This window comes from Procambarus clarkii, chromosome 24 (genome assembly GCF_040958095.1).
Source record: "Procambarus clarkii isolate CNS0578487 chromosome 24, FALCON_Pclarkii_2.0, whole genome shotgun sequence".
Classification (NCBI taxonomy): domain Eukaryota; kingdom Metazoa; phylum Arthropoda; class Malacostraca; order Decapoda; family Cambaridae; genus Procambarus; species Procambarus clarkii.
Genome location: NC_091173.1, coordinates 33,937,610 through 34,009,698, shown reverse-complemented (window position 1 = coordinate 34,009,698; position 72,089 = coordinate 33,937,610). Strand labels below are relative to the sequence as shown.

The following is a 72,089-nucleotide window of genomic DNA, read 5'->3' as shown; positions in this document are numbered from 1 at the left end:
AACACCCACCAGTGGGACTCGAACCCAGAAAGCACAACTACCTTCCAGTAGCAGGCATAACTAGTATGCTTTAACCCACTACACCATCAGACCTTTCAAAAGAAGTAGATAGTTCGAGATATATATATCTCAAACATCTCTACTTCCCGAAGGCACCAGATGAGTGTGGGGTCAGTCTGCATTTTCCATCAAGCCACTGTCAATGTGAGAGAACTCGTGTCCAGCTTATAAGCCTATACTTGCATAAACCACAAGTGAAGATTAAATAATCTTTGGACAACACCCACCAGTGGGACTCGAACCCAGAAAGCACAACTACCTTCCAGTAGCAGGCATAACTAGTATGCTTTAACCCACTACACCATCAGACCTTTCAAAAGAAGTAGATAGTTCGAGATATATATATCTCAAACATCTCTACTTCCCGAAGGCACCAGATGAGTGTGGGGTCAGTCTGCATTTTCCATCAAGCCACTGTCAATGTGAGAGAACTCGTGTCCAGCTTATAAGCCTATACTTGCATAAACCACAAGTGAAGATTAAATAATCTTTGGACAACACCCACCAGTGGGACTCGAACCCAGAAAGCACAACTACCTTCCAGTAGCAGGCATAACTAGTATGCTTTAACCCACTACACCATCAGACCTTTCAAAAGAAGTAGATAGTTCGAGATATATATATCTCAAACATCTCTACTTCCCGAAGGCACCAGATGAGTGTGGGGTCAGTCTGCATTTTCCATCAAGCCACTGTCAATGTGAGAGAACTCGTGTCCAGCTTATAAGCCTATACTTGCATAAACCACAAGTGAAGATTAAATAATCTTTGGACAACACCCACCAGTGGGACTCGAACCCAGAAAGCACAACTACCTTCCAGTAGCAGGCATAACTAGTATGCTTTAACCCACTACACCATCAGACCTTTCAAAAGAAGTAGATAGTTCGAGATATATATATCTCAAACATCTCTACTTCCCGAAGGCACCAGATGAGTGTGGGGTCAGTCTGCATTTTCCATCAAGCCACTGTCAATGTGAGAGAACTCGTGTCCAGCTTATAAGCCTATACTTGCATAAACCACAAGTGAAGATTAAATAATCTTTGGACAACACCCACCAGTGGGACTCGAACCCAGAAAGCACAACTACCTTCCAGTAGCAGGCATAACTAGTATGCTTTAACCCACTACACCATCAGACCTTTCAAAAGAAGTAGATAGTTCGAGATATATATATCTCAAACATCTCTACTTCCCGAAGGCACCAGATGAGTGTGGGGTCAGTCTGCATTTTCCATCAAGCCACTGTCAATGTGAGAGAACTCGTGTCCAGCTTATAAGCCTATACTTGCATAAACCACAAGTGAAGATTAAATAATCTTTGGACAACACCCACCAGTGGGACTCGAACCCAGAAAGCACAACTACCTTCCAGTAGCAGGCATAACTAGTATGCTTTAACCCACTACACCATCAGACCTTTCAAAAGAAGTAGATAGTTCGAGATATATATATCTCAAACATCTCTACTTCCCGAAGGCACCAGATGAGTGTGGGGTCAGTCTGCATTTTCCATCAAGCCACTGTCAATGTGAGAGAACTCGTGTCCAGCTTATAAGCCTATACTTGCATAAACCACAAGTGAAGATTAAATAATCTTTGGACAACACCCACCAGTGGGACTCGAACCCAGAAAGCACAACTACCTTCCAGTAGCAGGCATAACTAGTATGCTTTAACCCACTACACCATCAGACCTTTCAAAAGAAGTAGATAGTTCGAGATATATATATCTCAAACATCTCTACTTCCCGAAGGCACCAGATGAGTGTGGGGTCAGTCTGCATTTTCCATCAAGCCACTGTCAATGTGAGAGAACTCGTGTCCAGCTTATAAGCCTATACTTGCATAAACCACAAGTGAAGATTAAATAATCTTTGGACAACACCCACCAGTGGGACTCGAACCCAGAAAGCACAACTACCTTCCAGTAGCAGGCATAACTAGTATGCTTTAACCCACTACACCATCAGACCTTTCAAAAGAAGTAGATAGTTCGAGATATATATATCTCAAACATCTCTACTTCCCGAAGGCACCAGATGAGTGTGGGGTCAGTCTGCATTTTCCATCAAGCCACTGTCAATGTGAGAGAACTCGTGTCCAGCTTATAAGCCTATACTTGCATAAACCACAAGTGAAGATTAAATAATCTTTGGACAACACCCACCAGTGGGACTCGAACCCAGAAAGCACAACTACCTTCCAGTAGCAGGCATAACTAGTATGCTTTAACCCACTACACCATCAGACCTTTCAAAAGAAGTAGATAGTTCGAGATATATATATCTCAAACATCTCTACTTCCCGAAGGCACCAGATGAGTGTGGGGTCAGTCTGCATTTTCCATCAAGCCACTGTCAATGTGAGAGAACTCGTGTCCAGCTTATAAGCCTATACTTGCATAAACCACAAGTGAAGATTAAATAATCTTTGGACAACACCCACCAGTGGGACTCGAACCCAGAAAGCACAACTACCTTCCAGTAGCAGGCATAACTAGTATGCTTTAACCCACTACACCATCAGACCTTTCAAAAGAAGTAGATAGTTCGAGATATATATATCTCAAACATCTCTACTTCCCGAAGGCACCAGATGAGTGTGGGGTCAGTCTGCATTTTCCATCAAGCCACTGTCAATGTGAGAGAACTCGTGTCCAGCTTATAAGCCTATACTTGCATAAACCACAAGTGAAGATTAAATAATCTTTGGACAACACCCACCAGTGGGACTCGAACCCAGAAAGCACAACTACCTTCCAGTAGCAGGCATAACTAGTATGCTTTAACCCACTACACCATCAGACCTTTCAAAAGAAGTAGATAGTTCGAGATATATATATCTCAAACATCTCTACTTCCCGAAGGCACCAGATGAGTGTGGGGTCAGTCTGCATTTTCCATCAAGCCACTGTCAATGTGAGAGAACTCGTGTCCAGCTTATAAGCCTATACTTGCATAAACCACAAGTGAAGATTAAATAATCTTTGGACAACACCCACCAGTGGGACTCGAACCCAGAAAGCACAACTACCTTCCAGTAGCAGGCATAACTAGTATGCTTTAACCCACTACACCATCAGACCTTTCAAAAGAAGTAGATAGTTCGAGATATATATATCTCAAACATCTCTACTTCCCGAAGGCACCAGATGAGTGTGGGGTCAGTCTGCATTTTCCATCAAGCCACTGTCAATGTGAGAGAACTCGTGTCCAGCTTATAAGCCTATACTTGCATAAACCACAAGTGAAGATTAAATAATCTTTGGACAACACCCACCAGTGGGACTCGAACCCAGAAAGCACAACTACCTTCCAGTAGCAGGCATAACTAGTATGCTTTAACCCACTACACCATCAGACCTTTCAAAAGAAGTAGATAGTTCGAGATATATATATCTCAAACATCTCTACTTCCCGAAGGCACCAGATGAGTGTGGGGTCAGTCTGCATTTTCCATCAAGCCACTGTCAATGTGAGAGAACTCGTGTCCAGCTTATAAGCCTATACTTGCATAAACCACAAGTGAAGATTAAATAATCTTTGGACAACACCCACCAGTGGGACTCGAACCCAGAAAGCACAACTACCTTCCAGTAGCAGGCATAACTAGTATGCTTTAACCCACTACACCATCAGACCTTTCAAAAGAAGTAGATAGTTCGAGATATATATATCTCAAACATCTCTACTTCCCGAAGGCACCAGATGAGTGTGGGGTCAGTCTGCATTTTCCATCAAGCCACTGTCAATGTGAGAGAACTCGTGTCCAGCTTATAAGCCTATACTTGCATAAACCACAAGTGAAGATTAAATAATCTTTGGACAACACCCACCAGTGGGACTCGAACCCAGAAAGCACAACTACCTTCCAGTAGCAGGCATAACTAGTATGCTTTAACCCACTACACCATCAGACCTTTCAAAAGAAGTAGATAGTTCGAGATATATATATCTCAAACATCTCTACTTCCCGAAGGCACCAGATGAGTGTGGGGTCAGTCTGCATTTTCCATCAAGCCACTGTCAATGTGAGAGAACTCGTGTCCAGCTTATAAGCCTATACTTGCATAAACCACAAGTGAAGATTAAATAATCTTTGGACAACACCCACCAGTGGGACTCGAACCCAGAAAGCACAACTACCTTCCAGTAGCAGGCATAACTAGTATGCTTTAACCCACTACACCATCAGACCTTTCAAAAGAAGTAGATAGTTCGAGATATATATATCTCAAACATCTCTACTTCCCGAAGGCACCAGATGAGTGTGGGGTCAGTCTGCATTTTCCATCAAGCCACTGTCAATGTGAGAGAACTCGTGTCCAGCTTATAAGCCTATACTTGCATAAACCACAAGTGAAGATTAAATAATCTTTGGACAACACCCACCAGTGGGACTCGAACCCAGAAAGCACAACTACCTTCCAGTAGCAGGCATAACTAGTATGCTTTAACCCACTACACCATCAGACCTTTCAAAAGAAGTAGATAGTTCGAGATATATATATCTCAAACATCTCTACTTCCCGAAGGCACCAGATGAGTGTGGGGTCAGTCTGCATTTTCCATCAAGCCACTGTCAATGTGAGAGAACTCGTGTCCAGCTTATAAGCCTATACTTGCATAAACCACAAGTGAAGATTAAATAATCTTTGGACAACACCCACCAGTGGGACTCGAACCCAGAAAGCACAACTACCTTCCAGTAGCAGGCATAACTAGTATGCTTTAACCCACTACACCATCAGACCTTTCAAAAGAAGTAGATAGTTCGAGATATATATATCTCAAACATCTCTACTTCCCGAAGGCACCAGATGAGTGTGGGGTCAGTCTGCATTTTCCATCAAGCCACTGTCAATGTGAGAGAACTCGTGTCCAGCTTATAAGCCTATACTTGCATAAACCACAAGTGAAGATTAAATAATCTTTGGACAACACCCACCAGTGGGACTCGAACCCAGAAAGCACAACTACCTTCCAGTAGCAGGCATAACTAGTATGCTTTAACCCACTACACCATCAGACCTTTCAAAAGAAGTAGATAGTTCGAGATATATATATCTCAAACATCTCTACTTCCCGAAGGCACCAGATGAGTGTGGGGTCAGTCTGCATTTTCCATCAAGCCACTGTCAATGTGAGAGAACTCGTGTCCAGCTTATAAGCCTATACTTGCATAAACCACAAGTGAAGATTAAATAATCTTTGGACAACACCCACCAGTGGGACTCGAACCCAGAAAGCACAACTACCTTCCAGTAGCAGGCATAACTAGTATGCTTTAACCCACTACACCATCAGACCTTTCAAAAGAAGTAGATAGTTCGAGATATATATATCTCAAACATCTCTACTTCCCGAAGGCACCAGATGAGTGTGGGGTCAGTCTGCATTTTCCATCAAGCCACTGTCAATGTGAGAGAACTCGTGTCCAGCTTATAAGCCTATACTTGCATAAACCACAAGTGAAGATTAAATAATCTTTGGACAACACCCACCAGTGGGACTCGAACCCAGAAAGCACAACTACCTTCCAGTAGCAGGCATAACTAGTATGCTTTAACCCACTACACCATCAGACCTTTCAAAAGAAGTAGATAGTTCGAGATATATATATCTCAAACATCTCTACTTCCCGAAGGCACCAGATGAGTGTGGGGTCAGTCTGCATTTTCCATCAAGCCACTGTCAATGTGAGAGAACTCGTGTCCAGCTTATAAGCCTATACTTGCATAAACCACAAGTGAAGATTAAATAATCTTTGGACAACACCCACCAGTGGGACTCGAACCCAGAAAGCACAACTACCTTCCAGTAGCAGGCATAACTAGTATGCTTTAACCCACTACACCATCAGACCTTTCAAAAGAAGTAGATAGTTCGAGATATATATATCTCAAACATCTCTACTTACCGAAGGCACCAGATGAGTGTGGGGTCAGTCTGCATTTTCCATCAAGCCACTGTCAATGTGAGAGAACTCGTGTCCAGCTTATAAGCCTATACTTGCATAAACCACAAGTGAAGATTAAATAATCTTTGGACAACACCCACCAGTGGGACTCGAACCCAGAAAGCACAACTACCTTCCAGTAGCAGGCATAACTAGTATGCTTTAACCCACTACACCATCAGACCTTTCAAAAGAAGTAGATAGTTCGAGATATATATATCTCAAACATCTCTACTTCCCGAAGGCACCAGAGAAGGAAGTAGAGATGTTTGAGATATATATATCTCGAACTATCTACTTCTTTTGAAAGGTCTGATGGTGTAGTGGGTTAAAGCATACTAGTTATGCCTGCTACTGGAAGGTAGTTGTGCTTTCTGGGTTCGAGTCCCACTGGTGGGTGTTGTCCAAAGATTATTTAATCTTCACTTGTGGTTTATGCAAGTATAGGCTTATAAGCTGGACACGAGTTCTCTCACATTGACAGTGGCTTGATGGAAAATGCAGACTGACCCCACACTCATCTGGTGCCTTCGGGAAGTAGAGATGTTTGAGATATATATATCTCGAACTATCTACTTCTTTTGAAAGGTCTGATGGTGTAGTGGGTTAAAGCATACTAGTTATGCCTGCTACTGGAAGGTAGTTGTGCTTTCTGGGTTCGAGTCCCACTGGTGGGTGTTGTCCAAAGATTATTTAATCTTCACTTGTGGTTTATGCAAGTATAGGCTTATAAGCTGGACACGAGTTCTCTCACATTGACAGTGGCTTGATGGAAAATGCAGACTGACCCCACACTCATCTGGTGCCTTCGGGAAGTAGAGATGTTTGAGATATATATATCTCGAACTATCTACTTCTTTTGAAAGGTCTGATGGTGTAGTGGGTTAAAGCATACTAGTTATGCCTGCTACTGGAAGGTAGTTGTGCTTTCTGGGTTCGAGTCCCACTGGTGGGTGTTGTCCAAAGATTATTTAATCTTCACTTGTGGTTTATGCAAGTATAGGCTTATAAGCTGGACACGAGTTCTCTCACATTGACAGTGGCTTGATGGAAAATGCAGACTGACCCCACACTCATCTGGTGCCTTCGGGAAGTAGAGATGTTTGAGATATATATATCTCGAACTATCTACTTCTTTTGAAAGGTCTGATGGTGTAGTGGGTTAAAGCATACTAGTTATGCCTGCTACTGGAAGGTAGTTGTGCTTTCTGGGTTCGAGTCCCACTGGTGGGTGTTGTTCAAAGATTATTTAATCTTCACTTGTGGTTTATGCAAGTATAGGCTTATAAGCTGGACACGAGTTCTCTCACATTGACAGTGGCTTGATGGAAAATGCAGACTGACCCCACACTCATCTGGTGCCTTCGGGAAGTAGAGATGTTTGAGATATATATATCTCGAACTATCTACTTCTTTTGAAAGGTCTGATGGTGTAGTGGGTTAAAGCATACTAGTTATGCCTGCTACTGGAAGGTAGTTGTGCTTTCTGGGTTCGAGTCCCACTGGTGGGTGTTGTCCAAAGATTATTTAATCTTCACTTGTGGTTTATGCAAGTATAGGCTTATAAGCTGGACACGAGTTCTCTCACATTGACAGTGGCTTGATGGAAAATGCAGACTGACCCCACACTCATCTGGTGCCTTCGGGAAGTAGAGATGTTTGAGATATATATATCTCGAACTATCTACTTCTTTTGAAAGGTCTGATGGTGTAGTGGGTTAAAGCATACTAGTTATGCCTGCTACTGGAAGGTAGTTGTGCTTTCTGGGTTCGAGTCCCACTGGTGGGTGTTGTCCAAAGATTATTTAATCTTCACTTGTGGTTTATGCAAGTATAGGCTTATAAGCTGGACACGAGTTCTCTCACATTGACAGTGGCTTGATGGAAAATGCAGACTGACCCCACACTCATCTGGTGCCTTCGGGAAGTAGAGATGTTTGAGATATATATATCTCGAACTATCTACTTCTTTTGAAAGGTCTGATGGTGTAGTGGGTTAAAGCATACTAGTTATGCCTGCTACTGGAAGGTAGTTGTGCTTTCTGGGTTCGAGTCCCACTGGTGGGTGTTGTCCAAAGATTATATATATATATATATATATATATATATATATATATATATATATATATATATATATATATATATATATATATATATATATATATATATATAGATATATATACATACATAGATATATATACATACATATATATATATATATATATATATATATATATATATATATATATATATATATATATATATATATATATATTGCCATAGGTCCTCCATATAATGTTGTTAGTTTCTTGATAATCCTTGTTTCAGTGCTGAGGTGATGTCGGTCTGTGAGGATGTCGAGGTGTTGTTCAATGCGGGTACGAGGTACGAGGGTACGGGGAAATGTAAGAAAGATAGAGAAAATTCGTGTTAGAATTATTAATCTTACTTTTTCGGTCATATTTAATAATATATGTCTACAGGAAAGACTGCTACCAAAATATACTAATTTTAAAGCGCACGACCCAGCAGCAAGGAATCAAGCCTTCACGATAAAATATCGCCAGGATCTAATTCGTGATCAGATATACAAGGCGGAAAATGAAATCAAAGACAACAAAACGCAACTACTTCATGCTACAAACGAGTGGAGAAATAGCAACATCGACGAAAGTCTCCGTACCCGCATTGAACAACACCTCGACATCCTCACAGACCGACATCACCTCAGCACTGAAACAAGGATTATCAAGAAACTAACAACGATATATATATATATATATATATATATATATATATATATATGTATATATATATATATATATATATATATATATATATATATATATATATATATATATATATATATATATTGACCTCGACCGACTTTTCCAAATGACTGCAAATAGTCCAAATGGGATAGCCCCATAGTGGAGAACATCGCCACATCATTGCTGGAGGCAGCTTCCAGGAAGGACAAAGCGCGTCTTCTAGCTGTGCAAGCTCCCCATGCCGGGGACTTCCTGTTGGCAGTCCCTAATTCCGCCTTGGGCACCCGCCTGGACCATCGGACCCTAAGTATTGGTGTTGCCCTGCGCCTTGGCGCCCCTATCTCCACCGAGCACCGTGTATTTGCGGCCATGCACGGGCAGACCAATATGGCAGCCATGGTCTCATCTGTCGTAAGACACAGGGAAAGATTGCCAGACATGAAGCAGTCAATGACATCATGAAGAGAAGTTTGGCTTCAGCTGGGTGCCCAGCACAAAGAGAACTTCAGTTGTGCAGGCCTGACAACAGCCAAAAACGCCCAGATGGAGTCACCCTGCAGCCGTGGTGGGAAGGTAAACAGGTCGTGTGGGACTACACGTGTGCATCTACGTTGGCTGATACCTATCTACCTTACAGCACAGCTGAGGGAAGCAGGGCGGCCACCTTCAGGCAGACCCAGAAAACTAACAAGTACAGGGACCTAGAACGTTGTTACAGGTTCGTGCCAATAGGCTCTGAGACTCTGGGCGCCTGGGGTAAATGTGCACTTAAGTTCCTGAAGGAGCTGGGCTAGGAACTCATTGGGAAGACTAGAGACCCAAGAGCGGCCAGTTTCATGTTCCAGCGCCTCAGTGTCGCTGTTCAGAGGGGAAATGCGTGCAGTATCTTGGGGTACACACCCGACCCCCAAAGAGCTGTACGAGGTCTTCGAACACTGATTGGTATATTGATATATAAGTGTGTGTTTTCTGTAAACTGTAGCATTGCAATAAAATCAAATAACAAAAAAATAATAGGGGTGGTAGGAGAGGAAAAGATTAAAGTATTCAGTGAGAATCCACTAGGTCTTCTCTGAACACTATTTATTTTCTTCTTCGAGGATGTGGATCCCTTTAATTAAACCACTGGTGGTACCCCTAAATATATATATATATATATATATATATATATATATATATATATATATATATATATATATATATATATATATATATATATATATATATATATACATATGGGTTACCGGGGAGGGAGGACGTGTGGAGCAGGCTCTGTTGTTTACTGAGCCATTACCTAGGGACATCCTGACGTCACCGTGCCTAGCCTTCACAGACTGCTGTGTGAATGTCCTGGGAAAGCAGGATACAAGGTTTTACACTGAGCACAAGCTAGGGTAAAGCTCTACTATTGAATAACTTGAAGTTAGAGTCAGCTTAGGGTAGGGGACCACGTGGTTCCAATGGGACCCCCCTATAGAATAACTAGTAATATAAACTCTAAACACACCTACTACACACAAAATATACTCCTCTACACATAGACCATGAGTATGCCAGACATGGAATAATGTGCCAGACATGGAATAATGTACTTATCTTAAACAAGACACAGAAATAAGGAAACGAAGAGGAAGGGTAGGAGGTTCCTGTCCACACCACGCCAGCCCAGAAAAAGATGGATTCTCAGTCTCCTTCCTCCCAGCTGGCTGCTGCCGGCAGACTGCTCAACTAATCGTACCGCAGCCCTATACCAAGTTTACTCAGGTTTACTTTACAAATGATTAGAGTATTAGTAAGCATAGTTGGTGCCTATGTTATTATTATAATAATCAACCCCCAGCTCAGTCTTTAAATGCTCTTTGAGAAACAAGAATAGTCTTACGTCTGGCAGGGAAGATATAAACAAAGACACATCGAGTTGCGATTTACTAGATTTACTACTCTAACGTAGCTTATTTAGTTAAATTTTGACCTCTAGTTTCCACTGAAGAACCCAGGGTCGTAACTGTAGCAAAGTAAGGTAACTACCAAACCGAGCAGAACTTTAGCGGGGAAAAAACCCAGACAAGTAAAAAAGGTTGGGGGGGGGGGAACCAGTTACCGTATCTGGGTCAAGGGCAGAAGTTAATCCAGGGGGAGGGATCTAGCAAGTAATAATTCATTTCAAAATAATCCAATAGAATAATATAAAACCCAGGGACCCAGAATGTGGAATGATCTTCCCAACCATGTTAAAGACAGTACCTCTCTCAACCAGTTTAAGATAAAAACGAAGCACTACCTAATAAATTCCCTGTAACCTACCTTACCCCTCTGTTGTCAACCCATGTATGTTTTTTTTTTCAAAACAACGCTGTTTGAATGTAATTGTCTGTAATAATTTGTAATTGTATTTGTGCTGCTTTTTCAGCCATGTTCCCCCCTCTTTTACCTCTATTTTTATTTGTTCTCAACACATTTTATTCTTTTTACCCATTAGTATTAAGCTTTAGTCATTAATGTTTTTCCTGCCCGAAACGCTTTGCGTAATAGTGGCTTTAGGCATTGTATGTACTAGCTCTATCTATTAATCCAACAAACTTTGTAAAATCTCTTTATGTATGTACCTTACCTAAATAAACATTTATTTATTTATTTATTTTATTTAAAACAATAAAATAGCCCAACATAATCAATATTTATATGACCACTAAGTATATAATATCAAATCAATATATAAATAAAACCATAAATCAAATATAAGAAACAGGTCTTAAGGCGTAACTGCAACATGCTTGTGTCCAGAGTGACACGAATTATAAGGATGGTAACCGAGTCCGTTACAGTGATCTCCATTGTATGTTGGCCTCCGAAAGCATGTAAAGAGCTGAATAGTTAGCCTAAGAAACTGCCTTAAGAGGCGTAAATGAGTTTAGTCTGAGTGTCAATGAGCATTCTGCTCATTGACACTACCCCAAGAACTACAAGATCTGAGGATCTGAGGCAAAGTGAAATGGACACCAGGAAGGCTAGGGATCCGTAAATGTAAAATTATTAATGTAATTAATATAGTAAAATAACAGAAATAAGGACGAAAATAGTAAACCAACTCCCAGACTCATAATAAATTACTACGGACAAGATGTAAATAAAAAATGAATGACAGTACTATAAATTAGTATAGCAACTAATTTATTTATTTATTTTTATATATACAAGAAGATACATTGGGTTTGTGAGAATACATTGGATAGTACAGTATTTACATTCTTGTAAAGCCACTAGTACGCGCAGCGTTTCGGGCAGAATATATACATGAATATATACTAATGAATATATACATACACATACATATATATATATACATATATACACATACATATGCACACACACACACATACATTCACAAGCAATAAATAGTACCTTACAAATATAACGAAGTTTTCACTAAGAAAATGTAAAAGAGAGACATAAGCACTAGAAGGATAGGGAAAAGCACAAAATACTCCTTGGAAAGTACTAGGTCGCAGGACCATTAGCCGGCTAACAGGGCGGGCCCGCCCAGCTAAGGGCTCCACAGGGGTCCCGGCTAAGGGCGTAACAGACTGGCCCAGCTAATGGGCTTGGCTTGATGTCCATAGGGAATGGAAAGGGTGGGGGAGGTAGAGGGATGGGGGGATGAAATTCAGGAAGAGGATGCGGGTGTAGAGAGAGAGGAGGTTTGAAAGTTCGGTGGCCTGTCTACCATGGGTTGACATTTTTGTATGTGTTGTTTGTTTGTGTATGTGTTATGTTGGGTTGTCAGTACATTGGCTGGGGGGGCTAGTGTTTGTGACCTTGTTGGTGTCCTAAAGCACTAGAGCCGATGGAGTTGGCTGAAGGAGGCTAATCTTAGCAACATCAGGTTAGTTACACTTCTGATGCCACGATAAATGGTTTTTTGGTTTTATATTTTTTTGTAGGAGTTTTATTTATTTATTTATTATTATTATTTTTTTTTTTATTTATTTATATATTTTTTTTTTTCCTTCTTTATTCTTCATTTGGTGTAGATCGGGTCCGGGATGGGCCACTCATCTGGGTCGTCTGGCAGGCCGCTTAGTATTTGAGGTCTTGGGAAGGCCTGATCATGGATGTGTCTGATCACTTTTTGTTGGAGAGTGATTCTTCTGGTTCTGTGTGGTGGTTCGTGGATCTCGTAGTCGCTGGTGGTGTTTTCTGCTCCGAAGGGATCTTCGGGGTCTGGGACATACATGTTCTTCATACGGTACAGCTGTCTTCTGGCCAGGTAGCTGAGCCTAATGTTCATTGGCTTCATGTTTAGCGTCTCATGGATTTGGTCAGTTCTTACCCTGTCCCTCAGAGTCAGGCCCTCTGCAAAGCGAAGTGCTTTGTTTTGTACTCGTTGGATCTTCAGCATGTTGGATTTGTTGGTGAGGTTCAGGGGAACGTAGGGGTATTCCAAGCTAGGCCTTATGATCATTCTGTACAGGTGGAGCTTGATGTGGGATGGGGCTTGGTTGAAACGGAAGAGCCTCTCCAGTGAGCCCCGGGCCATCGCTGTCTTCTGGGATACGTACTGGGAGGAGTTGAGTAGCCTGTTGAAGTTGTAACCGAGCACTGTGTTGGAGTTTGAGATGGCTATGGGTTCACCCCTGATTCTTATTCCCCCCTCATTTTCAATTGAGAAGGCCATACAGCCGACAGTGCTTAATTGAATCTTTTCTGGGTTAGTGGTGATCCTCCATTTCCTTTCCCAGTTAGCCGCCCTTGCTAGTTCTACGTTTGCCTTACGGGTTACAGTTGCATGCTTGGCCGCTTGGCTGCTATGGTTAGATGTTATTACGTGTGTCACGTCGTCCGCAAATTGCACGATAATGGTGTCCCTATACTCTGGTTGGGGCAGGTCGTTTACAAAGATGTTGAAGAGAACCGGGCTCAAGCATGATCCTTGGGGGACTCCAGCTGTTGGGGTGAAGGCTGCGGCCTCTTTTGCCTTGAAGCTGGGGGTAACTTGCCTATTTGTTTGTTTGTTTGTTTTTGTATATACAAGAGTTGTTACATTCATGTACAGCCACTAGTACGCGTAGCGTTTCGGGCAGGTCCCTGGAATACGATCCCCTGCCGCGAAGAATCGTTTTTTCATCCAAGTACACTTTTTACTGTTGCGTTAAACAGAGGCTACATTTAAGGAATTGCGCCCAGTAAATCCTCCCCGGCCAGGATACGAACCCATGACATAGCGCTCGCGGAACGCCAGGCGAGTGTCTTACCACTACACCACGGAGACTAAAGGAAATTTCTTAAGGAAATTTCTGATCAGCCTGAGGAGGGTCCAGTTTTGCGCTGGTAAGTCTGCTAATTTGTACACAAGACCATCGTGCCACAGGCTGTCGAAGGCCTTGTGTACGTCCCTCGTCGCAATCAAAGCTACCTGTTTTTGCTTGCGAATTGAGCTTACGGCGTCGTAGATGATGTTAATTGCGTGCTGGGTTGATCTATGTGCTCGAAAGCCAAACTGCTTTTCTGTGAAGAGGTTGTTGTACTCTATGTAGTAGTTAAGACGGTTTGACATGATTTTTTCAAAGCACTTGCCTATTGTGTCTAAGAGGGAGATTGGTCGGTAGTTGCCAGGTTGGTGGGGGTCTTTCTTGGGTTTGGGAATGAATATAATTTAATTTAATTTAGCTAATGGGCCTAGTACGGGGCCGACCGAGGGCATGGCGAAAAATGCCAGAGAAAACGATAACAAGTAAAGCAGAGGGAGGGTAGAAGTAAGGCGACTAAAACCCGGACCTAATAATAAAGAACTTAAATAAGTAGTAGTATGATACAGTAGGAACTGAATAAATATTTATTTATTTATTTATTTATATATATACAAGAAGGTACATTGGGTTTGTGAGAATACATTGGATAGTACAGTATTTACATTCTTGTAAAGCCACTAGTACGCGCAGCGTTTCGGGCAGGTCCTTAATCTAGCAGATAATTTTAAGTAGGTAATTTCTATCAGAATTGATAAATGATAAAGATACATTGCAAGAGAAAAATGAGATGAGAGAGCTTAGTAAGTATATTAAAGCACATTGTTATATTAAAGCTCTGATTGATTACATTGACAGCTTGATTAGTAATTTAAACAAGATTAATAGACACCATACAGCAGATTGACAGCACATATAAGACAGCAATGATCACAATGGTAAAGATGTTCAGATTGGGTACATAAAGATTGGGAGACTGGGTAGCAAAAGATACAGAAAAACAAGATTTATATACACCATACAGCAAATTAGCAGCACATATAAGAAGACAGCAATGATCACAATGGTAAAGATGTTCAAATTGGGAACATAAAGGTTGGGAGATTGGGTAGCAATAGATACAATGCAATTTTAAGGCAAAAAGTGAAAAACTATGAAGATGAAATTAGGTACTTTTTAGTATTGATTTTGAATGATGTAAAAGTTGGACTGCTTTTCAATTCATTAGGGAGTGAGTTCCATAAACTGGGTCCCTTTATTTGCATAGAGTGTTTACACAGATTAAGTTTAACTCTGGGGATATCAAAGACTCAACACAAAGCTGCTATTAGGACAATATCCAACTCTGGCCCCAGGCATCACTCGGTACCCCTACTCAAATCTCTGAATATGTTAGACATTAAGTCACTGCACATTCTCTCATGTGTATTATACATATATAAAACGCTAAACTATAATGCCAATCCTGATCTCAAAAGCTTCATAGAAGGATGTAACAGAACCCATGAGCACCACACCAGAAATAAATACAGTTTTGATATTCCTAGAGTACGACTTAATCAAACTAGAAATGCTCTACAAATCAAGGGGCCCAGAATGTGGAATGACCTTCCCAACCATGTTAAAGACTGTACCTCTCTCAACCAGTTTAAGTTAAAAACGAAGCTATACCTAATAAATTCCCTGTAACCTACCTTACCCTTCTATTGTCAACCAATGTCTGTTTTTTTTTTAAAGAGCGCTGCTTGTCGACATAATTGTATTTGTGCTGCTTTTTCATCTATGTTTTCATTTCTTGTTTTCATTCTACTCATTATGCTCAATTAGTATTAAGCTTGTCTTTTAAGTTTATCATGCCCGAAACGCTTTGCGTAATAGTGGCTTTAGGCATTGTATGTACTAGCTCTACCTATAAGTCAACCAATCTTTGTAAAAATTTATTGTATGTATGTACCTTACCTAAATAAACATTTTATTTTATTTTATTTTATTTTTAAGATATATTTATTTCTGGTGTGGTGATAATGGGTCCTATTACATCTGTCCAGGAAGAGTTTCAGACAAGGATTTGCATTTAAGAATAGGGTTTTGTAAATGTAGTTGACACAAGAGAATTTGTGGAGTGAGATTATGTTTAGCATGTTTAGGGAGTTAAACAAGGGGGCTGTGTGTTGTCTGAAAACAGAATTTGATATTATTCTGATAGCAGATTTTTGCTGGGTGATGATGGACTTGAGGTGGTTTGCAGTGGTTGAACCCCATGCACAGATACCATAGTTGAGATAGGGATAGATTAGTGCATAATATAGAGAGATGAGAGCAGAGTTAGGTACATAATATCTGATTTTGGAGAGTATACCAACTGTTTTAGAGACTTTCTTAGTTATGTGTTGTATGTGGGTACTGAAGTTGAGTCTCTTGTCTAGGAATATGCCAAGAAACTTTCCATCATTTTTATTGCTAATGTTTACATTGTCTATCTGAAGCTGAATTGCATTTGTAGATTTGCTTCCAAATAGGATGTAGTAGGTCTTTTCTATGTTAAGTGTTAGTTTGTTGGTTGACACCCATAAGTGGACTTTTTTTAGTTCATTATTAACAACATCATTTAGTGTATGTGGGTTGGGGTTGGAGTAGATGAGGGTAGTATCATCAGCTAACAAAATAGGTTTCAGAATGTTAGAGACATTAGGCAGATCATTGATGTATGTAAGAAATAGAAGAGGTCCCAAGATGCTGCCCTGTGGCACTCCAACGGTTATTGGTAGAGTGGGAGAGATTATATTATTGATGGCTACACATTGGTGTCTATCACTAAGATAGGATTGGATATAGTCCAGTGCATGGCCTCGGATTCCATAATGATGGAGTTTACATAAGAGGTAATCGTGATTAACAGTATCAAAGGCCTTTCTTAGGTCAATGAAGAGTCCAATTGGAAACTCATTTTTGTCAAGGGCTGAGTAAATTATATCAAGGAGACTAATAATTGCATCGTTGGTACTCTTTTGAGAGCGGAAGCCAAACTGACAGGGGCTAAGAATGTCAAATTTTACGAGATAGGAGTAGAGCTGTTTGTAGATAATTTTTTCAAATATTTTTGATAGTATGGGTAGGTTCGATATTGGTCTGTAGTTGTTTATGTCTGACGGATTACCTCCTTTATGAACTGGCGTTACTCTTGTTTTTTTAAGGATATCAGGGAAGGTATGACACTCAAGGGATTTGTTGAACAGCAGAGCTATAGGTGGCGCAAGGGCATGGGAAGCGCTCTTGTATACAATGGATGGGATTTCACTGATGTTCCCAGCTTTGGTTTTTAGTGAGTGTATGATGGACACAACATTTGTCGGGCTGACTGGTGAGAGGAGAAGAGAGTTTGGATAGCTGCCTGAGAGATTTGTGTTGATATGTGTCTGAGTCTGTGGGATTTTACTTGCAAGGTTAGCACCAATCGACGAAAAGAAGCTATTACATTCATTCGCCATTTCTAAGTCAGATGACGGTGTAAGGCCATCCTTAGAGAGTGTTATCTGGTTGTGGGAGTGTTGTTTAGTTCCCAGGATATTAGAGATGGTATTCCATGTGCTTTTCATGTTGCCTTTTGCTTTTTTTAATCTAGTCTCATAATATGAAAGTTTTGCTTTTCTTATGATACTGGTAAGCACTGATGAGTACCTTTTAACTACTTCCTTTGAAACTAGGCCACTCCTAAATTTCTTTTCGTATTCATGTTTTTTGTTGATTGATTTAATTATGCCACTTGTGAGCCACGGGTTATTTTTTATTTTATCAGTAACTTGTTTGGTATGGAGGGGACAGTGAGTGTTGTAGAGGCTTAGAGTTTTGGAGAGAAAGAGGTTAGTTGATAAGTTTATATCCTGTGAATTATTAAATTCAGATTCCCAGTTAATATTGTGAAGTGCATTAGAGAGATTGCCTAAAGCTGATTCACTATGTAGCCTGAATGAAAGTTTCTTGGTTTCTGGTGGTGATGTGTCAATGTTTGCTATGAGGAAAGTAGGATAGTGGTCAGTTGTTCTGTCATAAATTACCCCAGATGTAAAGGGAGCTGTTATATTAGTCCATAGGTGATCCAGGGTAGTGACAGATGTTTGAGTGACTCGGGTGGGCTTGGTGATTGTGGGGATTAGCATACAGGAGTGCATACTGTTACGGAAATAGTCAACTTGAGGGTTGTTTTGAAGACCCAGGTCAATATTGAAATCACCTCCCAGAATGATGTGATTTTTGTTGAGATTGTTATTTATGATAAGATTCCTTACATTGTCAGAGAATAAAGCTATGTTGGTATTAGGAAATCTATAGACGGCACCGATAGTCAGGGAGGATTTAAGGGATTTACTGGAGAACTTGGCAAAGGTATATTCACAATAGTCATCTCTATCACTAATAACACTATTGCAAATGAAGGTATCTTTGTAATATATTGCTGTGCCACCACCTTTTTTATTAGGCCTGCAGTTATGAATGGCTTTAGATAAATAGATAAATAAGTAAATGTCCCACACTGGGGAGGAGGAAGTAAGCAGGGAAACCCTAACCTTAACAAACCAACAATAACGTAGCATGCACAACACTAACACTAGTGGTCAACAAGGGCAAAATAAGGGCTTAACAAACAACAGTTGCCAAATGTAAACTGTAAAATCCTGCCTCTGAACATCAGCAGCTGGAACACCTGCGGCTGGACATTGGCAACTGGTACATCAACATCTGCCAAAGATAAATAAAAAGTGGCAACTGGCCACCAGGGAAAACTTCGGTTATAAGTAGAAGTCCAACTGCAAGACAATTAGGGACCATATAGAACCTGGGAGCCAACAAGGGAATGGAGAGTATCTTCGGCCGCTGCCGAAGATACAAAATTAGCGGCAACGAGCCAAGGGGGAAACTGCAGCAGTAAGGGAAGTGCGTCTGCAAAACAGACCATGCTCAAAATAATGCTGGAATATAACTCTTTAGAGAAAACGGGATTAATGCATGAAGCTGAAATAAATTACAATCAAATACAATAAACTGAAAAGAATGCTAATAGGCACAACGTCGGCTGGAACGCTTCTGCTGGAACTTCGGGGGCTGGCGCGTCGGCAGCTGGACCCTTGGGAGCTGGAACGCAGTAGGATGGGCATTATCAGTTGTGACCGCTTCAACTGGAACATCAGGAACAACTTCAGCCGTAGCATGGGAGCTGGTCCAACAACCGCTGGAACGCCAGCAGCTGGACCATGTACCACCTGAACAGCAGCAAGCTGGGACAGCAACAGCTGTACCCACAGCAGCTAGAACACCGACTGCCGGGAATGTCAGCAGCCGGAACACCAACAGCTGCAGCAGCTGGACACCAAAATTGAGCAACAACGTAGGAAGAGTGGCGGCTCGGACACTAGGGCAGACGGCTGGACCAGCTGCAACAGACCCAACCGAGCATCGGCCGATAGAACACAGTGACACGTCGCAGGAAGAACATCGGCCGGACATCAACCCCTGAACGAAGGCAGCTAAGACGTCGGTGGCTGTGAAAACCTTCCGGGCTACACCGGAGCAGACAAAACGTCTGGATAAACCAGCGGCCTGGGGGGCCACTGTGACTTCCGGGCTACACCGGGTAGACAACACGTCTGGATAAACCAGCGGCCTGGAAGGCCGCATATTTATATGACCAATATAAATATAATACCTGAATAACATCGCCGGCTTAACTCATCACAGGAAGAACGTCGGCTGGAGAGCAGCCCCTGAACGCAGTCAGCTAAGACGGCAGTGGCTATGACAACCTTCCTGGCTACATTGGGCAGACAAAAACTTCTGGATAAACCAGCGGCCTGGGAAGCAGCAGTATCTTCCGGGCTACACCGAGCAGACAACACGTAGGATAACCAGCGGCCTGGAAGGCCACACATGTCTGTATAAACCAGCAGCCGGGAGGCTGCAGATTCTTTCGGGCTACACCGGGCAGACAAAACACCTGGAAACGTTTACTGGTACTGGTAAACGAAACTGGTACTGTCTAGCTGTCAGCACTTAATAACTTAATGACAAATTCAAGAAAACCGGTATAAAGGTAAAACGGTAAGTAAAATGACATGCACTTAAGCAATGCATAACTAGCAATAAATTGCTGATGGAACTAATCATAATACGAGTCCAAGATAAACTTAAAGGGAGAGGCATGAGGCCCGAAGACAGCGTCTAGGACATCCTAGCTGACTTTACTTAACTTAAAGGTGAAGCATAAGTTAAACAAGCATAATTGTAAACCAGTAAAGTAAAAACATGCAGCAAGAGTGATGTAAAATGCGGGAAATTTGCTGAGGAAACTAAACGTAAATGCAGGGCCAGAATAAACTTAAAGCAAGAGGCAAGGGGCCCGATCCCTGCAACTATCACATCCTAGCTGACTTTACATAATAACTTAAAGGCAAAGCAGAAGTTAGACAAACAAATGTAAAACCAGCAAAGAAACATGCAGCTTGATACTGCATAAAATTCATTAATAAATTAAGGAAACTTATGGAAAAACAAGTCCATGAAAACTTAAAGCTAGGGGCCAGAGGCCTGTGACACAGCAGCTAGCCTAACCTAGCTGACTTTACCTAATAACTTAAAAGCAATAAGCAAAATGTTAAACAAACATAATTGTAAACCAGTAATAAATAAATACACATGCAGCAAGATGCTGCATAATTTGTGGGAATAGTTAGCTGATGTAACTAAACGTAAATGCAGGGCCAGTAATCTTAAAGCAAGAGGCAAGGGGGGTGGGGGGACGTACTCTGCGCCTATCACAGCCTAGCCGAGTTACTTAATAACTTAATGGCTAACAATAGTTAAACAATCACAATTGCAAGACCAGTAAGAGTAAATAACATGCAGCTTGACCTGCATAAATTGCAGTAATAAATTGAGGTAAATTAATGGTACACAATACCAAGATAATCTTAAAGTCAAAGGCATGAGGCTTGTAACTCGGGAACTAGCACAACCTAGGTTACTTTACTTAATAAATAACTCAATACAAGAAGCAAGAGTTTTAATAAGTTAATAAAACATGCACGAGGGCAATGTATAAATTGTAATAATAAATTGCAGAGAGAAACAAATCGTAGTTGCAAGCCCAAGAAAGGTAACAGCAAGAGGCTTGGACCCGCATCACGGGTCCAAGATAAATAAATTGCGGATAAATAAATTGCGAGGCATAACACATTGGAACGGAAAGACAATATAAAAAAATTATATAGCCAGCGTTTAGAGCAGAGTAAACAACAGCACGAATAGGAGCTGGCTTGAGCATTAAATGTCCTGGAACAACAATAACAGCACTACCCAATATATAAACATAGGCATGGGGCGAAAGCAAAGGTAAAATTACAGTAAATATTGTAGCGTGAGGAAGCACGCTATGACTAACAGTCAGACTAAAGAAGCACTTATATAAAGAACATAAATAATAATTAACGGCTACACAAGAAGTCGCCCAAGCAGCAGACCTTACGTCGACTGGGTGAGGGAGCTTAAGGTACAGGGCTGAGCAGATGGGGGAGGTGGGGGGTGGGGGGGTGGACAGGCCTCCTCCCGATTGTGCTTCAAATAACAGCCACCTACCGGAGAAAAAACCAGTGCCCCATAACAACACCAAGGGTCACCTCCCCCTCTAGGTCCACTGCACCTGCATTTGGTCACCAAGGCTGAACCAACAGGCGTGCTTCAGGGGCGCGCCAGGCGCTCCACGGAGGGACCGTGGCACACCAACACAAACACTGTACCTTAAATGTTGAGAAGGGCAGGACGCCCCTGACGAATCGCTCTGAGCCGTTGTCGGTAGGAACTGGTGTAGGGTCCATGCTGGGGGAACAGTTGAGCTTCTGTGTTTACGACTCACTGGGCAGCAGTGAGCAACGTTTTGTAAGAGAGCAGCTGCTGGCTTGTCGGGAAGAGGGGCCACGCAGTCTGCGGCCGGGTTTATATAACCTCGGCTCGTTGCGCGCACAGCTTAAGCGGTTAAAGTCAGCTTCCAGACATACGTTTTCTCTTCCCTCAGAAAACCCACCGTTTTTGGGAAAAAACAGTGTTCTTATGTCCGCCGGATTGTTTCCTTTATGAACTGGCATTACTCTTGCTTTTTTAAGGATATCAGGGAAGGTGTGACACTCTATAGATTTGTTGAACAGTAGAGCTATGGGTGGGGCAAGGGCATGGGAGGCGCTCTTGTAGACAATGGACGGAATTTCACTGGTGTTCCCTGCCTTGGTTTTTAGAGAGTGAATGATGGACACAACATCTGCCGGGCTGACTGGTGAAAAGAGAAGAGAGTTTGGATAGCTGCCTGAGAGATATGTGTTTATATGTGTCTGAGTCTGTGGGATTTTACTGGCAAGATTAGCACCAACCGATGAAAAGAAGCTAATAAATTCATTTGCCATTTCTAAATCAGTTGACGGTGTATACTGTTACGGTGCCCTCTCCTATTTCTTTCGTTTGCCGGCTTAAAGAGTCATATCAGCTCTCCCTACTGATTCTCTGAGGTTCAGGGAGTCTAATGATATATGTGGCGACCAGACCGGCTGCCAGTTAAGGGAAGGAAGTTATATTATAAGTTGTAAATAAAGGAAAATTGGCGCCCTGTTATAAAATGAAACAGTATCCCCTACGGCAGATATGACCTTTTGGAAGGGACATTGCTGATCGCGGATTGGCCGACGTAGGTCGCGGGCGACCAATCAGGGCCCGCCATGACGTCACCGAGTGCCCCGGGCGGCGCCAACGTCAGAGTGGCTCTGACCTTGGAAGCGACAGGACGCGCCTCGGTCTGCTCTCAAGGATTGGAGGCTCTGCAAGCCTTGTTCAGTGGATTGAGCTGGCCATCGCAGCCCATCATAGTTATTGGAGACCCTGCGCTTCTGGGAAGCAAAAGAGGAACCAAGTTCAGTGAGCAGAGAAGTGCCAAACTTGGAAAATAGTCGGCGACGACGCTGGGCGGCGCCGCTGGCTGGACGTTGAGGTCTGGAAGGTGGGCGGGCAGGCCTAGCTGTGACTGGGGTCACATCCACTGAGAATCTTGGAAGGACGACACCGTGCCTAGGACACGGAGCAACGCCCTGTGGGAGAGGCGAGTGTGGGGAAAAATAGTGATTAGCTCAGCGCCCATCGATGAACCAGGATTGGGGCAGCTGAATCTCAGGGATTGGAACGGCGACGACGCGAAGGCTTCACGACACCTGAGGACCTGTGGAACGTCCTGGATCGTCAAGGATCGACCCAAGGAAGCGTGGGAACCTCACACCATCGAGGGACAGGCGTCGTGAGCCAGGAATGTAATGGTAGATCATTTTCCCTCCCATTACCCCTTGTATGAGTAGGCTAGTTAGGCCACAATATTTACTTGTGTATGTGGCAGCAAGACTTTATTACTTTAATAGTAGAATAGGCTGCAAAGCAGCTTGTGTCCAGGACTGTCAGAGAGGACAGTGTGTATGGATGGCAGGACAGTGAAGAAGAGGTGCCGACGTGGTGAAGAGGCCCTCCTGTGAGAGTGTGAGTCTTCCTGCCCAGTTGAAGGAGTGTTGGAGGTCGTGGAAGAAGAGGCTGACGATCTCCAGACTCATTATCCATATTCCATATTCATGTATTACTTGTGATTGTGTGTGTGTGTTCATGTAATTTGCATCAGTAAATCCACACATTTTATTACTGTGTTTGAGTGTGCCTCCATTTATGATATTTCTCTATGAGCATACATTTCTGGCTACAAACAATATATAATACACCCACTGAACTGCATTGCTGGGGTGCAGATATAATAACCCAGCTGGCGACCTTGCTAAGAGGAAGATAGAGAAGACAGGCGGGAAAGGAGTTCCTGCAACCTTTTTTTGTCTGGCAGGCAAGACTCAGGGAGGTTATGGTTATAGGTAAGCCTGAGTCTTCCTTCACTCCCCCACGGGTCTAGGCCGGAACTGTTAACAGCAGTTTCCCCGTGTTTGACTGAAGGGCTTCCAGGGTGAATCAGTGGCACCCCTTTGTGGTGGAAGCAAAGACCTGCGGAGGTGGGCATTGTTGGTCCTCTCTTGTGTGACCAAGGAGACTCCGGTGAATCCAGGGAGTCGGAGGGGCTGAGTATTTGGGCCCTTGAGCCCCTAGCAGCCGAGTGTTAGCAGAGCCCCGGACCGCCCACCCCCACGTGACAGTGAACTGGCGACCTTGCCAGGATTCGAACCCTGGTGGCCAAGAACTGGGAACTTCGCCAGGAAGCGCGGGTCAAGCTACAGTGTGGCCCAAATTTCAAGACAAGTGTTGCCAGGGTACTAATACAGTGTGGCCAGTGAATTCGGTGGTACTGTTACTCAACCAGCTAAGGGACTGAAACGGTGAAATTGGTGCCTACTAACTTGTCTGTGCTGTCGTGTATGCTTGATGATATAGAGATGGAGGAAGACAAAGTAAAGAAATTTATTGACACAAGGGACGAGAGAATTTTGGAAGAGTGCACCAAGGCCCAGCTCCAACAAGTGGCAAACCACTTTGGGATCAGGTTGAGGATGACCAAGGTAGCGGAGCGAAGGATAGAGATCATGGCACAGCTCACAGCTCGAGAGGAAGCGACGGGAGAGGAGCCATCTCAAGAGGAGCCGTCCCGAGGAGAGCCGTCGCAAGGTGAACCGTCCCGACTAGGGCCTCCCCAAGCGCCTACCAGTGTGGAGAGAATTCACAGTGAACATGGGAGCAGTGGAAGGTCCAGCTGTAGTAAGAGGAGCCTGCAACTGGAAATAATGAAGATGCAACTGGAAGCCCAGCTGCGACGAGAGGAGAGAGAAGCGCAAATGCAGCGAGAGGAACGTGCGGCTGAGCTGCAGCGAGAGGAACGTACGGCTGAGCTGCAGCGAGAGGAACGTGCGGCTGAGCTGCAGCGAGAGGAGCGAGAAGCTCGACTGCAGCGGGAAGAAGGAGAGAGACAACTGCGACTGGAGGAGATAAGGGCAAAGAAAGAAGTCGAATTGCGTCGCGTTGAACGTGGTCTGCCCTCACTACCTGCACGGCGGGATGACCTCAAGGTAAGGGAACGTGACTTACCTACGTTCGAACCACAAGAAGCTGAGGCGTTCTTCGAACACTTTGAACGGATAGCAACTCTGAAGGAGTGGCCGGAAGATGATTGGGCTGCTCTGGTCCAGGGCAGGTTGACTGGTGAGGCCCGGGAAGCCTATAACATGCTGGACCTAGAGGAGTGTACTAGTTATGACGCGATTAAGAATGCGGTTCTCCACTCATTCTGGCTGACTCCGGAGATGTACCGGAAGCGGTTCAGAGAGTGTACAAGAGCGTCGGGAAAGACTTACGCCGAGACCGCCAGGGATATGGAACGGAAATTCCTACGATGGTTGAAGGCGGAGGAAGCGGAGTCGGTGGATGATATCAAACGACTGATAGTGATGGAGAAGTTTATGTCAGTGCTCCATCCTGAGTTGCGAGTAAGGTTGAGAGAAGCAGGTATTAAGGACCTGAAGGCTGCAGCAGATCGAGCCGACATGCTGGAGGAGGCACTACATATCAGGAGGGAGGGGCCGCCCAGACACTCGCCTTACCCCAGGTCGGGAGGGAACCTTAGGAGTTCAGGAGGAGCGAGGATGGATGGGGACTCTCCCAAAAGTAGTGTACCCAATGAAGTAACCCAGTTCAAGAGCTCAAGGGACGCGGGGAGGAAGCCCCAACCTGTGAGCAGTGGACGTAGCTCGGGAGCGAGTGCTGCTGCCCGGGAACCGACGACAGAGAGTCCTAGGTGGACTCAGGGAACCTCTACCATTGGTGCTACCAGGAGGACTGGTAGAGGATCGCCTAGGAGAGGCGGTCGGTGTTACAACTGTGGGGGACGAGGACACCTTGCAAGGGAGTGCGGTCGCCCCAGGCACGGTGGAAACGTGGCTTTCGCTAGGATGGAAAGCGGAGAAGCCAACGATTATTCAGGTGATATGCCGGTGATGAGGGAGAAGAGGATCCACCCCTTTGTGTGTGAGGGGACGGTGAAGATAAGGGGAGCTGATCCTGTGCCAGCGAGGATGCTGAGGGACACTGGGTCCGACTTCACCCTTGTTAGTGAATCCCTCTTCCCCGAGGACTATAGAAGTTCCAGTACAGGGGAGGCCCTGATAAGGACGTTGGGGGGACAAGTGCGGATGCCCCTCCATAGGGTGACTCTTAATTCAGACTATGGTTGTCAGACTCTCTTGGCAGGGGTCTGTGCTTTGCTGCCGAGGATGGACGCTCAGGTGATCCTAGGAAATGATTCCTGTGGGGGATGTGTTCTCCCGAATTTGATTAAGGGTGAGGAGTGTGTAGAGTCCTATCGACCGAGCAGCAAGACGGGCGCCAGTAGTGGCGAAATGGAAATTGCGAGACTGGCATTTCCGGTATGCGCACTGACGTCAGGACGAGACGTCAATGAAGGTGATGTGAGCGGATCCAGTCACGCCGAAGAGAACATGCCGGGGTACCTGGGGCTCGATCATTTGTTCCGAGAGGAGGCCAGAGGACAAGCGACAGGTGAGGAAGCGCCGGATACGAGTGTCCAAGTTACTCTCACCAGTCCTCTAGGAATTGACCGCACCCGTCTAGGTGAGCTGCAAAAGGAAGAGTTTCCTGAGTTGGTACGGGATGCGGAAGGAGGTCTCGCTGGAGCCAAGTCACTGACTCATTTCTTCGTGGAGAAGGGAGTGCTAATGAGGCAGTGGAGGCCGGTTAGGGCCAAAGCGGGCGATGATATGCTGAGAGTGAGGCATCAGGTGGTGGTGCCAGCTCAGTACAGATGCGCGGTGCTAAAGCTTGCACACACAGTGGATCCCGCGGGTCACTTGGGAGTAACCAAGACCTTAGGCAGGCTTCGGGAACATTTTTATTGGCCGGGCATGGACGCGGATGTAAGAAGAATTTGCAAGACGTGTTTCCCGTGCCAGAGAGCGGGGAAGAACGTCCCTGCCATCCCGAAAGCACCTTTAGTTCCAGTTCCAGCATTTGGCCAGGCGTTTGAGCGCCTAATAATCGACGTCGTGGGACCACTACCTAAGACAAGAAAAGGGAACAATTACTTATTGACTATCATGTGTGCTTCGACGAGATTTCTAGAGGCGATCCCAGTGCGGAAGGTGACATCGAAATGCGTCATGGGACACCTTCAGCGGTTCTTTGCTTGGGTAGGTGTGCCCAAGGAGATCCAGTCCGACTGTGGAAGTGTTTTCCAGTCGAGGTGGTTTAGGCAGGCTATTGCGAGCTGGGGAATAGCCCAACTACGATCGTCTCCTTATAGACCTCAATCGCAGGGAGCGATTGAGAGGTTCCATTCAACTCTGAAGACCATCTTAAGAGTGTATTGTGCTGAACAGGGAGCGGAATGGGATGAGGCTGTCTGTCCAGCCCTGTTCGCGATCCGAGATGCTATAGTTGAGTCTCTGGGATTCTCTCCATTCCAGCTAGTGTTTGGGCACGAAGTAAGGAGCCCGTTGTTGATGCTGAAGGAGCGGATGACGGCGGAGAAGACATTAGTGACAGTGGAAGAGTATGTGCGAAGATTCCATGAACGATTGAAAACGGCGAAGGAGCTGGCTGCTGATCACTTGAAGACAGCACAAGAGAAGATGTCGATCTGGTACGACAAGAAGGCTGTCCCAAGGGAGTTCGAGGCAGGAGCCAGAGTGATGATGTTGCTACCTGGGAGGGGTAGAGTGACGGAATCACGCTTTGGTGGTCCATACTCGGTTGTTCGGCGTGTGGGTCCTGTAAGTTATGAGATCAGCAAGCCGAATCGCCCTAACAAGACACAGGTGTGTCATATCAATCGTTTAAAGCCATACTTCCCAGAGGAACAAGAGAGTGCAGGAGTGAAGGGAGCAACACAGTCGCGAGAAGGGAAATTGGTTCTGTGTATGGAGATGGACCAGGTGTTGCCAGCGGAGGAGAGAAAGTGGGCCCGTACCGATGGTACGCGCCTGTCGAATACAGAGAGTTTGACACACCTAGAAGACAGGCTGCGTCATCTGGATAAAGAGAAAAGGAGAGAACTAGTGACCCTGATAAGAAGGAACAAGTCGCTTTTCACGGATGTGCCCCAACGGCACAAGAGTGTGGTGCACGAGGTGGACGTGTGCGGAGGAAAGCCAATCAAGCAGAGTGCTTATCGGGTGAGTCCCGAGAAGAGGAAGATCATGCGACAGGAGGTGGAATATCTGCTAGCGAATGATCTCGCTGAGCCCAGCAACGGTGAGTGGAGCTCGCCCTGTGTGCTGGTCAAGAAGAGTGACGGATCATATCGTTCTCTGTCACGTGGGGGTGGGCGGTCCGGGGCTCTGCTAACACTCGGCTGCTAGGGGCTCAAAGGCCCAAATACTCAGCCCCTCCGACTCCCTGGATTCACCGGAGTCTCCTTGGTCACACAAGAGAGGACCAACAATGCCCACCTCCGCAGGTCTTTGCTTCCACCACAAAGGGGTGCCACTGATTCACCCTGGAAGCCCTTCAGTCAAACACGGGGAAACTGCTGTTAACAGTTCCGGCCTAGACCCGTGGGGGAGTGAAGGAAGACTCAGGCTTACCTATAACCATAACCTCCCTGAGTCTTGCCTGCCAGACAAAAAAAGGTTGCAGGAACTCCTTTCCCGCCTGTCTTCTCTATCTTCCTCTTAGCAAGGTCGCCAGCTGGGTTATTATATCTGCACCCCAGCAATGCAGTTCAGTGGGTGTATTATATATTGTTTGTAGCCAGAAATGTATGCTCATAGAGAAATATCATAAATGGAGGCACACTCAAACACAGTAATAAAATGTGTGGATTTACTGATGCAAATTACATGAACACACACACACAATCACAAGTAATACATGAATATGGAATATGGATAATGAGTCTGGAGATCGTCAGCCTCTTCTTCCACGACCTCCAACACTCCTTCAACTGGGCAGGAAGACAGGAGTCTCACACTCTCACAGGAGGGCCTCTTCACCACGTCGGCACCTCTTCTTCACTGTCCTGCCATCCATACACACTGTCCTCTCTGACAGTCCTGGACACAAGCTGCTTTGCAGCCTATTCTACTATTAAAGTAATAAAGTCTTGCTGCCACATACACAAGTAAATATTGTGGCCTAACTAGCCTACTCATACAAGGGGTAATGGGAGGGAAAATGATCTACCTTACATTCCTGGCTCACGACGCCTGTCCCTCGATGGTGTGAGGTTCCCACGCTTCCTTGGGTCGATCCTTGACGATCCAGGACGTTCCACAGGTCCTCAGGTGTCGTGAAGCCTTCGCGTCGTCGCCGTTCCAATCCCTGAGATTCAGCTGCCCCAATCCTGGTTCATCGATGGGCGCTGAGCTAATCACTATTTTTCCCCACACTCGCCTCTCCCACAGGGCGTTGCTCCGTGTCCTAGGCACGGTGTCGTCCTTCCAAGATTCTCAGTGGATGTGACCCCAGTCACAGCTAGGCCTGCCCGCCCACCTTCCAGACCTCAACGTTCAGCCAGCGGCGCCGCCCAGCGTCGTCGCCGACTATTTTCCAAGTTTGGCACTTCTCTGCTCACTGAACTTGGTTCCTCTTTTGCTTCCCAGAAGCGCAGGGTCTCCAATAACTATGATGGGCTGCGATGGCCAGCTCAATCCACTGAACAAGGCTTGCAGAGCCTCCAATCCTTGAGAGCAGACCGAGGCGCGTCCTGTCGCTTCCAAGGTCAGAGCCACTCTGACGTTGGCGCCGCCCGGGGCACTCGGTGACGTCATGGCGGGCCCTGATTGGTCACCCGCGACCTACGTCGGCCAATCCGCGATCGGCAATGTCCCTTCCAAAAGGTCATATCTCCCGTAGGGGATACTGTTTCATTTTATAACAGGGCGCCAATTTTCCTTTATTTACAACTTATAATATAACTTCCTTCCCTTAACTGGCAGCCGGTCTGGTCGCCACATATATCATTAGACTCCCTGAACCTCAGAGAATCAGTAGGGAGAGCTGATATGACTCTTTAAGCCGGCAAACGAAAGAAATAGGAGAGAGGCACCGTAACAATACCCATCCTTATAGAGTTTTATTTGGTTATGTGAGTGTTGTTTAGTTCCTAGGATACTAGAGATTGTTTTCCATGCGCTTTTCATGTTGCCTTTTGCATGTTATAAGCTTACCTTTCACCCCTCCAATATTTTCCAGTGTGTGTGTGTGTATAAATATATACACCTAAGGGAGAAACACCCACCCAGGGCTCCGCGTGAGGACGACATTGTACAAGTGGGGGCTACCGGAGCAGAACCTCTCTGGGTGGCTGAATCTGTGGTCCATAAAGCAGCCATGTCCTTCCCTACAGGATCAGCAGGTGGGTTCACAGGACTAAAACCCAACCACCTCAAGCAAATGCTCAACCCTGCACTGGGTGACATTGCAAAGAACCTCTTGGTGGAACTAACCAGATTCACCAACACATGTCTAGCTGGCAACATACCAGCGTCCATAAGACCTATCTTTTTTGGAGCATCTCTCTGTGCTCTAAAGAAAAAGGATGGAGGGATCAGGCCAATAGCTGTGGGCAATTCTCTCCGGCGTCTCGTCGCAAAGGCAGCTGCAAGAACAGTTAGTGATGCAGCGGCCAACATGCTGAAGCCAAAACAGCTCGGGTTTGGCATTCCACAAGGGTGTGAGGCGTCAGCTCATGCAGCTCGAGCCTTCATCGCCAACATCATAGACGAAAAGGCCCTTATCAAGCTAGATTTCAAAAATGCCTTCAATTTGGTGCGGAGTGATGCTGTACTCTGTGCGGTTCATAGTCATTTCCCTTCCCTCTACCCTTTTGTACATTCATGCTACAGTATGGATAAGCTACTTAAGCTACTTTTTGGCGAACATGAAATTGACTCGCGAGAAGGCGTCCAACAGGGTGACCCCCTTGCTCCTCTCCTTTTCTGCTTAGTCATCAAACAAGTCACAGAGGTCCTGTCCAGCGAGCTTAACATCTGGTTCTTGGATGATGGTACCCTAGCTGGTTCCCAAGACTCAATCCTGGAGGACATCAGAAAAATCCAGGAGCAAGGTGCAGTTTTAGGCCTCACCCTGAACCCTTCTAAATGTGAAATAATATGTTCCAACCGGGGCATCGTAGAGAGAATAGAGGGTCTTCTGCCAAATATCCATAAAACTAAACCTAAAGACAGCACACTCCTAGGAGCTCCCCTGGGGTTGAAAGCCATCGATGAGGTCCTTGATAAGAAAATCGCCGACCTTAAGAGGATGGATGGGAGGATTGAGGATATTGATGCTCATGATGCACTCTACCTCATCACCAGATGTCTGTCCCTCCCCAGGTTAACCTGCTTTCTGAGGTGTTCACCATCTTACAGTAGCCAAAAACTAAGTGAGTATGACCGGTTACTGAAATCAATGCTAGAAAAAGCCCTTAACCTCTCTCTCGATGACCTACAGTGGAAACAAGCCTCTCTTCCCGTAAGACTTGGGGGCCTCGGAGTTCGAACAGCAACGCAAATCGCTGTTCCAGCCTTCCTGTCCTCCTTATCAGCATCCGACGACCTTGTGAAGGAAATTCTACCTGCCCACTTACATCAGCGGGCAGGTGTACATGATCCCAATTTTATACGCTGTGCCACAGAGTGGGCCTCTCGTGCAGGCCAATCACCTCAACCACCATCCCCAAAAGCCCACAAGCAATCCAGCTGGGATGGCCCCATTGTAGACCAAGTTGCTGCAGAGTGCCTGGGTGCTGCAACAACACAACACGACATTGCTCGCCTCACAGCAGTAGCAGCACCACATGAAGGGGATTTCCTGTTAGCAACCCCAATGTCGGCAACTGGCACGCGTCTCACACCACACGCCTTCCTAATTGCTGTGGCCCTCCACCTTGCTGCCCCAATCCACACCAGATATAGGTGTATTTGCAGTGAGGTGGTGGCTGACAGGTACGGCCACCATGGCCTACTCTGCCAAAGCTCAGGGGGATGGCACTCGAGGCACAGTGAAGTTAACGACATCATCAAGAGGAGCCTCACCACAGCTGGATGCCCAGCTGAAAGAGACCCCGTTACCTAACGCCCCGTAACTCTGATGCTCTTATTGGTCGCCCGGATAAATAAATAAATATGTTTATTCAAGCAAGGTACATACATACAAGTGATGTTACATTAATGGATTGATATATAGATAGAGCTAGAACATACAATGCCTAAAGCTACTATTACGCAATGCGTTTCGGGCAAGAAAAACATTAATATCTAGAACTTAATACTAATTGAGCATAAAGAATAAAAAGTGTTGAGAACAAATACAAATAAAGATAAAAAAAAGGGGGAACATGACTGAAAAAGCAGCACAAATACAATAGGTTGACAAACAGTGTTGATTAAAAAAAGAAAATAACAGACATGGGTTGATAATAGAGGAGTGAGGTAGGTTACAGGGAATTTATTAGGTAGTGTTTAGTTTTTATCTTAAACTGGTTGAGAGAGGTACAGTCTTTAACATGGTTGGGAAGGTCATTCCACATTCTGGGCCCCTTGATTTGTAGAGCATTTCTAGTTTGATTAAGTCGTACTCTAGGAATATCAAAACTGTATTTATTTCTGGTGTGGTGCTCATGGGTTCTGTTACAACCTTCTATGAAGCTTTTGAGATCAGGATTGGCATTATACAATACAATACAATACAATTTTATTTAGGTAAGGTACATACATACAATAAATTTTTACAAGGATTATTTGACTTATAGGTAGAGCTAGTACATACAATGCCTAAAGCCACTATTACGCAAAGCGTTTCGGGCATGATAAACTTAAATGACAAGCTTAATACTAATTGAGCATAATGAGTAGAATGAAAACAAGAAATGAAAACATAGACGAAAAAGCAGCACAAATACAATTATGTCGACAAACAGCGCTCTTTAAAGAAAAAAACAGACATTGGTTAACAATAGAAGGGTAAGGTAGGTTACAGGGAATTTATTAGGTATAGCTTCGCTTTTAACTTAAACTGGTTGAGAGAGGTACAGTCTTTAACATGGTTGGGAAGGTCATTCCACATTCTGGGCCCCTTGATTTGTAGAGCATTTCTAGTTTGATTAAGTCGTACTCTAGGAATATCAAAACTGTATTTATTTCTGGTGTGATGCTCATGGGTTCTGATACAACCTTCTATGAAGCTTTTGAGATCAGGATTGACATTATAGTTTAGCGTTTTATTTATTTATTTATTTATTTATTTATTTATGCATATACAAGAATGTACATAAGGAATGTGAGGATACAAATATGGTAATTACAGTCTTGTAAAGCCACTAGCACGCGCAGCGTTTCGGGCAGGTCCTTAATCTAAGAAAATTTTAAGGAGGTAAATACTTGCAAAATTAATAGACAAAAAAATGATAACAGATTACATGGAATGAAAAAAAAAAGATGAGAGAAAATTATAGGTACAGTATATTAAAGCACATAGCTATGATTGATTGCAATGACAGCTTAAAATGGTAGTTGACAACAAATTGGTAGGCACAATACAGCAGAAACAATATAAGATTGATTGCAATGACAGCTTGAATAGTAGTTGACAAAAATTGGTAGTCACAATACAGCATATGGCTAGCACATAAAAGAAGACAGCAATGAACACAATGATAAGGTTGTTTGATATTACATAAAAATTAGGAGATTGGGTAACACTAGGTACAGAGCAAATTTAAAGCTCAGTGTAGGAAACTAAATAGATGAAGTTAGGTACTTTTTGGTTTTGCTTTTAAATAAGGCAAAAGTTTTACAGTTTTTCAATTCACTAGGGAGTGAGTTCCATAGACTAGGTCCCTTAATTTGCATAGAGTGTTTACACAGATTAAGTTTGACCCTGGGGATATCAAAGAGATATTTATTTCTGGTGTGGTGATAATGGGTCCTATTACATCTGTCCAGGGAGAGTTTCAGAGCATGGTTTGCATTTAAGAACAGGGTTTTGTAAATGTAGTTGACACAAGAGAATATTATATATGTATAATACACATGAGAGAATGTGCAGTGACTTAATAATACAATACAATACAATACAATACAATTTTATTTAGGTAAGGTACATACATACAATAAATATTTACAGGGATTGTTTAACTTATAGGTATAGCTAGTACAGACAATGCCTAAAGCCACTATTACGCAAAGCGTTTCGGGCATGATAAACTTAAATGACAAGCTTAATACTAATTGAGCATAATGAGTAGAATGAAAACATAGATGAAAAAGCAGCACAAATACAACTATGTCGACAAACAGCGCTCTTTAAAGAAAAAAACAGACATTGGTTAACAATAGAAGGGTAAGGTAGGTTACAGGGAATTTATTAGGTATAGCTTCGCTTTTAACTTAAACTGGTTGAGAGAGGTACAGTCTTTAACATGGTTGGGAAGGTCATTCCACATTCTGGGCCCCTTGATTTGTAGAGCATTTCTAGTTTGATTAAGTCGTACTCTAGGAATATCAAAACTGTATTTATTTCTGGTGTGATGCTCATGGGTTCTGATACAACCTTCTATGAAGCTTTTGAGATCAGGATTGGCATTATAGTTTAGCGTTTTATATATGTATAATACACATGAGAGAATGTGCAGTGACTTAATGTCTAACATATTCAGAGATTTAAGTAGGGGTACCGAGTGATGTCTGGGGCCAGAATTGGATATTGTCCTAATAGCAGCTTTGTGTTGAGTAATTAGAGGACGTAAGTGATTTTGGGTAGTAGAGCCCCAAGCACAAATACCATAGTTGAGATATGGATAGATAAGGGAGTAATAGAGAGTCACCAGGGCAGGGCGTGGTACATAATATCTGATCTTAGAAAGAATGCCCACAGTTTTTGAAACTTTTTTTGATATGTTTAGAATGTGTCCCTGGAAATTAAGCTTGTGGTCAATGAGAATGCCAAGGAATTTGCCATCTAATTTGTTACAAATTTGGGTATTGTTTATTTTGAGATTTATTTGATTAGAGGATTTATTGCCAAACAGAATATAAAAGGTTTTGTCAATGTTAAGGGTGAGTTTGTTGGCAGTTAGCCACAGATGGACTTTATTTAGCTCAGTATTTACTGTGGCATTTAGAGCAAGGGGATCAGGACTGGAGTAAATGAAGGTTGTGTCATCAGCAAATAGAATTGGTTTGAGGTGTTGGGAGGCATTTGGAAGGTCATTAATGTAGATGAGAAAGAGGAGAGGGCCAAGTATGCTGCCCTGGGGAACACCAATGTTGATGGGTAGGGTGGGAGAAATTGTATTATTCACAGAAACATATTGGAGCCTGTCAGTAAGGTAGGATTTGAGGTATTGTAGGGAGTGTCCTCTGACTCCATAATGATGTAATTTAAGAAGAAGGTTTTGGTGGTTGACAGTGTCAAAAGCTTTACGCAGGTCCACAAACAACCCAACAGAGAACTCATTTTTATCAAGAGCTATAACTATAACAAGACTATATAACTATAACTATATAGCTATACTATATAAGACTATATAGCTATATAACTATAACAAGAGCTATTATCAAGATTATAACACCCACTGTCCTATGCTTACAAAACAAGTCACAAGCAAAAGACTTAACAATCCTTGGCTTACAAAGGGAATACTTAAATCCATTAACAAAAAACACGACCTTGAGAAGAAGTATAGGCTAGGAACAGTCTCCAAAGATTTCTCAAAGAATTACTCGTTATTGCTATCTAAAATAATTAGACGAGCCAAAACTAAATACTATGAAGATAAATTTACCCAAATAAAGAGCAACATTAAAAAAACTTGGAGCACAATTTCACAAATATTGGGATCAAAGAAGATTTTAAATAACAAACCAACACTCCTTTCCAATAACGTTGGTCAGCTTTCAGCCTCTGATTCTGCTATTGAGTTCAATAGGTTCTTCTCTTCCATTGGGTCATCCCTTGCAAATGATATTCCATCTTCCTGTACTGATGTTAAGGACTATCTTACAGGTAACTATCCACAGTCTCTGTACCTAAAGCCTACTAGTTCCACTGATGTCAATGAAATAATCCTTTCCCTTAAAACCAAGTCTAGTGCCCTCGAGGAGATACCAACTTTAATTTACAAAAAAGCCTCCAGATCTCTAGCCCCTGCTATTGCATTGCTCTTCAACAAGTCACTTGAACTCCAAACCTTTCCTGACATTCTAAAAAAAGCAAGAGTAACCCCTGTCTACAAATGTGGTGATCTCACTGATGTTAACAACTATAGACCTATATCAATCCTGCCTAACTTGTCAAAAATATTCGAAAAGCTAATCTACAAGCAGCTTTACTCTTTTCTAGCCAAACACAATATACTTAGCTCTTGTCAATCAACCTGTCCTCTTAAAAAGAACGTCAACATTTGCCGTTTGACTCTACGGCTGTTTTTGGACGTTATTTTGTGTAAAACTACGTCTATTTTCGCTTCCATGGACTATCTCTTGTTATACAATGAAATACCACACTCTTATTATTCTATAACTCACTGACTATGCTCTGATATTTGTTCTTCAAGTAAAAATATATATATTTTTGCCTTAATTAGGCCATAATCCAGAAAATTCCAGCCTATCGATCTTTATATTTAGGAAAACATCTAATAAATTTGGAAATGAATTTTTCGTTCGCCGCCAGTTGCCTGTTACTATTTAACCCTCTATGCTTTAATGTCGCTGGTCATTGTGACTTTCCCAGGATTTATATATGTTTTGTAGTAGCATTTAGTCAGACTACAGTAATTTAACTAATGGGAAACCTCTATAGTTGTCGTAAATTAATAATAATCATTTATCAAATAATAAATTAGCAGACATATGCAACATTTTATGTTACGACTTTTCGGGTAGGCCGTTCTGTTTGTTTACAACCCCAATGGTTCAAAATACACAATACTTTTAATATATAAGTGACTAAGTATGCTCTAATATATGGTCCTCAATGAAAATTATCGTTTTTTTTTTGTTAATTTGTCCATAATGAATAAGATTCCTTACTGTTGATCTTTATATTAAGAAAAACATCTAAACAAATTGGTATTGTGTTTTCGTTCAGATAAAGTTTCCAGATACTATTTCCTAGTTATCAATTAATGTAGGTGGTTATTTTAATTCGCGGCTACCAGGGGCTTTCTCCCATTATACAATATAAATGTACTCACTAACTATTCTCTGGTATCTGTTCTTCAAGTAAAATTACCTATTTTTTTGTTTAATTAGTCCATAATTCATAAAATTCCTTCAGGTCGATCTTTATATTTAGAAAAACATCTAATCAATTTGGAATTTAATTTTTCGTTCACCTACAGTTACCAGCTACTATTTCATTGTTATATTTTATGTCGCTGGTCATTACAATTTTCCAAGAATTTAAACAGCTAAACAGCAAGTAGCATCTTGTTAGAGTACAGGAATTTACCTATGGAGAACCTCGATAGCTGCCGAAAATTATTAATGATTATATATGTAATTTAAAATAATGAATTATATACCATTTCTTATGTTACGTCTTTGGCGGGTAGGCGGTTCTGCGGGTTTACAACCGAATTGTTTAAAAATCACACTATTTTAAATGTATGAGTCACTAGTATGCTCTGATATATGTTCTGCAATGAAAATAAAGATTGTTTTGTTGTTAATTACTCCATAAATGTGTAATGTGTTAATTCAGTCTAAAATCTTTTTGCAACGTTTATATGCGATATACGTAGCTGGAAACTACCTAATATTTAAAAATAATAGTTACAACATTCTATTAATATATAATGTTGAAATAAATATCACACAAAGTCTGTATATCTGTTTTTAGATGTCTTATAAATTGTTTTTTTAAATAGTATTAATGATGTTTGTGAATCTTGAATAAAAATTATGTTAATTATTATTAATCTAATTGTTATTATTTTAAGTAAAAGAATTGCAAGTATTCGCATAACCACGGGATCTCTGTTTGTGTATGAATGCACGGATTTGTTTTTGTTATGAGAGGGACGCCTTAGAAAGCATGGTGTAGGCCACCTGTGGCTCGCATCCGATCCCACGATCGTCGTCGCCCCTAAATCAACACAACAGGTATTTAGTATTTACGATTATAATAAGTAATATTTCTTTTATAATAATATTGCAGCAGGTGGTGTGGTAGGACACTCGCCTGGCGTTCCGCGAGCGCTATGTCATGGGTTCGTATCCTGGCCGGGGAGGATTTACTGGGCGCAAATCCTAAACTGTAGCCTCTGTTTAACGCAACAGTAAAATGTGTACTTGGATGAAAAAACGATTCTTCGCGGCGGGGATCGTATTCCAGGGACCTGCCCGAAACGCTACTCGTACTAGTGGCTGTACAAGAATGTAACAACTCTTGTATATATCTCAGGTTAGGGGCTAGGCATTTACACTCTTAGGTCAGCAAACTAGCTAGAAGGTTAGACTATTAGACTCCACTGGTCAATCGGGGCCCTGCATGACTCAGCTTATCCTAACCTAGCCCAGCTTAAACCATCTTAGCATAGTTCATTCTAGCTGTGCATAGTGCTTGCACAGCCTTGCTTATCCTAGTTTACCTCTTCCTAGCCTACCGTAGCCAAGCCTATCCCAGTATACCCTTACCTAGTCTTGCCTAGCCTAACCCTGCCTTGCTATTAAACATGACCAGTCCTTCCTACCCTAGCCAAGCCCTGACCAGCTAAGCCAAGCCAATCCCTGCCAAGATTTAGCATAGCCTAAGGAGGCCTGGTCGACGACCGGGCCGCGGGGACACTAAGCCCCGGAAGCACCTCAAGGTAGCCTCAAGGAAGGTAGCCTTGCCTTTTTATTAATATATAGAGGGTACCACCTCTGGTTGAGTATGTAGGAACCCTCCACTTATAGGGTTGAGGGTTCCATATATATATATATATATATATATATATATATATATATATATATATATATATATATATATATATATATATATATATATATATATATATATATATATATATATATATATATATATATATATATATATATATATATATATATATATGTCGTACCTAATAGCCAGAACGCACTTCTCAGCCAACTATGCATGGCCCAATTTGCCTAATAAGCCAAGTTTTCATTAATTAATGTTTTTTCGACTACCTAACCTACCTAACCTAACCTAACCAAACTTTTTCTGCTACCTAACCTAACCTAACCGATAGAGATAGGTTAGGTTAGGTTAGGTAGGGTTGGTTAGGTTCGGTCATATATCTACGTAAATTTTAACTCCAATAAAAAAAAATTGACCTCATACATAATGAAATGGGTACCTTTATCATTTCATAAGAAAATAATTAGGAAAAATATATTAATTCAGGAAAACTTGGCTTATTAGGCAAATTGGGCCTTGCATAGTAGGCTGAGAAGTGCGTTCTGGCTATTAGGTACGACATACACTGATCATTTTATGCGGAAAATCCAGAGAAATATGAAATGAGGTGAACGTTTCGGCTTTGTTAACGCCTTTGTCAACACCAGACTGACCTAACGCAACTGATCTAACTGATCCCGTGGTCAGTCTGGTGTTGACAAAGGCTTTAACAAAGCCGAAACGTTCACCTCATTGCATATTTCTCTGTGGATTTTCCGCATATATATATATATATATATATATATATATATATATATATATATATATATATATATATATATATATATATATATATATATATATATATATATATATGCGGAAAATCCACAGAGAAATATGCAATGAGGTGAACGTTTCGGCTTTGTTAAAGCCTTTGTCAACACCAGACTGACCACGGGATCAGTTAGATCAGTTGCGTTAGGTCAGTCTGGTGTTGACAAAGGCTTTAACAAAGCCGAAACGTTCACCTCATTTCATATTTCTCTGGATTTTCCGCATAAAATGATCAGTGTTTTGTGATCGTCAATTGCATATATATATATATATATATATATATATATATATATATATATATATATATATATATATATATATATATATATATATATATATATATAATATAAATAATGTGTGTGTAAACATGCCACGTATGTGTAAATCACAAAAATTAACACTTGATGAAAAATGTGACAGTGTCAGACCACGGAGGAAGAATTGAAACAGGAATTTCCTTAAGTACTTTCATATATTAATACATCTTCAGAAGGAATAATTTTTTATATAAATTAAATAAAAAAAAATCATTCCTCCATCGTCTGACACTCATATATATATATATATATATATATATATATATATATATAATATATATATATATATATATATATATATATATATATATATATATATATATATATATATATATATATATATATATATATGCAAACAAGCCTGAATGGTCCCCAGGACAATATGCAACTGAAAACTCACACCCCAGAAGTGACTCGAACCCATACTGCCAGGAGCAACACAACTGGTATGTACAGGGACGCCTTAATCCGCTTGACCATCACGACCAGACATAAGGAAGTGATAGCCGAGGCTATTTGACCCACTTCCCCGCTGGCACTCAGATGGTAATCTTGGGCATAGCATTTTATCAAATCACCTCATTTTTGGGGCAACACGTGAGGAACACAAATGCGAACAAGCCTGAATGGTCCCCAGGACAATATGCAACTGAAAACTCACACCCCAGAAGTGACTCGAACCTAATACTGCCAGGAGCAACGCAACTGGTATGTACAGGGACGCCTTAATCCGCTTGACCATCACGACCAGACATAAGGAAGTGATAGCCGAGGCTATTTGACCCACTTCCCCGCTGGCACTCGGATGGTAATCTTGGGCATAGCATATGGGTTCGAGTCACTTCTGGGGTGTGAGTTTTCAGTTATATATATATATATATATATATATATATATATATATATATATATATATATATATATATATATATATATATATATATATATATACATATATATATATATATATATATATATATATATATATACATATATATATATATATATATATATATATATATATATATATATATATATATATATTAATATTATATATCCTGCCTGAAATGCTGCGTGTACTAGTAGCTTTACAAGATTTTGTGGTTATTCTCTATATCTGGTTCACCTAACAGTAAATAAGTACCTGGGAGTTAGACAGCTGCTATGGGCTGCTTCCTAGGGATGTGTGTGTGTGTTTGTATTCATGTTGAATTTTACAAAGTAGGAAGAGATGTTTGTAAAAAAAAAAATCAAATATTTTTGAAAGTATAAGTAGATTTGATATTTTTCTCTAATTGTTTATGTCTGCTGTCTCGCCTCCTTTATAAAATGGCATCATTCTTGCTTTTTTAAGGATATCAGGAAAAGTAAGGCACTCCAGAGATTTGTTGACTCCTTCCTAGTGTTGCCTAGCCCAGCCCAGCCTAGACAAGGCAGGCTGGGCATCCTAGCCTCACGCAGCTTAGCCCCCACCTACATGTAGCATCCCAGTCCATCCTAAGTGATCATTACCTTACTGGCTGTGTTTTCTCTTCAGCCCTGAATGTAATGTGGTGGAACATAAGCAGATACATATCAGGTCTTAGAGAATCTGTACTTCATACATTTCTTAATAATGTCTCACAAATATTTAAATAATTAAAAAAAATTGTATAATAACTTCATATTATTCTTGCAATTTATTTTTGCATTTTTTTTATACAAAATTTACATTTTAAAAGATTACCTCTATTTTTAGATTGATGACTTGAAGACTACAGTGCCATCCACAGCAAATCATGGTCTTAAAATATCTCCTAGCAATGACGAGACCAATTTTCACAGAGATCAAATTTTTGCTAAGCAGTAGTCACAGGTAAATATATATTATATATATAATATTATATATATAATATTATATATATAAAATTAACTACTTCATTGCTCAAAGCACCTTTAGACATTCTGAGAGTTGTGCTATTTTATTAATTAATTAATTAGGCTATATTTTAATGTTTTGTAATGTTTTCATTACTTTTTTTGTTTTGAAATATAAATTGTTGAGTTTTGAAACATTTTGACATTAACTATACCTGAATATTTATAAACAAAAAGATACCAGAACTATGTCCTTGACAATTGCACTAAGAAGTCTTTGCCAAAATCAGGTGCTCTGTGCAGTAGTTAAAAACTTAAAAGTTGTACCACCTCTGGTGCAAGATTAGGGACCCATAGCCTCAGAGAAGAAAATAGAGAGTACTCAGAGAAGGCCTTGAATAATAGGCAGGCTGTTTGTCTGTGTTTCGACGGTAAGCTTGCTGACACCAAATGTAGTTACCTAAGTGTAGTTACAGGATTAGAGCTACGCTCGTGGTGTCCCGTCTACCCAGCATTCTTTGTCACATAATGCTTTGAAACTACTGATGGTCATGGCCGCCACCACCTTCTCACTTAACTTGTTCCAACCGTGTACCACTCTGTATGCGAAAGGAAATTTTTTTATATTCCTTTGGCATCTTTGTTTAGTTAGTTTAAATCTATGACCTTTTGTTCTTGAAGTTCCAGGTCTCGGGAAATCTTCCCTATTGATTTTATCAATTCCTGTTACTATTTTGTACATAGTGATTTTATCACCTCTTTTTGTTGTCTTCTAGTTTTGGCATATTTAATGCCTCTGACCTCTCCACATAGCTCTTGCCCTTTAGTTCTGGGAGCCACTTAGTAGCATGTCTTTGCACCTTTTCCAGTTTGTTGATGTGCTTCTTAAGATATGGGCACCACACAACCGCTGCATATTCTAGCCTTGGCCGAACAAAACTCGTGAACAATTTCTTTAGTATTTCGCCATCCATGTATTTAAACAAAATTCTGAAGTTAGAAAGCGTGGCATAGGCTCCTCACACAACGTTCTTTATGTGGGCCTCAAGTGATAGTTTTCTATCTAGAATCAACCCTAGACCTCTTTCTTTTATCAGAATTATATAAAGATTTCTCACATAATTTGTAGGTTGTGTAGGATCTATGTTCTATTCCACATTCCATAACATGGCATTTATTCACATTAAATTTCATTTGCCAAGTGGTGCTCCATATACTTATTTTGTCCAGGTCTTCTTGAAGGGCATGACAATCATCTAAATTTCTTATCCATCCCATTATCTTAGCATCATCAGCAAACATGTTTATATAATTCTGTATTCCAACTGGTAGATCATTTATGTAGACAATGAACATTTCTGGTGCATGTACTGTGGTACTCCACTTGTGACACTTCTCCAGTCCGATTGCCTCTGATTACTGCCCTCATTTTTCTATCAGTCAGAAAATTTTTCATCCATGTTAGAAGCTTACCTGTCACCCATCCAAAATTTTCTAGTTTCCAGAACAACCTCTTATGTGGAACTCTGTCGAAAGCCTTTTTTATGTCTAGATAGATGCAGTCGACCCAACTACCTTTTTCCTTTAAAATCTCTGTGGCTCAATCATAGAAACTGAGTAAATTCGATACACAGGATCTTCCAGATCGAAAACAATACTGTCTGTGTGATATTATATAATTTCTCTCAAGGTGTTCTACCCATTTAGTTTTTATTATTTTTTTTTTTTGTTTTCAATCCTTTCACTGTTACACTTGTCAATGATTCAGGTCTATAACTGAGAGAGGTGGGGTCTTCCCTGTTGCCACTTTTGTAGATTGGAACTATGTTAGCCTTTTTCCACATGTTTGCTATGACTCCTGTACACAGGGATGCCTGAAAGATCAGGTGAAGTGGAAGGCTGAGCTCAGATGCACATTCTCTCAGAACCCATGGTGAAACTCCATCTGGACCAACTGCTTTGTTCTTACTTAGCTACTTTAGCATATTTTCCACTTCATCTCTAGACACCTCTATACGCTCTATGATGTTCTCAGAAATTCTTATTGTGTCTGGTTCTCTTAAGATTTCATTTTGTATAAACACACTTTGGAACTTTTCGTTTAATGTTTCAGACATTGCATTATCATTTTCTGTGAATCTGTTTCCTATTTTCAACCTCTGGATATTATCCTTTACCTGCAATTTGTTGTTTATGAATTTGTAGAATAGGCCCAGTTCTGTTTTACATTTATCCATTATCCCTTTTTAAAAATTTCTTTCTGCCTCTTCCCTTACTGCTGTATAGTTGTTTCTCGCATCTTTGTATCGCTGGTATGATTGGGGGTTTGGCTTCTTTCTATTTTGATACCTGCTTGATGGGGTTCTGCTCTTCTACCCCCCAAGCCCGGCCCGAGGCCAGGCTCGACTTGTGAGAGTTTGGTCCACCAGGCTGTTGCTTGGAGCGGCCCGCAGGGCCACATACCCACAACATCCCGGCTGATCCGGAACTTCTCTTAGAAAACAGTCCAGTTTTCTCCTGAAGATGTCCACGGTTGTTCCGGCAGGAACAACCGTGCAACCGTGCTCTGAAGGGGAAAGTGAATACTGAGCAGTACTCGAGACAGGACAACATAAGTGACTTGAAGAGTACAACCATTGTGATGGGATCCCTGGATTTGAAAGTTCTCATAATCCATCCGATCATTTTTCTGGCCGACGCAATATTTGCTTGGTTATGCTCCCTAAACGTTAGATCGTCGGACATCATTATTCCCAAATCCTTGACATGCTGTTTTTCTACTATGGGAAGATTCGATTGTGTTTTGCACCCTGTATTATGTTTCAGATCCTCATTTTTGCCGTACCTGAGTACCTGAAATTTATCACTGTTAAACATCATGTTATTTTCTGCTGCCCAATCGAAAACTTTGTTGACATCTGCTTGTAGTTTTTCAATGTCTTTCATTCCATTTTTGTGTCTTTTGGTCTGTGGCCCTCTCTCAATTTCTGTTGAACCAATCCTGTTTTCTGGCCCTGCATCTCTGTTTTGGTATGAATGTTTGTGTGCCTTCATTGTATATTTTGCAAAATTTGGCATACATTTAATTTACTTCCCTGTCTAGCAACAAGTCTGCCTAATTACTTATTAAAAAAAATTTGAAGTTCCCCATAGTGACCTCTCTCTCTTGAAATCAAGTTTATCAACTGTTTCAATGTCCCCATTTTCTGTGTGTGTGTGTTTGGAGGCTAAGCTTGCTGATACCATGTGTGTGTGTGTGTTTGGAGGCTAAGCTTGCTGATACCATGTGTGTGTGTGTGTGTGTTTGGAGGCTAAGCTTGCTGATACCATGTGTGTGTGTGTGTTTGGAGGCTAAGCTTGCTGATACCATGTGTGTGTGTGTGTTTAGAGGCTAAGCTTGATGATACCATGTGTGTATTTGGAGGCTAAGTTTGCTGATACCATATGTGTGTGTGTGTTTGGAGGCTAAGCTTGCTGATACCATGTGTGTGTGTGTGTTTAGAGGCTAAGCTTGATGATACCATGTGTGTATTTGGAGGCTAAGCTTGCTGATACCATGTGTGTGTGTGTTTGGAGGCTAAGCTTGCTGATACCATGTATGTGTGTGTGTTTAGAGGCTAAGCTTGCTGATACCATGTGTGTGTGTGTGTTTAGAGGCTATGCTTGCTGATACCATGTGTGTGTGTGTGTTTAGAGGCTAAGCTTGATGATACCATGTGTGTATTTGGAGGCTAAGCTTGCTGATACCATGTGTGTGTGTGTTTGGAGGCTAAGCTTGCTGATACCATGTATGTGTGTGTGTGTGTTTGGAGGCTAAGCTTGCTGATACCATGTATGTGTGTGTGTGTGTGTGTGTGTGTGTTTGGAGGCTAAGCTTGCTGATACCGTTTATGTGTGTGTGTGTGTGTGTTTAGAGGCTAAGCTTGATGATACCATGTGTGTATTTGGAGGCTAAGCTTGCTGATACCATGTGTGTGTGTGTGTTTGGAGGCTAAGTTTGCTGATACCATGTGTGTGTGTGTGTTTAGAGGCTAAGCTTGATGATACCATGTGTGTATTTGGAGGCTAAGTTTGCTGATACCATGTGTGTGTGTGTGTGTGTTTGGAGGCTAAGTTTGCTAACACCGTGTGTGTACTCACCTGTTTAAATAATAATAGGGGTGTGTACCACCTCTGGTGCAATTGTAGGGACCCACAGCCTTGAAGAAAATAGAGTATTCAGAGAAGACCTTGTGGATTCTCACTGAACACTAATCTTTTCTTCTCCTATCACCCTTCTTATTTTGTTTTATGCTGTATTCTATTATATATCATATAAATACATAGCCAAATGGCAATATTTATTATGTCTATACAAAAAGAAGACATCCACTTTATTTTTTTTCTCTCCTTTGTTTCTATGTGGATTTTGTTGTGACTAATGATTCTCCTCCTTCCCATCAACAGGTCTTCCTCACTGGGCTTGCTCGGCTTTTGTGTTACTGTGAGGGTGCCATCATCGTTTACCCTTCAAGACTGACTCATGCTGGCATTGCATTTGTGGACTTCCCTTCACAGTAAACAGTCCTCCATATGGTGATTGTCCAGGGCAAGCAGGGTGTGACTGCCATCTTGGAGAAGCAGGGTCTTTTAATATGAAGAATCTTCCGTCTTCTCTACTTACGCCAGCTTGTGCCGGCCTTGCATTCTTGTTACTTCATGGCCCTTGGGCCTTTTTTATTTATTTTACATAATAAATTTTTTTATTAATACCCGTGTTTCACAAGAGATCCTTAACATTTTAAGCACCAATTGTATTGACTAATGTACGTCTTGTAACCTTTAAGACATAAATAGACAAGACATAGATAAATGAGTGAATAATACTGAGTGACTAGGTTAGGGCGAGGAACATAGTACAGTGTCTGGCTTTGGAAGAATGCCTACTGTTTTAGAAACCTTATTGCCATGATCATAATCGTATGGGTTAAAAAGCATTTGTTGTCACTCCTACACAGTGGCTTGTTGAGCTTGAAACCTTTGCTCCTTGTTCGTGTTACATCTGACCTTTTGAAGAAATTGTATGAATCAATATCCTCCAAATTGTTCAGTATTTTAAAGGTTTCGCTCTATTACTCTCTCATTTGCATATATCTAAGCATATAGATTAGATATAGATTTAGATTAGATTTTTTAGTCAGGTAAAGGTACATACATTGCAGATGAGTTACAAAGGGAAAGACAATGACTAGAGTTCACTAGCTCTATTGGAAGAGAAACGTCTGCAAGACAAGTGTGGGCAAAAATTAAGGTAGCTAAAGGGAGCAGAGCCCGGCCTGCGGCTCACAACGACCCCCAGGGTAAGGCTGAAGAACTAATTCACAAGTGGAGTGATGCAGCATCATCCTCCTCCCTCCCTGCAGAAGTAAGCAGGGAACAGCTCCTCCGACATAATGACAGAAGGATTAGGATAAAAAGAGCACAATCTAGTGATGACGAGTATGGGGAACCAATTACAGCCAAGGAAGTAAAGGGGGCTATGAAAAGGGTAAAAGTACAGCACCTGGTGAAGATGGCGTCACCGACATACTCAATGCACTGTGTGAAGTGTCTGGCAATCCACTACTCCACCTGTTTAACAAGTCATTCCTATGTGGAGTGTTGCTCACACAATGGAAACATGCAATAATGGTCCCAATACCGAAACCCAATGACCCTGGCAATTATAGACCTATCAGTCTCATGTAATGCACTTGGAAGATGCTTGAAAGGATCATCCTAAACCGACTATTGCACAAAATAGGCAGGTTAGGGGAGGGGTCAATGGATTTGTTAAAGGACGGAGGACAGCAAACTATAGTTAATTACCTTGCTAATGATACAGCTAAGTACTCCCAATAAACTCGCACCTCGGGGCAAAATTTTAAAATTTAAAATACAATACCTAAAGCCACTAATACGCATAGCGTTTCGGGCAAGTATATACGAAGTAAAACCCAAACAAAGAACTGACTCCGTAGGACCCATAAAAGATGAGACTAACAATTTTAAGTTGTATCATAAAAGGGCGGCAAACACTCTCAATGAATACCTAACATCAGTGTTCACACTAGAAAGCTTGAATGACATCCCATCACCAACACAAATGTTTGTCGGAGGTAAGGAGAATGAATTAAGAGAAATACCAATTACACGCGACACAATCAGGAAGAGCATTGACAAACTAAAAGACTCAGAAGCCCAAAGTGTAAATGGATTTAAGTCCCAAGTCGTAAAGGAACTGGCAAATTAATTGGGTGGTTGTAGGTAGGAGCTGCCTCGTATGGGCCGGTGGGCCTTCTGCAGTTGCCTTTCTTCTTGTGTTCTTGTGTTCTTATGTTGAGTAGCAACTTTTGCAAATTTGCAGATGATACAAAAATAGGTAGGGAAATTAACACGGAAGAAGACTCACTATCACTTCAAGTTGATCTAAATAGGGTTTTGAAATGGTCAAAAGATTGACAGATGCAGTTTAATGCTGATAAATGTAAAGTTTTGAGACTAGGTAATGATGATAGTTACAAGATACGAGCTAGATGGTGTTGAGATTGCGAAGTCGGATTGTGAAAGGGATCTGGGAGTTATGATTAGTAAGAATTTAAAACAAAAGGATCAATGCATGAATGCTCGTAATAAGGCAAATAGGACACTGGGATTTATTAATCGAAGTGTTAGTAACAAGACACCTGGTGTGGTTCTTCAGCTATATCTTGCTCTAGTTAGGCCCCATTTACATTATGCAGTTCAGTTTTGGTCGCCATATTATAGAATGAATATAAATTCACTTGAACGTGTCTAGAGTAGGGTGACTAAGTTAATTCCCCAAAATAGAAATCTTTTATATGAAGAAAGATTAACAAAGCTTAAATTGCATTCACTGGAAAAGCGAAGAGTTAGGGGTGATATGATAGAGGTTTACAAGTGGATGAATGGACATAACAAAGGGGATATTAGTAGGGTATTAAAAGTATCAACACATGACAGAACACAAAACAATGGGTATAAATTGGATAAGTTTAGATTTAGGAAAGACTTGGGTAAATACTGGTTTGGCAACAGGGTTGTTGATTTGTGGAACCAATTACCGCGTAACGTGGTGGAGGTGGGGTCCCTCGATTGTTTCAAGCGTGGGTTGGACATGTATATGAGTGGGTTTGGGTGGTTATAGATAGGAGCTGCCTCGTATGGGCCAATAGGCCTTCTGCAGTTACCTTTATTCTTATGCTCTTAATTCACTATGCTTGCCAGTGAAACTCCTTTTCAGAAAATCGCTGGACCATGGAATAGTTCCCCTAGTAATAGTTGAAGGTGATGTAGTGATCGAGTAATCCATATACTCCATTATCTCATCATCATAATGGCATAACTAATTACACAAGCATTAATCCTATCCCTATTTACAGGTAACGGTTTTCCACCCTTCTATATCTTACTGTGAGGTGTCGTCACCGTACATAAGCAAGCGACTTGAGAATAGCACATTACAGGCTATTCATGCCCGTGCCACCTCTTGGGTGGCTTAATCTTTATAAATAAATCAGAATAGCACACACCACACGGGAGACATCTCCCGTCACGCAGGGTGCAGTCGCACTTCCACAGATCTCCAGTATCAGCTCTTGATACTGGTAATGGCTCAAAAGGGCCACCACTTACGGGGTATTCATGCCCGTGTCACCTCTTGAGTGGCTTAATCTTCATCAATCAATCGAATAGCACACAGTACAATCTCCAGTCAAGAATGTAGCACTCGGCGTGTACAGTTCTAATCGACCCAAGACGCTACAGCCTCGACACAGAGCAGACAGCAGACTACGACCGTTGTTCAGGTCCATGTAAACTACATCTACCCGAAGTCCTTCGTCTGAATAGCCAGTTACCAGTTACAGGAGATACTTTTTCACCCACAGAGTTATTAACTCATGGAACCGCCTACCCACCGAAGCGGTACGTGGCAAAACGATGCTGATTTTCAAAATATACCTGGAAAAGATCATTCCTCCCTACACCTGGGGGGTACCTTCGTTAAAGTAAAAAGGTATACAGAAATAACAAAGAAAATAGATATGAATACTATTACCTTCGATGTTAGTAGTAGTTGTGCAAGTGAGGAGAAAGAAAAAATATTACGGAGTTCATGGATGAAAGTAGATTGATAATATTATCTTGGAACGTTAATGGATTAAAAACTAGAGCGGTGGATGTACACTATTATACTCTTAGAGAGAATATTAACATAGCAGCACTCCAGGAAACTGGAGATAGGGATGGTAACAATCTGAACATGAAGATGAACATGTTGAACATGAAGATGTTCAACTGCTGGGCGAGCCCTCTCCTCATCTGAGGGAAGGGAGATTAGATTATGCTTGTTTGATAAATGCTGAGGGCATAGAGGAGAATTGTCTTACTGTGGATGAAATGCTAAGAGATTTTGCATTACAAATACAGCTTAAACTAGATAAAAAGCATGCCTGCCTTCAGAGGAAAAGCTTAAAGTTTAATAAGGGAGAATTAAGGGGTCTTGTTGGTCATATTAAGTCTTGGTATGATACTTATAAGCCAGATTCGGCAGAAGCATTTTATTAAGATTTAATTAAGGAGGTAGATGTATTTAATGCAACATTGAACCGGAAAACATCTGGTATAGAAAAGCATCCCCCCATAAAAGTGTGCGGAGAAGAGAAAGGAAATTTGGAGCAAGTATTGGCAGGAGTTTGCAGAGAAAGTTAGGAGTAACAAACTTGAAGGAAATCTGGCAAGACATAAATGAAATAAGGGGTAAAAAGCATAATTTTGTTGCACATCCTGACCAGTAAGGAATTGCAAAAGGTCTCGTAAATAAATGGGCGGAAGCTGCCAAACTTAGTTCATTTAATTACCCGCTGTAACGAGAGAGTCTTTTGATTCTTGGAAAGATCTAAGAAAGGATTTTATACTTACAGCAGGTAACAGTGGTGATGTCACTTGCACAGGTATTACCAGAGAAGAACTAATAACGGCGATTAAAGTTGGGAAATCTACCGCCCCCTGGGGAGGATGGAGTAACTTATGAAATACTTAATGAACTTGCCATTATGACGAAAAGCCCGCTGTTAGACCTCTTTAATATTAGTTATAAAGAGGGCCCCCTCCCCTTCCGGCCCGTTGGCGTCGTGAGGGGGCTTGGTGGACGGCTGCCGGAGTGTGATGCTCCGTTGGGCAGTCCTCTGTCCTTTTCTGGCCTTGCACTCCTGCTGCTGTCTTCTCCAATTGTGCCGGATCGCTTTTCCTTTTCCTTATGTTTCGTTTTTCTCCCCCCTCTTCTCCTATCTGCTTGTCGTTTCCTGCCGACCTTTTGCTTGTTTTGGATTATTTCTTTGGACTTCTTCTATTTTGACGCCCGGGTGCTTGAGGAGGCATACTCTTGCACCCGTAGAACTGTAGTACCCGACGTCTCGAGCGAGGGGAACCTTTTATTGTCAATCCCCCTTTCGTCGCTGAACCCGATCTCGACGGACTGACGGTTCTTAAGGTGGCGTTTGTGGGGCGTATACTCCCGACGCACCCCTAGGGGGCCCCGGCGTGATCAGCGATAGCTTCCTGTTGGGTGTCCTGCCTCTAATTGTGGCTCCATGGTGGGTATGGGGGCACATTCGTGGATGAATTTGTCACTTTTCGTCTCTATGTCGTTGAATGTTTCCGTTGTACCCTCTCAGGCTCGTGGGGTGGGCGACCAAGCCCCCGAGTCGGCCTGTATTGGAAGACCAGGCTCTGTAGCTCCCGCTGCGTTGGGCCCCGACCTTGCTCCTCCTTTGACCGTCCTGACTTCTTCCCCCAGCTCCCCTCCCTCCTCTGAGGTTGGGTCGAGCCTCCAGCCCCCGGTGGTGACCACTTCGTCCCCTGGTGTGGCTAAGTCTTTCGTTGTGACTACTGCGCCTTTTGACCCCTCTCTCTCTAGGGGTTCTCAACGCCGTTCGCGCTCCAACCGCACTCGCTCGATTCCTTCCCGTGCTGATGCGTATCAGGCCTTGTTTGGTCCTGCTTCATGGGCCAAATACTTTGATCTCCTCCCTCTTGATTCTGCGCCTCCTGACGATTTCTCCCTCCATCGGCATCTTGTAGATTCCGTGGATGCGTGTGTTACTTTCAACCCCACTCGTCTCGGTACACGTGTCGTTGCTGCTCCTTCTCAGGATGCGGCTTCCCGCTTGGCTGCCTTATCTTGCCTTGGCGAGATCCCTGTTCGGGTCTCCAAGAACGTTCAGATGAATTCCAGTGTTGGCACTATTCTCCTCCCACCCCATGTTGCAACCGGTGTTCGGAATCTGCAGGATTGCCACGATGATATTCGGCATATCCTTGATGCCCAAGGCCATTCTGTCCTCCAGGTTGACTCGTTTACTCGTCCCCCTCGTGGTCGTCGACGTCAACCCCTTCGCGTTGTGAAGATCACCTTTGATGGTAGGACCCTTCCGTCCTCTGTCATTCTTGCTGGTGCTAGGTGCTCTGTCCAGGAGTATATTCCTTCTCCTCGACTTTGTAATAAGTGCTGGAGGTTTGGGCATGGTGCCCTCCGCTGCTCTGGGACTGTCTCTCTCTGTCCTTTGTGTGGGAGTGAAGGTCACTCTAAGTCGGAGTGCACTTCTCCCCAAGCTCGCTGCCTCAACTGCGGTGAGGCCCATCCTACGTTCTCCCGTGCCTGTGTCCATTACAAGCTTGAGGCGGCCGTCCTTAACCTGAAGCACCGGGAGCGTTTGTCTTTTCCTGAGGCGAGGCGCCAGGTTCGCCGGCTCCCTAACATCTCTTATGCTCGCGTGTTGCGCTCTTCCTCTCCTCGTCCTTCCCCCCTTCCTCAGACTCTCAACCGTTTCCGGGCCTTGGACCCTGATACGCCCACTGCCCCCTCCTCTGTTCCTTTGAGTTCTTTCCCGAGGGGTCCCCCTCCTGGTCCTCTGTCTGGGGTTCCCCTTCTTTCCACCCGGTCTGTCATGTCTCCTGTGTCTTCTTCCTCGTCCCCCTCCGATCCTCCTTCCCATCCTCTTCCTCCATCTCTCGGCTCTCCCCGCCGCCTGTCGGCGCAGGCGGATGTCCATCGCTCTCCTAACGGCCGTCGTGTGTGCTCTCGTTCGGCTTCTCCTGTTGAGACACTGGAATCCGTTGCCCGGTACGTAGTTGCTGGGACACCTGTCTCTTTAAGTCAGAAGCGTAAGCCTGGCTCCTCTCCTTCCTCTTCCCCGGCGGGTAAGAAGGCTTCGCTTTCTTCCTTAGCTCCTACTTCTGGCTCTGTTGCTCCTTCCCCTCCCGTTTCAGTGGTTGCACCCCCTGTTCCTGCTATGGAGGTTTCTTTGGCCCCTGCTTCCCTTTCGGTTGCTGCTCTTGCTGGGGTGCGCTCCCCTCTTTCTACTCCCCCTCTTCCTACTGCTGTCCTTGACCGCTCCTCTCCGTTGTCTCCTCCTCCTCCTCCTCCGGACCCCGCCCGCCCACCTCTGATCTGTTCTCCCGTTTCCTTCCCTCCGTCTTTGCTCAGTTTACCCATGCCCCCTAACCCTGACTTTGCTGACCCTGATCCCGACCCTGATATTCTTTAACGTGCTATGTTGCTCTTTCGCCTTTGTTTCTTCCTTGTTCTCTGTTTTTGTCCTTTCTCTTCTCGTCGTTGTCCATTCTTCAATGGAACGTTCGAGGTTATTACGCCAATTTCCTCGAACTCCAACTTCTGATTTCGCGGTTTTCGCCCCTTTGTGTCTGTCTCCAGGAGCCAATGCTTGGTGCTCGTCCTGGTCGTTTTCGTGGCTATTCCTTTCTCTCCCCCCCCCCCAGCCATTGCTGGGGCTTCTAATTCTTCTGCTCTCTTGATTCGTGCAGATGTTCCCTTTGTTCCTTTACTTTTTCCTTCGCCTCTCCATTGTTCTGCTGCTCGTATCTTTGTGGGGAAATGGTACACAGTTTGTTCCATTTATCTCCCCCCGAGTGTCCCGCTCTCTCTTCCTGATTTGAAACACCTCCTAGACTCCTTGCCGGAGCCTGTGCTCCTGCTGGGTGACTTCAATTGTCGTCATTCTCTTTGGGGTGACGTTCTGACGAATACCCGGGGTCGCCTCCTTGAGCCGTTTCTCCTATCTTCTTCCCTGTCTCTTCTGAATTCTGGTGAGCCCACTCATTTGGACTCTCGGACTCGCACCCTTTCTTGTCTTGATCTTTCTCTCTGCTCTTCTTCTCTTTACTTAGATTTCACGTGGCAGGTTCTTGATGACCTCCATGGAAGTGATCATTTCCCCATCCTTGTTTCCTTTTTCTCTTTTCGCCCTTCCCTCTCTTTCCCTAGGTGGCAGTTTGCTAAGGCAGACTGGACCCTATTTACCCTCAGTGCTGCTCTCTCTGACCTCTCCCTTCTGCCTCTCTCTCGCGCTCTCCTCCTTTTTCATGACACTGTCTTCAACGCTGCCCTCCGCTCTATTCCTCGCTCTTCCTCTCGGGGTCCGCGGAAGTGCGTTCCCTGGTGGAATGCGGACTGTGCTCGGGCTGTCCGCTGTAAGCGTGCAGCCTGGAAGAGGCACCGCCGTAGGCAGACGACCGATTCTTTTCTTTTCTTTCGGAAAGCGAGTGCGGTGGCCCGTAGGGCCATCCGTACGGCTAAACGTGAATGTTGGGCATCTTATGTCTCAACACTTACGTCCGAAACCCCTCTGGCCCAGATCTGGAAGCGTATCCGCAAGATAGCGGGTAAGTTCGTTCCCGATGTTTCACCGGTCCTTCACCTCCATGATACTCTTGTGGCGGACCCGTTGCAGGTCGCTTCCGAACTGGGTTCCCACTTTTCTTCTGTTAGCTCTGGTCTTCATCTTCCCCAATCTTTCCTTCTTCGTAAACCTATCCTTGAGTCTCGTCCTTTAGATTTCTGCACTCATCTTCAGCTTCCCTATAATGATCCCTTCTCTCTCTCTGAACTTCGTTCTGCTCTGGCCCTCTGCGGTTCTACGGCGGCGGGCTCCGATGGTATTCATTATGAGATGCTTCGCCATCTCCCTCCGAGCACGTCTCAGTATTTACTGAGTCTGTATAATCGGATCTGGGAGTCGTCGTCAGTCCCTGAGGACTGGCTCGATGCCGTTGTCCTCCCTGTTCGCAAACCGGGGTCTCTGGGTACTTCCCCTAAGGACTTTCGCCCTATTGCTCTCACAAGTTGTGTCTGCAAACTTTTTGAACGTATGGTTAACGTTCGTCTGATGTGGTTCCTGGAACACCATCACCTCCTCTCCCCTTCTCAATTTGGTTTCCGCAAGTGCCGCAGCACGACAGATGTCCTGGTGAACTTGGAGGTCTATATTCGTACTGCTTTTGCTGCGAAGACCTCCGTTGTTGCCGTCCTTTTTGACCTGGAAAAGGCTTACGACACCACTTGGCGTTATCATATCCTATCTCAACTTCATTCTTTTGGCCTTCGTGGTCATCTCCCTCTCTTTCTCCGCAGCTTCCTCTCTCGTCGTTCCTTTCGGGTGCGCCTTGGTACCGCTCTCTCTCCCTCTTTTCAGCAATACGAAGGTGTGCCCCAGGGTAGTGTTCTGAGCACTACTCTTTTTCTGGTTGCCCTCAATGGTCTTCTTTCCTCTCTTCCTTCTGGTGTCTTCTCCGCTCTCTATGTCGATGATCTTACCCTTTGTTGTCAGGGTGATGATTCGCCTCTCCTTCAACGCCGGCTTCAACTTGCAATTGATGCCGTGTCGTCTTGGGCCACTGATCATGGCTTCAAGTTCTCTACTTCTAAGACTTGTGCCATGACATTTACGCGGAAACGGGTTGTTCTTCGTCCCTCTTTGTCACTTTATGGTCATCCCCTTGAATACAAAGATTCCGCGAAGCTTTTGGGGTTATTCCTTGACACTCGTTTGTCTTGGTCTCCCCATATCTCTTACCTCCGTGTTGAGTGCTCTAAGGCCCTTACCCTCCTTCGGGTCTTGTCCCATACTTCTTGGGGGGCAGATAGGCGCACTCTCCTTGCTTTACATTCTTCTCTCGTCCTGTCTAAGCTCGATTATGGTTGCCCTGCTTACTCGTCTGCTTCTCCTTCTACTCTTCGCCGTCTTGATGCTTTGCACCATACTGGGTTGCGCCTCAGTTCTGGTGCCTTTCGTTCGACTCCCGTCCTTAGCTTGTATGTTGACACTGGCTTCCTGTCTCTCCAGGACCGCCGTGATCGCTACTGTCTTCGCTATCTTGCGCGGTCCTTGCAACATCCTTCCTCTCGCCTCTGTCGTGCTTTAACTTTTACCCCTCCTGCGGTTCCTGTTCCTCTTCACCACCTCCCTCTTTCTGTCCGGTTATCTCGCCTGCAGGATTCTCTTTCCGTTCGTATTTCTGATGTTTCTCCTCGTGTTGTTCCTTCTTTGCCCCCGTGGAGGGTCCCTCTTCCGCGGTTTTGTACTTCCTTGACCCGTATCACTAAAGCTTTTACCCCTCCTACGGTTCTAAAACGCCTTTTCCTCGAGCACTTTTCTTCTCACTCCCGCTCCGTTTCTGTCTTCACCGATGGGTCTAAGTCAGCGGACGGTGTTGGCTACTCTGTTGTTTTTCCTGATCGCACTTATATGTGTCGCTTGCCTCCGGAGACTAGCATCTTTACAGCGGAACTTTATGCTATTCTCTATGCTCTTCGTCTCCTACTTTCTCGTTGTCAGTCTTCCTTTGTAGTTGTTGTTGACTCTCGTAGTGCCCTCATGGCTCTCGGGTCCTTTAATCCAGTTCATCCAGTGGTTGTCGAGATCCAGCATTGGCTGTTTCTCGTTCAAAGTAAATTTAAGTCGGTTGAGTTTTGTTGGGTTCCCAGCCATATTGGTGTGTCTTTAAATGAGCGTGCGGATGCTGCCGCCAAGGAAGCTGTCCGCTCTTGTCCCATCTCTCGTAAGGGCATTCCGTATTCCGACTTTTACCCGGTTATCCATTCCTCAGTCCTTACCCGTTGGCAGGCTTCTTGGTTGTCTGTTACTGGTAACAAGCTACGTACTCTTAAATGTTGTGTTTCCTCGTGGCAGTCCTCCTTCCACCGTAACCGGCGGTGGGAAACAGCTCTGGCGAGGTTGCATATTGGCCATACTCGCTTAACCCATGGTCACTTGATGGAGCGCCGCCCTGCTCCTTATTGTCCTAGTTGCATTGTCCCTCTTACGGTCGTGCATGTCCTTCTTGAATGTCCTGACTTCCAGGACGAGCGTATGTTTTGCTTTCCGACCGCCCCTCGCGGTCACCTGTCCCTCGATAGAATTCTTGGTGACTCGGATACTTTTGATATCGTTCGCCTTATGCGTTTTTGTTCTCGTATTGGCATCCTTGGTGATATTTAGCGCCCTCTGATTATTTTGCGTATTTGATGGTGCTACATAGCCTTCCCGGTTTGGTGCCTTCTTTTGATAATTACTTACTTACTTATAAAGAGGGCAGAATTCCCAGTAAATGAAAAAGAACTATGATCATCCTTATCCCTAAAGCCAATGGAGAGTACAGACCTGTGTCTTTAACCTCGTGTTTTTGTAAAATGATGGAGAGGATCATTTTAAATAAACTTTTGTATATAATAGGTGATCAGCTGTCTAATAATTTTTCGGGTTCCTCAGAGGAAAAAGTACCTCTGACTGTATTATTAAATGTCTAGCTAATGGTAATGATTATTATAGAATTTTTATTGATTTATAAGGAGCTTTTGATAAAGCCAACAAAGAGGTTATTTTATATGAATTAGCTGGTCTTGGTGTTGAAGGGAGATTATTGCGCTGGATAGGGGATTATCTTCAGGAAAGGAAGGCTCAGGTGTGGTATCAAGGTTGTATGGTTCAAGGTATCAAGGTCAAGAACTCTGCACACCTCAGGGAGGAGTGTTGAGTCTCACCCTGTTTAATGTACTAATGAATAAGATAGCATCTGAGAAATACTCAAATTGGGTAACTCCAATCATATATGCTGATGATATTTTGTTTCAGGGCAAAGATATTTCAAAGATTCAAACAGTGTTGGACAATTTCGGAAACCAGTGTCACCACATGGGACTAGTGGTTAATGAAGACAAAACTAAAGTTTGAATGTAGAAGTCGGAGGCCCATTATATTGGAAATAAACGGTAAAAATATAGAGTTAATATATATAAATATTTAGGCATATATGTTGGATATACCTATGAGAGTTTGGAAACTGAGATGAACAGACTGTTGACTCAATGTCGGAAGAGATTACAACCTCTGAAGGCCTTGGCATGCTGTGGAAAGGAGTGGGAGTCCAAGTGCTACGAATGATGTACTTGAGTACTGTAAGATTTCTTATTGATTATGCTGCACCTGTCATTTCTTGTTTTGGTAAAGGTAGGATGGGCAAGTTGGAGAAGATACAAAATGAAGCCGTTGGGGGTCGTTGTGAGCCGCTGCTACCTTAATTTTTGCCCACACTTGTCTTGCAGACGTTTCTCTTCCAATAGAGCTAGTGAACTCTAGTCAATGTCTTTCCCTTTGTAACTCATCTGCAATGTATGTACCTTTACCTGACTAAAAAATCTAATCTAAATCTATATCTAATCTATATGCTTAGATATATGCAAATGAGAGAGTAATAGAGCGAAACCTTTAAAATACTGAACAATTTGGAGGATATTGATTCATACAATTTCTTCAAAAGGTCAGATGTAACACGAACAAGGACCAAAGGTTTCAAGCTCAACAAGCCACAGTGTAGGAGTGACAACAAATGCTTTTTAACCCATACGATTATGATCATGGCAATAAGGTTTCTAAAACAGTAGGCATTCTTCCAAAGCCAGACACTGAACTATGTTCCTCGCCCTAACCTAGTCACTCAGCATTATTCACTCATTTATCTATGTCTTGTCTATTTATGTCTTAAAGGTTACAAGACGTACATTAGTCAATACAATTGGTGCTTAAAATGTTAAGGATCTCTTGTGAAACACGGGTATTAATAAAAAAATTTATTATGTAAAATAAATAAAAAAGGCCCAAGGGCCATGAAGTAACAAGAATGCAAGGCCGGCACAAGCTGGCGTAAGTAGAGAAGACGGAAGATTCTTCATATTAAAAGACCCTGCTTCTCCAAGATGGCAGTCACACCCTGCTTGCCCTGGACAATCACCATATGGAGAAGGACTGTTTACTGTGAAGGGAAGTCCACAAATGCAATGCCAGCATGAGTCAGTCTTGAAGGGTAAACGATGATGGCACCCTCACAGTAACACAAAAGCCGAGCAAGCCCAGTGAGGAAGACCTGTTGATGGGAAGGAGGAGAATCATTAGTCACAACAAAATCCACATAGAAACAAAGGAGAGAAAAAAATAAAGTGGATGTCTTCTTTTTGTATAGACATAATAAATATTGCCATTTGGCTATGTATTTATATGATATATAATAGAATACAGCATAAAACAAAATAAGAAGGGTGATAGGAGAAGAAAAGATTAGTGTTCAGTGAGAATCCACAAGGTCTTCTCTGAATACTCTATTTTCTTCAAGGCTGTGGGTCCCTACAATTGCACCAGAGGTGGTACACACCCCTATTATTATTTAAACAGGTGAGTACACACACGGTGTTAGCAAACTTAGCCTCCAAACACACACACACACATGGTATCAGCAAGCTTAGCCTCCAAACACACACACACACATGGTATCAGCAAGCTTAGCCTCCAAACACACACACACACATGGTATCAGCAAGCTTAGCCTCCAAACACACACACACACATGGTATCAGCAAGCTTAGCCTCCAAACACACACACACACACACGGTATCAGCAAGCTTAGCCTCCAAACACACACACACACACATGGTATCAGCAAGCTTAGCCTCCAAATACACACATGGTATCATCAAGCTTAGCCTCTAAACACACACACACACACAAACGGTATCAGCAAGCTTAGCCTCCAAACACACACACACACACACACATGGTATCAGCAAGCTTAGCCTCCAAACACACACACACATGGTATCAGCAAGCTTAGCCTCCAAACACACACACACATGGTATCAGCAAGCTTAGCCTCCAAACACACACACACAGAAAATGGGGACATTGAAACAATTGATAAACTTGATTTCAAGAGAGAGAGGTCACTATGGGGAACTTCAAATTTTTTTTAATAAGTAATTAGGCAGACTTGTTGCTAGACAGGGAAGTAAATTAAATGTATGCCAAATTTTGCAAAATATACAATGAAGGCACACAAACATTCATACCAAAACAGAGATGCAGGGCCAGAAAACAGGATTGGTTCAACAGAAATTGAGAGAGGGCCACAGACCAAAAGACACAAACATGGAATGAAAGACATTGAAAAACTACAAGCAGATGTCAACAAAGTTTTCGATTGGGCAGCAGAAAATAACATGATGTTTAACAGTGATAAATTTCAGGTACTCAGGTACGGCAAAAATGAGGATCTGAAACATAATACAGGGTACAAAACACAATCGAAACTTCCCATAGTAGAAAAACAGCATGTCAAGGATTTGGGAATAATGATGTCCGACGATCTAACGTTTAGGGAGCATAACCAAGCAAATATTGCGTCGGCCAGAAAAATGATCGGATGGATTATGAGAATTTTCAAATCCAGGGATCCCATCACAATGGTTGTACTCTTCAAGTCACTTATGTTGTCCCGTCTCGAGTACTGCTCAGTATTCACTTCCCCCTTCAGAGCAGGAGAGATTGCTGAAATAGAGGGAATACAGAGAACATATACGGCACGCATAGACGAGATAAAACACCTAAATTATTGGGATCGTCTCAAAGCTCTCCAAATGTACTCTCTAGAAAGGAGACGAGAGAGATACCAAATAATATACACATGGAAGATACTGGAGGGCCAGGTCCCAAATCTACACAGTAAAATAACAACGTACTGGAGTGAACGATATGGAAAAAAATGCAAGATTGAACCAGTGAAGAGCAGAGGTGCCACAGGCACAATCAGAGAGCACTGTATAAACATCAGAAGTCCGCGGTTGTTCAACGTCCTCCCAGCGACTATAAGAAATATTGCCGGAACAACCGTGGACATCTTCAGGAGAAAACTGGACTGTTTTCTAAGAGAAGTTCCGGATCAGCCGGGCTGTGGTGGGTATGTGGCCCTGCGGGCCGCTCCAAGCAACAGCCTGGTGGACCAAACTCTCACAAGTCGAGCCTGGCCTCGGGCCGGGCTTGGGGGGTAGAAGAGCAGAACCCCATCAAGCAGGTATCAAAATAGAAAGAAGCCAAACCCCCAATCATACCAGCGATACAAAGATGCGAGAAACAACTATACAGCAGTAAGGGAAGAGGCAGAAAGAAATTTTTAAAAAGGGATAATGGATAAATGTAAAACAGAACTGGGCCTATTCTAGAAATTCATAAACAACAAATTGCAGGTAAAGGATAATATCCAGAGGTTGAAAATAGGAAACAGATTCACAGAAAATGATAATGCAATGTCTGAAACATTAAACCAAAAGTTCCAAAGTGTGTTTATACAAAATGAAATCTTAAGAGAACCAGACACAATAAGAATTTCTGAGAACATCATAGAGCGTATAGAGGTGTCTAGAGATGAAGTGGAAAATATGCTAAAGAAGCTAAGTAAGAACAAAGCAGTTGGTCCAGATGGAGTTTCACCATGGGTTCTGAGAGAATGTGCATCTGAGCTCAGCCTTCCACTTCACCTGATCTTTCAGGCATCCCTGTGTACAGGAGTCATAGCAAACATGTGGAAAAAGGCTAACATAGTTCCAATCTACAAAAGTGGCAACAGGGAAGACCCCACCTCTCTCAGTTATAGACCTGAATCATTGACAAGTATAACAGTGAAAAGATTGAAAAAAAAAAAATAATAAAAACTAAATGGGTAGAACACCTGGAGAGAAATTATATAATATCACACAGACAGTATTGTTTTCGATCTGGAAGATCCTGTGTATCGAATTTACTCAGTTTCTATGATTGAGCCACAGAGATTTTAAAGGAAAAAGGTAGTTGGGTCGACTGCATCTATCTAGACATAAAAAAGGCTTTCGACAGAGTTCCACATAAGAGGTTGTTCTGGAAACTAGAAAATTTTGGATGGGTGACAGGTAAGCTTCTAACATGGCTGAAAAATTTTCTGACTGATAGAAAAATGAGGGCAGTAATCAGAGGCAATCGGACTGGAGAAGTGTCACAAGTGGAGTACCACAGTACATGCACCAGAAATGTTCATTGTCTACATAAATGATCTACCAGTTGGAATACAGAATTATATAAACATGTTTGCTGATGATGCTAAGATAATGGGATGGATAAGAAATTTAGATGATTGTCATGCCCTTCAAGAAAACCTGGACAAAATAAATATATGGAGCACCACTTGGCAAATGAAATTTAATGTGAATAAATGCCATGTTATGGAATGTGGAATAGAACATAGATCCCACACAACCTACAAATTATGTGAGAAATCTTTATATAATTCTGATAAAAGAAAGAGGTCTAGGGTTGATTCTAGATAGAAAACTATCACTTGAGGCCCACATAAAGAACGTTGTGTGAGGAGCCTATGCCACGCTTTCTAACTTCAGAATTTTGTTTAAATACATGGATGGCGAAATACTAAAGAAATTGTTCACGAGTTTTGTTCGGCCAAGGCTAGAATATGCAGCGGTTGTGTGGTGCCCATATCTTAAGAAGCACATCAACAAACTGGAAAAGGTGCAAAGACATGCTACTAAGTGGCTCCCAGAACTAAAGGGCAAGAGCTATGTGGAGAGGTCAGAGGCATTAAATATGCCAAAACTAGAAGACAACAAAAAGAGGTGATAAAATCACTATGTACAAAATAGTAACAGGAATTGATAAAATCGATAGGGAAGATTTCCCGAGACCTGGAACTTCAAGAACAAAAGGTCATAGATTTAAACTAACTAAACAAAGATGCCAAAGGAATATAAAAAAATTTCCTTTCGCATACAGAGTGGTACACGGTTGGAACAAGTTAAGTGAGAAGGTGGTGGCGGCCATGACCGTCAGTAGTTTCAAAGCATTATGTGACAAAGAATGCTGGGTAGACGGGACACCACGAGCGTAGCTCTAATCCTGTAACTACACTTAGGTAACTACATTTGGTGTCAGCAAGCTTACCGTCGAAACACAGACAAACAGCCTGCCTATTATTCAAGGCCTTCTCTGAGTACTCTCTATTTTCTTCTCTGAGGCTATGGGTCCCTAATCTTGCACCAGAGGTGGTACAACTTTTAAGTTTTTAACTACTGCACAGAGCACCTGATTTTGGCAAAGACTTCTTAGTACAATTGTCAAGGACATAGTTCTGGTATTTTTTTGTTTATAAATATTCAGGTATAGTTAATGTCAAAATGTTTCAAAACTCAACAATTTATATTTCAAAACAAAAAAAGTAATGAAAACATTACAAAACATTAAAATATAGCCTAATTAATTAATTAATAAAATAGCACAACTCTCAGAATGTCTAAAGGTGCTTTGAGCAAAGAAGTAGTTAATTTTATATATATAATATTATATATATAATATTATATATATAATATATATTTACCTGTGACTACTGCTTAGCAAAAATTTGATCTCTGTGAAAATTGGTCTCGTCATTGCTAGGAGATATTTTAAGACCATGATTTGCTGTGGATGGCACTGTAGTCTTCAAGTCATCAATCTAAAAATAGAGGTAATCTTTTAAAATGTAAATTTTGTATAAAAAAAAAATGCAAAAATAAATTGCAAGAATAATATGAAGTTATTATACAATTTTTTTTTAATTATTTAAATATTTGTGAGACATTATTAAGAAATGTATGAAGTACAGATTCTCTAAGACCTGATATGTATCTGCTTATGTTCCACCACATTACATTCAGGGCTGAAGAGAAAACACAGCCAGTAAGGTAATGATCACTTAGGATGGACTGGGATGCTACATGTAGGTGGGGGCTAAGCTGCGTGAGGCTAGGATGCCCAGCCTGCCTTGTCTAGGCTGGGCTGGGCTAGGCAACACTAGGAAGGAGTCAACAAATCTCTGGAGTGCCTTACTTTTCCTGATATCCTTAAAAAAGCAAGAATGATGCCATTTTATAAAGGAGGCGAGACAGCAGACATAAACAATTAAAGAAAAATATCAAATCTACTTATACTTTCAAAAATATTTGATTTTTTTTTTTACAAACATCTCTTCCTACTTTGTAAAATTCAACATGAATACAAACACACACACACATCCCTAGGAAGCAGCCCATAGCAGCTGTCTAACTCCCAGGTACTTATTTACTGTTAGGTGAACCAGATATAGAGAATAACCACAAAATGCTATCTTTATAAGAACTATCTTGTAAAGCCACTAGTACACGCAGCATTTCAGGCAGGATATATAAAATATTATATATATATATATATATATATATATATATATATATATATATATATATATATATATATATATATATATATATATATATATACATATATGAATACATACATACGGGACAAAGAGCCAGAGCTCAACCACCGCAAGCACAACTAGGTGAGTACACACACACACACACACACATTATATATATATATATATATATATATATATATATATATATGACTGTCAGACCATGGAGGAATGATTTTTTTTAATTTAATTTATATAAAAAATTATTCCTTCTGAAGATGTATTAATATATGAAAGTACTTAAGGAAATTCCTGTTTCAATTCTTCCTCCGTGGTCTGACACTGTCACATTTTTCATCAAGTGTTAATTTTTGTGATTTACACACACGTGGCATGTTTACACACACATTATTTATATATTATATATATATATATATATATATATATATATATATATATATATATATATATATATATATATATATATATATATATATATATGGAACCCTCAACCCTATAAGTGGAGGGTTCCTACATACTCAACCAGAGGTGGTACCCTCTATATATTAATAAAAAGGCAAGGCTACCTTCCTTGAGGCTACCTTGAGGTGCTTCCGGGGCTTAGTGTCCCCGCGGCCCGGTCGTCGACCAGGCCTCCTTAGGCTATGCTAAATCTTGGCAGGGATTGGCTTGGCTTAGCTGGTCAGGGCTTGGCTAGGGTAGGAAGGACTGGTCATGTTTAATAGCAAGGCAGGGTTAGGCTAGGCAAGACTAGGTAAGGGTATACTGGGATAGGCTTGGCTACGGTAGGCTAGGAAGAGGTAAACTAGGATAAGCAAGGCTGTGCAAGCACTATGCACAGCTAGAATGAACTATGCTAAGATGGTTTAAGCTGGGCTAGGTTAGGATAAGCTGAGTCATGCAGGGCCCCGATTGACCAGTGGAGTCTAATAGTCTAACCTTCTAGCTAGTTTGCTGACCTAAGAGTGTAAATGCCTAGCCCCTAACCTGAGATATATACAAGAGTTGTTACATTCTTGTACAGCCACTAGTACGAGTAGCGTTTCGGGCAGGTCCCTGGAATACGATCCCCGCCGCGAAGAATCGTTTTTTCATCCAAGTACACATTTTACTGTTGCGTTAAACAGAGGCTACAGTTTAGGATTTGCGCCCAGTAAATCCTCCCCGGCCAGGATACGAACCCATGACATAGCGCTCGCGGAACGCCAGGCGAGTGTCCTACCACACCACCTGCTGCAATATTATTATAAAAGAAATATTACTTATTATAATCGTAAATACTAAATACCTGTTGTGTTGATTTAGGGGCGACGACGATCGTGGGATCGGATGCGAGCCACAGGTGGCCTACACCATGCTTTCTAAGGCGTCCCTCTCATAACAAAAACAAATCCGTGCATTCATACACAAACAGAGATCCCGTGGTTATGCGAATACTTGCAATTCTTTTACTTAAAATAATAACAATTAGATTAATAATAATTAACATAATTTTTATTCAAGATTCACAAACATCATTAATACTATTTAAAAAAACAATTTATAAGACATCTAAAAACAGATATACAGACTTTGTGTGATATTTATTTCAACATTATATATTAATAGAATGTTGTAACTATTATTTTTAAATATTAGGTAGTTTCCAGCTACGTATATCGCATATAAACGTTGCAAAAAGATTTTAGACTGAATTAACACATTACACATTTATGGAGTAATTAACAACAAAACAATCTTTATTTTCATTGCAGAACATATATCAGAGCATACTAGTGACTCATACATTTAAAATAGTGTGATTTTTAAACAATTCGGTTGTAAACCCGCAGAACCGCCTACCCGCCAAAGACGTAACATAAGAAATGGTATATAATTCATTATTTTAAATTACATATATAATCATTAATAATTTTCGGCAGCTATCGAGGTTCTCCATAGGTAAATTCCTGTACTCTAACAAGATGCTACTTGCTGTTTAGCTGTTTAAATTCTTGGAAAATTGTAATGACCAGCGACATAAAATATAACAATGAAATAGTAGCTGGTAACTGTAGGTGAACGAAAAATTAAATTCCAAATTGATTAGATGTTTTTCTAAATATAAAGATCGACCTGAAGGAATTTTATGAATTATGGACTAATTAAACAAAAAAATAGGTAATTTTACTTGAAGAACAGATACCAGAGAATAGTTAGTGAGTACATTTATATTGTATAATGGGAGAAAGCCCCTGGTAGCCGCGAATTAAAATAACCACCTACATTAATTGATAACTAGGAAATAGTATCTGGAAACTTTATCTGAACGAAAACACAATACCAATTTGTTTAGATGTTTTTCTTAATATAAAGATCAACAGTAAGGAATCTTATTCATTATGGACAAATTAACAAAAAAAAAACGATAATTTTCATTGAGGACCATATATTAGAGCATACTTAGTCACTTATATATTAAAAGTATTGTGTATTTTGAACCATTGGGGTTGTAAACAAACAGAACGGCCTACCCGAAAAGTCGTAACATAAAATGTTGCATATGTCTGCTAATTTATTATTTGATAAATGATTATTATTAATTTACGACAACTATAGAGGTTTCCCATTAGTTAAATTACTGTAGTCTGACTAAATGCTACTACAAAACATATATAAATCCTGGGAAAGTCACAATGACCAGCGACATTAAAGCATAGAGGGTTAAATAGTAACAGGCAACTGGCGGCGAACGAAAAATTCATTTCCAAATTTATTAGATGTTTTCCTAAATATAAAGATCGATAGGCTGGAATTTTCTGGATTATGGCCTAATTAAGGCAAAAATATATATATTTTTACTTGAAGAACAAATATCAGAGCATAGTCAGTGAGTTATAGAATAATAAGAGTGTGGTATTTCATTGTATAACAAGAGATAGTCCATGGAAGCGAAAATAGACGTAGTTTTACACAAAATAACGTCCAAAAACAGCCGTAGAGTCAAACGGCAAATGTTGACGTTCTTTTTAAGAGGACAGGTTGTGTCAATATGGCTTCAGACCCAAAAAAAGCACTAACGATGCACTTATTAGTATGATTAACGTAATTCACGCAGCTCTTGATAAAAAGGAGTTTCCTGTTGGGTTATTTGTGGACCTGCGTAAGGCTTTTGACACTGTCAACCATCAAAACCTTCTTCTTAAATTACATCATTATGGAGTCAGAGGACACTCCCTGCAATACCTCAAATCTTATCTTACTGACAGGCTCCAGTATGTTTCTGTGAATAATACAATTTCTCCCACCCTACCCATCAACATTGGTGTTCCTCAGGGCAGCATACTTGGCCCTCTCCTCTTTCTCATCTACATTAATGACCTTCCAAATGCCTCCCAACACCTCAAACCAATTCTATTTGCTGACGACACAACCTTCATTTACTCCAGTCCTGACCCCCTTGCTCTAAATGCCACAGTAAATACTGAGCTAGAGAAAGTCCATCTTTGGCTAACTGCCAACAAACTCACCCTTAACATTGACAAAACGTTTTATATTCTGTTTGGCAATAAATCCTCTAATCAGATAAATCTCAAAATAAACAATACCCAAATTTGTAACAAATTAGATGGCAAATTCCTTGGCGTTCTCATCGACCACAAGCTGAATTTCCAGGGTCACATTCTAAATATATCAAAAAAAGTTTCAAAAACTGTTGGCATTCTTTCTAAGATCAGATATTATGTACCCCGCCCTGCTCTGGTTACTCTCTATTACTCCCTCATCTATCCATACCTCAACTATGGTATTTGTGCTTGGGGTTCTACTACCCAAAATCATTTACGTCCTCTCATTATCCAACACAAAGCTGCTATTAGGACAATAACCAACTCTGGCCCCAGACATCACTCGGTACCCTTACTCAAATCTCTGAATATGTTAGATATTAAGTCACTGCACATTCTCTCTTGTGTATTATACATATATAAAACGCTGAACTGTAATGCCAATCCTGACCTCAAAAGCTTCATTGAAGGTTGTAACAGAACCCATGAGCACCACACCAGGAATAAATACAGTTTTGATATTCCTAGAGTACGACTTAATCAAACTAGAAATGCTCTACAAATCAAGGGACCCAGAATGTGGAATGACCTTCCCAACCATGTTAAAGACTGTACCTCTCTCAACCAGTTTAAGATAAAAACTAAACAATACCTAATAAATTCCCTGTAACCCACCTCACTCCTTTATTGTCAACCCATGTCTGTTATTTTATTTTATTATTATTATATTTTTTTTTAATCAACACTGTTTGTCAACCTATTGTATTTGTGCTGCTTTTTCAGTCATGTTCCCCCTTTTTTTATCTTTATTTGTATTTGTTTTCAACACTTTTTATTCTTTATGCTCAATTAGTATTAAGTTCTAGATATTAATGTTTTTCTTGCCCGAAACGCATTGCGTAATAGTGGCTTTAGGCATTGTATGTACTAGCTCTATCTATATATCAATCCATTAATGTAACATCACTTGTATGTATGTACCTTACCTGAATAAACATATTTATTTTATTTATTTATTTATTTAGCTGTATGAATCGAGTTAAGCATACTAATAAGTGCATCGTTAGTGCTTTTTTTGGGTCTGAAGCCATATTGGCAAGGGCTAAGTATATTGAGTTTGGCTAGATAGGAGTAAAGCTGCTTATAGATTAGTTTTTCAACAATTTTTGACAAGTTTGGCAGGATAGATATAGGTCTGTAGTTGTTAACATCTGTGAGAATACCACATTTGTGGACAGGCGTTACTCTCGCTTTTTTAGAATATCTGGGAAGGTTTGGAGTTCAAGTGACTTGTTGAAGAGCAAAGCAATAGCAGGGGCTAAAGATCTGGAGGCTTTTTTGTAAATTAAAGTTGGTATCTCCTCAAGGGCACCAGACTTGGTTTTAAGGGAAAGGATTATCTCATTGACGTCAGTGGAATTAATAGGCTTTAGGTACAGAGACTGTGGATAGTTACCTGAAAGATAGTCATTAATGTCTGTACTGGAAGATGGAATATCATTTGCAAGGGATGAACCAATGGAAGAGAAGAACCTATTGAACTCAGTAGCAGAATCAGAGGCTGAAAGCTGACCATCGTTATTAGACAGGAGAGTCGGTTTGTTATTTAAAGACTTCTTTGATCCCAATATTTGAGAAATTGTTCTCCAAGTTTGTTTAATGTTGCTCTTTATTTGGGTAAATTTATCTTCGTAGTATTTAGTTTTGGCTCGTCTAATTATCTTAGACAGCAATAATGAGTAATTCTTTGAGAATTCTTTGGAGACAATCCCTAACCTATACTTTTTCTCAAGGTCATGTTTTTTATTAATAGATTTAAGTATTCCCTTTGTAAGCCAGGGATTGTTAAGCCTTTTGGTTGTGACTTGTTTTGTAAGCATAGGACAGTGGGTATTATAAAGGCTAAGAGTTTTTTGAAGAAAAGATTGTACTGCAAGGTTGATGTCCACTATGTTACCTAACTCGGACTCCCAGTTGACATTATCAGCAGCAGTTATAAAATTGCCTATAGCAGTTTCATTGTGTAGTCTAAAATGTATCACTCTTGACTCAAGAGGTGGTTTGCTAATGTTAGTTAAGAGAAATGTGGGGTAATGATCTGTAGTGCTATCGGTGATTATACCTGAAGTAAGCGGAGAGGTTATGTTTGTCCAAATGTGATCGAGCGTCATGGCAGTGCTATCAGTGATTCTAGTAGGTCTAGTGATTAAGGGTATGAGGAAGCAGGAATTCATACAGTTGAGGAAGCTAACAGCAGTGGGGTGTTCAGGCTCGCAGAGGTCAATATTAAAGTCCCCTGCGATAATTAGGTGGTTTTTGTTCAGTCTGTTATCAAGTATTAGATTTCTAAGGTTTGAGTTGAATTCGGACACATCAGTGTTAGGAATTCTATAAACTGCACCCACAGTCAGGACAGACTCGGCACCCTTGACTCTGAAGCTGGCGAAGATATACTCCCCATAGCAGTCTCTGGTTCTAATTTCTTTTAAGCATGTTAGTTCTTGGAGGTAGTAAAGAGCAGTAGTAAAGAGCTGTAGTTGGTCTTGGCTTGCCTTGCAGTTTCTAATTTCCTCGCGGAGGAGGGTTATTTCTTGTTGTTGTTGTTGGAGATTAGCGCGGATCGCTAGATTCTCATTTAGAAGACTCAAAATGATAGCATTTTGAGACTCGAGGACTTGGCACAACTTTTTGAACCACTGATTCTCGGCCCAGTTATAGAATTCCGGTGAGGGACCGGAAGCTCGCTTGAGTTGCTTATAGTGGGATGCTAGCAAGTCCATAGGAGAGGGTTGAGATGTCTCTGCTCCCTTGCTCAAAGGGGTGGAGGGGAGGGCAGCACCGCTGCCCTGGACCCCAGAGCTTCCAGACGGAGAAACACGAATATTGTTTGAGTTGGCCGGGATGGTTGCCTTGTTAAGGGGTTTGTTGTCCTTCTTTCTCTGCACAGCCCCATGTTTAGGAGACATGATTGGTTAGAATGGACTGGGGGTATATATTGTGAAGAAACTTGCGTCAGGCAGCGCGGTGGCGGCAGCATGCACTGGTACTCACAGCCGTAGAGGAATGTTTTGAAACTTAATTGAGATGGAATGAGTTGATTTTGGTCGGTTACTTTGGTTTTGCTATAACATGCTAGGACTCCATGTACTTAGCTGCCTGTGGGTGGTGGTCTACATCATCTGGCAATAGTATAAGGGCTGATATACAGCTTAGAGTGAGGAGCGCAGCGTGATCACGTTAATGTCTAACATATTCAAAGATTTAAGTAGGGGTACCGAGTGATGAGCTCTTTATTTGGGTAAATTTATCTTCGTAGTATTTAGTTTTGGCTCGTCTAATTATCTTAGACAGCAATAATGAGTAATTCTTTGAGAATTCTTTGGAGACAATTCCTAACCTATACTTCTTCTCAAGGTCATGTTTTTTTATTAATAGATTTAAGTATTCCCTTTGTAAGCCAGGGATTGTTAAGCCTTTTGGTTGTGACTTGTTTTGTAAGCATAGGACAGTGGGTATTATAAAGGCTAAGAGTTTTTTGAAGAAAAGATTGCACTGCTAGGTTGAAGTCCACTATGTTACCTAACTCGGACTCCCAGTTGACATTATCAGCAGCAGTTATAAAATTGTCTATAGCAGTTTCATTGTGTAGTCTAAAACGTATCACTCTTGACTCAAGAGGTGGTTTGCTAATGTTAGTTAAGAGAAATGTGGGGTAATGATCTGTAGTGCTATCGGTGAATATACCTGAAGTAAGCGGAGAGGTTATGTTTGTCCAGATGTGATCGAGCGTCGTGGCAGTGCTATCAGTGATTCTAGTAGGTAAAGTGATTAAGGGTATGAGGAAGCAGGAATTCATACAGTTGAGGAAGCTAACAGCAGTGGGGTGTTCAGGCTCGCAGAGGTCAATATTAAAGTCCCCTGCGATAATTAGGTGGTTTTTGTTCAGTCTGTTATCAAGTATTAGATTTCTAAGGTTTGAGTTGAATTCGGACACATCAGTGTTAGGAATTCTATAAACTGCACCCACAGTCAGGACAGACTCGGCACCCTTGACTCTGAAGCTGGCGAAGATATACTCCCCATAGCAGTCTCTGGTTCTAATTTCTTTTAAGCATGTTAGTTCTTGGTGGTAGTAAAGAGCAGTGCCACCACCTCTCTGAAGTTGACGACAG

General features: G+C 42.0%; 1 long non-coding RNA gene across 1 annotated transcript; it reads left to right on the top strand.

Moving 5' to 3' along the window:
* Positions 1-38,022: 38,022 nt before the first annotated feature.
* Positions 38,023-46,685, top strand: LOC138368120 (uncharacterized). Its single transcript, XR_011229489.1, has 3 exons — positions 38,023-38,169; positions 41,816-41,932; positions 46,381-46,685. It is a non-coding gene; the product is annotated as an uncharacterized lncRNA (long non-coding RNA).
* Positions 46,686-72,089: the final 25,404 nt, after the last annotated feature.